The 70,333-nt window shown below is 52.2% G+C and overlaps 2 protein-coding genes across 5 annotated transcripts; one reads left to right on the top strand and one right to left on the bottom strand.

Moving 5' to 3' along the window:
• Positions 1-16,626: 16,626 nt before the first annotated feature.
• SH3YL1 (SH3 and SYLF domain containing 1) lies at positions 16,627-53,570 on the bottom strand. Of its 2 annotated transcripts, XM_041757588.1 has the most exons (11): positions 53,472-53,570; positions 52,636-52,798; positions 39,467-39,577; positions 35,953-36,066; positions 32,454-32,518; positions 29,065-29,177; positions 28,296-28,424; positions 26,410-26,578; positions 25,834-25,912; positions 22,932-22,988; positions 16,627-17,459 (listed from the first exon to the last, which is right to left on the bottom strand). In XM_041757588.1, coding segments are annotated over exons 2-11 (1,029 nt in total). In that variant the 5' UTR covers positions 52,637-52,798; positions 53,472-53,570; the 3' UTR covers positions 16,627-17,268. The 2 variants fall into 2 exon arrangements, with proteins under 2 accessions (XP_041613522.1, XP_041613521.1); XM_041757587.1 differs by lacking the exon at positions 52,636-52,798 and having other exon boundaries at positions 53,472-53,540.
• A 513-nt stretch (positions 53,571-54,083) lies between these two features.
• ACP1 (acid phosphatase 1) lies at positions 54,084-67,820 on the top strand. 3 transcript variants are annotated; one of them, XM_041756096.1, is made up of 6 exons: positions 54,084-54,222; positions 58,994-59,067; positions 59,316-59,429; positions 65,900-65,961; positions 67,509-67,614; positions 67,689-67,820. In XM_041756096.1, the coding sequence occupies exons 1-6, from the start codon at positions 54,120-54,122 to the stop codon at positions 67,764-67,766; spliced, it is 537 nt and encodes a 178-aa protein (XP_041612030.1). In that variant the 5' UTR covers positions 54,084-54,119; the 3' UTR covers positions 67,767-67,820. The 3 variants fall into 3 exon arrangements, with proteins under 3 accessions (XP_041612030.1, XP_041612029.1, XP_041612028.1); XM_041756095.1 differs by lacking the exon at positions 59,316-59,429 and adding an exon at positions 59,155-59,268 and having other exon boundaries at positions 54,085-54,222; XM_041756094.1 differs by lacking the exons at positions 65,900-65,961; positions 67,509-67,614; positions 67,689-67,820 and adding an exon at positions 59,540-65,893 and having other exon boundaries at positions 54,155-54,222.
• Positions 67,821-70,333: the final 2,513 nt, after the last annotated feature.

Raw genomic sequence — 70,333 nt, 5'->3', positions numbered from 1 at the left:
TGGCAGCCTCTGTCTCCGTGACGCTTGCTGTAAGGCTCACCTGAATCACGGGCATTTGCCGTTTTTCCCTAAAGGTGGGTGTTGACGTGGCCTGTGTATTATTTCCCAAACATCGATCATTTTAGAAGAGAATTCTACTTTTTGGATGTTAAGCCATTCTCCAAATTCAACTCACATGACTGAAACATCACAATTATTTTGCCTCTTCCCATTATTAAAGTCTCATTAGTTTTTTTTGTTTTTTTTTTTAAAGTCTCATTAGTTTATAATCAAAATCAAGAACACGTTTTAAAAAATCCTTCTGTTTCCAAAAGCCTCCCAAAAGCTCTGTTTCCAAGAACAATGGAGCGTTCCTTTGCTGAACCAAGTTATTTCATAATGTCTAGAAACAGAGCAGAGAAGGACTATTCACTCACTACTGCCACCTGGATTGAGAAAATATTTATCACATATTGAAAATACGTCAATTTGAAATATTTTATGTGATTTCCTACGTAATTGAGAATTCCCTTTCACTATTATCTATATTCCCCAAATGAATGAGAACATATAATCTTTGTCCTTCTCCGACTGACTTACTTCACTCAGCATCATACCCTCCAGGTCCATCCACGCCGAAGCACATGGTGGGTACCCATCCTTTCTGATGGCTGAGGAATATTCCATTGTATACATAGACCACAGCTTCTCTATCCATCGTCTGTCGATGGACACCGAGGCTCCTTCCACAGTCTGGCTGCTGTGGACATTGCTGCTGTAAACATCGGGGTGCAGGTGTCTCGGTTAGAAAAGCAAACTCTTAAGGAAGAGATGCTGCGATAGCAAAGAAGGTGAAGCACGAGTGCACAGAAATCAGAAAAATAGCTTCCCCTCCAACAGGGCAGCAAACGCAGAAGCAGCATCAGTGTGACGACGCCTCAGTAGAAAGAAGAAAATCTAAAGACAGTGAGTCAGGCTTCAAACGCTTCGTGATCATGTAGATCAGAAATGGAGACCCAGGAGGGCTTCAGAAGCAACGTTGACCTGGCCCAGAGAAGGGGCCCAAGGGGCCAACAGGGCCGGGGTCCTGCTGAGTGGGCCTTGCCCGAGCGCCCGACCCGCACTGGGCTCCAGGGGAAGCCGTGAGCCGCATACTAACAGAGGACAGACAGCTGGCCGTGGCGCCCAGACTGGCGGGAGACCCCCAGTCACTTGAACCTGCAAATGGTTACACGTTGCCTCAAGAATAAGTGAGAAGAGCTCTGTGCTCAGAAGGAAACAGAGGGGCCTCGCTCATGTGGACGGGCTTGGGGTCCAGGCTCACACCACCCACATGCGCCATGAGGCCTTCAGGTGGAAAGGACTTCTGGACTCAGAGCCCCCAGCCTGTCCGCGGGAACAGATACTCCCTGGGGCTCTGTGACCTGAAGTCAAGGCACAAAAAATTGATCTGTCTGCTATCAAACACCCCAAAACCAGCACAGGAACAAGGCATTGATTTTAAGAAACAGCAAAGAACTGAACAAAGCGAGGGACTCACAAAGGACCTCAGTACTGGAGTTGTCAGACAGGAGGCGTGAAATCACATGGTCACACGCATGCAGCAGAGCTGGAACATCCAAGCTAGGACAACAGACGATAAAGAAGGGAGGCCCGTTTGAAAATTCAGCTAGTAAGACATCAATAAATAAAAGTGTTAAGAATTGAAATTTGGGGGGATCCCTGGGTGGCTCAGCAGTTGAGCGTCTGCCTTCAGCCTAGGGTGTGATCCTGGAGACCTGGGATCGAGTCCTGCGTCAGGCTCCCTGCGTGGAGCCTGCTTCTCCCTCTGCCTGTGTCTCTGCCTCTCTCTCTCTCTGTGTCTCTCATGAATAAATAAATAAAATCTTTAAAAAAAAAGAAAAAGAAATAGAACTGAAATTTAAAACTTGATAGTGCCTTAAGCTGCAGAGTGGCCACAATTGAAGATGAATAGGAAATGAAGGATATGTCTGAATACGTTACCCAAACTACAGTCTGATGAGCCCAAGAGATGGAAAGACGCAGGAGTCTGCCAAGCGTGGCCACAGGGAGGAGGCTGGTGCTCCCTGGGAGCTCAAGGGGAAGGGACGGAAGGGAGACCACGGCAAAACTTTAAGGAGGTTTGTTCAGGGTTTTTCAGAATTGCTGAAAGGGCCGTCCTTGGGTCCGGGGAGCCCAGTGTGTTCCTATTATCATAGAAGGAAAGAATCAACACTGAAAATAAACAAACAAACCACAAGAATTTCGCTCCATCCATTCTCACCATATATAAAAAATCCTTGCAAATGGATCACAGACCTAACTGTAAAACCGCAACCTGTAGCGCTTCAGGAAAACGCTGGAGAAACTCTCCGAGGCTGAGGGTTTGGCAAAGGCCTCTCAGATTCGCCAAAGAAAACTTGATGACGTGGACTTCATAAAATCAAGAGAGCTGCCTGCCCTCTGAAACACACGGTGAAGAGAAAGAAAACACAAGCCACAGACGAAGAGAAAGTACCTGTAAATCGTAGATCTGACTGTATCCAAAACACATAAAGAAATCGCAGAGCTCAATAACGAGAAGCAAACCAGAAGTGGGGAAAACACGGACCTGGAGAACTTACGGAGGAAGCCGCATGAAGGGCCGAGGAGCACGTGCGAGACGCGCGAGCGGGCGTGGAAGCAAGGGCCCGGAGCTGCACACCCCTCAGAGTGGCCGCCGCCCCGCAGGCCTGCCTCGTGGGAGCGGAACCCCGAGCGTCCCATGCGGAGCCACGTGCGGAGAGGAGGTAGCACCCTCGGTCTTGTCCCGTCACAGCCAATAGGCAGAGAGGGTGCCTGTGGCCCGGGGTGGAACGCGCGGCCCGGGGCAGGACCTGCGGGGGGACAAACCTGGAGTCACGCTGACCCGGGATAGTCAGGCCCCAGAGTGCTCGTCACGGAGCGTAGCTGGGCAGTTGCCTGGGGAGGAGGGGTCAGAGAGGGCAGCAGGAGGGGTGCTGGAAGCTTGGGGACCCCCCCAGGCCCCGGCCTCGCCTCTGCTGCACCCCCGCCCCGGCTGCACCTGCCCAGGAGCTCTCTGCACACCCCTTCCTCCCCTGGCACGGTCCTCCACAGCCCCCACCCGAGGTCCACTTGCTCCTATTCCTTAATCGTGTCGATGCTGCATACTTATTCCAGATATATTTTTATTTTTATTATTTATGTTTAAATTTTTTTTAAGATTTTATTTATTTACTCATGAGAGAGGCAGAGACCCAGGCAGAAGGAGAAGCAGCCTCCCTGCAGGGAGCCCAACGCGGGACTCGATCCCAGGACCCCGGGGTCACGCCCTGAGCCGAAGGCAGCCGCTCAACCCCTGAACCACCCGGGCACCCCTAGATATATTTTTATTTATTTATATTATAAACATTTTAAACATCTTTTAAAAATATCTCTGTTTATTTTATCTACTGTGCGCCTTTCCCGAGAGGAACGAAGCTTCGCGAAGACATTTCTTGGCGCACTGTCCCCAGGGCCCCCAACAGGGCTGGACACACGGTCGGCACAACTGGATGTGCACCGAGAGATGGAAAACTGCATTAGCGCAGGGGCCGCACCCGGTCTGTCCGGAAGGCCCCAGCCGGGGCGAGGGAGGGCTCTGGGGGTGCCTGAGCCCCTTGGAGCCCTGCCTGCCCACGCCTCCTGCCAACCAACGAGGAGAAGCTCCGATGCATTTAATCCCGCATTTCCGTGTCTTTTATTCTCTGCTGCTACCTGCAGTGGCCAAATTATTCAAGCACAATTTTTCACCATTTCCGACGGTGTAGCTCTGCGAGAGCGCGCAGGGCGCTGTGCAATGACACGGGTGCCACAGGGCGTGCTGAGCTTGGTCAGAAACCACACAGGGGCAGAGAAAACCTGCCCAAGACGGGCTGAGGCAGGAGAAGATGCCAGAAGGGCAGCAGGAGCTGGGTCCTGAGACACAGAGCGCCTCTCCCCAGATCCCTGGTGTGGGAGGCGGCCTCTGCCACGGGACCCCGTGAGTGTCCGGGCGCTGGGTGCCCCAATCCGGCCTCGGAGGGCGGGATGCAAACTCGGAGCAGTGTCCCAGGCATGGGGCCTTGGGCCTGAGGCCCTGGGCTGTTTCCCTCGAACCCCGGGGGCCCCCCACCCGTACCCACCACCGCAGACCTGCCCCGCAGTGCTCCCTGGCCTGCGGTCCGCTGCGTGGACAGGTGGACAGGTTCCCGCGGGGGCGGGAGGGCCGGGCCGGAGGGACGTGTGACCCCCGTGCGCCCTCGAGGAGACAGTCCGGGACCCTGAGCCACCCTCGTCCCCGCGGGGCTGGTCGCGATGGGGATGGGCCTAGGGCTCTGCTCTGTGGCCCTCGACCGAGGCCTGCGGGTTTTCTGGGGGAGCCCACCTGGGCTGTGGGTACGCAGGGGCCTCGGCCTCCCTGGCTCAGGGATTCGAGCCCACAGCGCCTTCTGCTCAGAGACCCTCCTGCACACCTGCGGGCGCCGCCCTCCCGTCCTTCTCCGTTTGTCCCCGCAGTGTCCTCGCCCTGGGAGGGCACAGTGTCCTGCCCACCCCCCCTGATGCAGTGTTATTTTGTTTATCTAACGTCATTGTAGCCGTTGCTGTTTTAGCTCTTGTAATTGCGCCTCCTCACTGGGGCAGCCCCGGTCACTGCAGCATCCCCAGGACGCAGGGTGCCCAGCAAGTGAGGTGCCCAGAAAAGTTTCCCCGCTAACACAGTGAGTCCTCCTTGGAATCTGTTTCTGTTTGACTTGTTGATGAGGAAAAACTGCCAAAGAGCAAAGAAAAAGCACCCAGGCCCTTACCCCACGAGTCCTAGGCCCCCGGCAGCTGCAATCAGCCGAGGGTTCTGGCGGGGCTGCCCAGACCAGGTGGGCAGAGGAGCTCCCTCCAGGAGCCATGGGCCCGGCCAGGGGCCGTTTGGGCTGAGGCCTCAGTCCTCCTCTGGCGGCACCATCAGGTAGAGGAAGGAACCCACAGGAAAGAACCCCGGGAAGGCCTGGGGCTCGCAGACGCGGATGCAAGGAGGTTGTGGGGCCGGATGGAGAGGAAGCAGCCCGTGGGCATCTGCACGCGCTGGGCCACCTGCTACGGCCACACACTTAGGAGTAGAACCCAACTGCTCCTTCCTTTACAATACATCTCGTCCAAATCTCCGTGTAAGCGAACAGGTGGAGACGCTGGTGAAGCCAGTGCATCGGGATCTTCGGTGGCAAAGAGACTGGTAGCTGCTCACAGTTGAGCTCCCGCTCGAGAGCTCTCCCTTACCGAAGCCACATGAAGGACAGACACGTGGCCTCTGCTCACGCACTCCTCCTCACAGTCCTGCAAAGCAGGTATTTTGGGGGGCAGAGTGGATTTCTAAGCCATTGTAGCGAGTACTTTGCGAAGCACGGGGTGCGGTGGGCTAACCCCCCAGAGCCCACCGTCTGCCCACAGAACCATGTCGAAGGAAGTGAGGCACCTGGCCTCCGGCCCGTTCTCCCATTTCAAGGTTCTGGAAAAGGACAGTCACATGGGAAGTTTCACGAGAGCCAGATTTTAGGTTGGCCTCGGTTTCAGGGTGAGTGATCTGACTTCGGGGGGAAGACAGCGCCGTCCCACGCCCTCGGCTCGGCCGTTCTCACCTCTGGGAGCAGAAGGGGGCTCCGCTGGCTGCTCGTTTGAACCTGCCTGTTGTCTCCCTCACCTGACTTGCTGGAGTTAGTTTGTTGGAGATGTTTTCAGGAAGTTCTGTGGCCTCATTTTAACTTTCCTGGAAGCAGTCAAGGTAAAACCATATTTAAATAAAATTAAGATGGTTCTGCAAAAAGGAAGGAGCCTGGTGATATTGGAAACATTTAGGAGCATGTATTACACTCTTTGTGGGCGTCTGCAGCTCTGACAGCGTGCGATGCTGCGAGGAAGCCTCCCACCCGAGTGGGAACTTGGGCAATCTTGGTCAGCAAATAAGTAGGAAATTGAGGACGCTGAAACTTAGGAGAGCAACAGGAAATGCATGCTTTATACCACAGATGGCAAAGGAAAATTCACAGTGTTTAGTGCCTCCAGGTTGTTGTGGGTTTTTTTTTTTATGAGTATGTTTAATTCTAATTGAAACCTTGGATAAAGTTTCCAAATTGTAGGTAATATCGAAGAAATGCTCGTGAGGATGTTGGATGAGAAAAATGTGAATCTTTTAACAAAAGTTGACCTTTACTGAAGTCTAAAATGAAAACACCAGGGGCACCTGGGTGGCTTAGTTGGTGAAGCATCTGCCTCAGGTTTTTGGCTCAGGTCGTGATCTCAGGATCCTGGGATCGAGTCCCATGTCAGGTTCCCTGCTCAGCGGGGCGTCTGCTTGTCCCTCTGCCCCTCCCCCTGCTCATGCTCTCTCTCTCTCTCTCTCTCAAATATATAAAATCTTTTTAAAAAGAAGAAGAATCAAGAATGGCTCCTAGGGAACTCTGTGGCCTTGGGAAATGGATGAATGGAATCTCCATTGACTAAGCAGGAATGTTGAGGGAGGTCAGGCCTAGTAAAGGGGAAGCAAGAATCCAGTTTTGGACAAATGAGGTTGGAGATACTATTACCTGCCCAAACAGAGCTGTCGAGTGTATGGTTGGAGGTGAATCTGGAGTTTAAGGAAGAAGTTAGAGGGACCAGGATGGTAACACAGGTGCCCGGAGCATATAACTACTCTAGAGGAGTCTCTCTGAGAGAAATCCAGAAACGAGCCCGGTGGTCTTCCATTTTGGGTAACTAGGAAACACCCACATTGAAACAGGAAGGAAAGGCAGAGACACATTCTGACCACAAACCCTGCCCCCTGCCCAGCACCACGCAATCAAGGGGCAACGCCCACCTCCCGGCTTCTCCCTGAAGAGCGGAGGTTTCGGACGGAACACCGAGTGCCCCAACTTTAAGGCTGCCATCCAAGGGATGAGCTCCCAAGTCACTGCGCTCTGAACGCCAATGCGGCTTACGTTCACAAGTCCCAGGGGACTGTCGCAACCCAAGAAGCAGTTCTTAATGGGGGCACAAACACTCAGGGCATCTATGCCCCCAGGGCCCGGCCGCCAAACACCATGCCCCACAGTCCCCCGTCCTGGAAGGGGCTGGACTGCACACTCTACAGGCTGCTCCCCAAGGGTCCAGCCTCTAATCAGCAGGCCCCGAGGTGCTGCCTGTGATCCCCCTGAGCCCTGAGAAGCCGGTGCACACTTATCCTGCTTTCTTCCTCTGGCTTGTTACAATAATGAAACCAGGCATCTCCCTGGAAGACTGTTCACGCATCAGCCACCCCAGTTCTAAAGCTGCCATTCACGGGACGGACCCCCAGAGCACCTACCTCTGAGAGCCAGCAGGGCTGGCATCCACGAGTCCCACAGGACTGTAACGAACAAAGGAGTAGTTTTTAAATGGGCACAGGAGCCCCACCCACCCCACAGGAAGCCTCCAGGCCCAGTGCAAAGGCGGCAGGTAGAAAGGCTTATCGCCCAGTTTCTCCACAGAAAGAGATTAACTACACGCTTTTTCAGTGCTGCTGAGGGTCTAGCTGGCAACCAGCCTGTGTCTAGGTGCTGACCGGAGGGTCTAGGGATCCTCCCCTTTGGAACACCCTGGTTGCGGCACGTCTTCAACTACCGGCAGCCACGAAGGGCAAAGTAGGTAGTTTGGACAACCACAAAGTTTTGAGGGCCCACCTGTAGCTCAGGTCACAAGGTTCAACTCCTACCAAGAGCATCAAGACTGGCAGAGGGACTGTATTATCTGATGTCCAGAAAGCAACACAGAGACCGGGAAAATGAAGGGTCAGGGGAATAAATCACAAAGAAAAGAACAAGATGGGGACGACTGGGTGGCTCAGCAGTAGAGCCTCTGCCCTGGGCTCTGGGGTCACGCCCTGAGCCGAACGCTCAACCGCTGAGCCCCCCGGGGCCCCTGATTACACACTTTTAAGTTGGTGGCTAGAGACAAAGAAAGTTTCTAAAGGATTTTCATATGTTGAAGAGGACTCGGAGGTGCTGGAGTTGGGGCTCCTGTCAAGGTTAGGGTGCTTTCTGCCTCCAGCGAAGCATTAGCAGGAAGGCCCTTGGGGGTTCTTGGAGGACCATCACCCTCTGCACGTCAATGGGCTGCAAGCTGTAAGGAAATTTAATTTTATCCACGTCTCTTTTGCCTTTGTTTTTCTTGTCATTCCTCCCTGAACAATTTTGACCCTTCAATCTTTAAGGTCACTGAGGGTGGCAGGTGTCTTGTGTAACTTCTTCCTGCTGAAAAGAGGCATAGAAACGTCCTCACCTGTGGGTCAGCATCGGTCTGGCTGGGGAGCTTCTATGTAGGATTGACCAATGGCCGAGGCAGCCAACTCCAGGTAGACAACATAGACGAGCCTCCCTGAGTAGAAAGGCTTGGAGCCATAGCAGCGAAGGAGACTTGGCACCAGGTCGGGAGCCGCCAGAAAAGACAACAAAATAAGCTTAATATTATTATAATAAAGAGAAGCTCAGTTTAAAAAGGCCTTTTTGTTTGTTTGTTTTGTTCTACAATTCATTTACTGAACTGGGACTAAAAAAGGCCTTTGACAGTTGACCCAAATTTCCCTTCAGTCCAGGAGTTTAACCAATGAACAGAGGAAAGAGAGAGGTCATTTAAAACCGATTTAGGTGTCCACGTCTTAGTAACCCTGTCACATTTTGTGGTGATCTGGAGTCTATACACAATGATCTGTTTTATTAAAAATAAAACCGTGAGCTGCAGTCAGGATCTCCAGAGCCCTCCGGCTTCAGAGGGTCACCTTTTGAATTTCTGGGTGACTGCATGTCCTTTTTAGTTAAAGGGGCTGTTTTACGCTTGGCTAAAGCCTCTATTTGCAGTTTCACATCAATAAAGGTGGCTCCTCCACAACACGGCTAAGGGAGAAAATCATCCACAAGCCCTGCTTATTCGATGCCTCGCCTTACCAGTATCCTAATTACGAGGAATCAGGCAAATGGGATAAGATTTGTGTGGAAACGTAGGCATCCCCAGGTGGAACATGCGGTCCGATCATAAGGAAAGTGGGGTGGGGCCACCCGTGGTCTCCACAAAGCCAGTCGACTCCACGGAGTGGGCTATGCTCTGGGTTCTAAGGAGTAATTTTTTTCCTCTAAGCCACACAGAATTGGTCAAGCTGAGAGCTGAGCTATACAATTATTGGGGAGTCCTATTTCCCAGCTGTTGAAATGATCATATGCCCATGGTTGCTAATACGGCAATTTCTCTGAAGTTTACCTCTAGTTGTCTAACTTAGGTAAACAGTATTCATGCAAAGACAATCAAAACCAGGATTTAACATCCACAACAATGTGCTATTGAAGTATAATTTTTCTCTCTAAAATCACCTTTATTTCCAGAGATAGCCAAATCAAATCTAATTTGTTTGAAAAACAAGTCCAGTTTTAACAAATGCGGCCTAATTATTTACGTGTGCCCAGAGAGAATAGTGATTGATCGTACAGATCCTTTAAAATCTGCTTTGCTAGAACTTTTTCTAAGGAATCTGGATTGAACTTTTTATCAGCCTCTCTGGGTCCGAAGCCAAACCAAATATTTGTCGCCAGACTTGCCTGCACTACCTGTCGATTTGTGTGAATTCCTGTTCTCAAGTCCCCAAAATACCCCGAGGTTCCTGCACCTGCCAGGACGTGACATTCTTTACTCACCTGGGGAGGCCGCTGCGAACCGTAGCCAGGTATCGGCCAACATCTCCAAGGGCTCCGGCTCCATGGCTCCAGGCTTCATCGAGTCCACCTCAGTTCCTCCAAGCTGCCTGGTCATGGCCAAGCCTAGGAATGTCTCTCAAATAGGACGTCGCTATCAAGGCCTTGGCAAAATCACCAGTGTTCCCAAAGGTGTCCTGTTAGGAGGAGAACAGGTTGGTGCTGAGCTTATGCAAATGACTGTAATTGCCCTGAAAGAAAGAATCCTCACTGAGACATTTTGAATTTCAGGGGGTTCAGGCAGAGGGAAAAGTTAAACACTTTTACTCACAAAGGGATGTTTCTTCGTGGTTCTGTATATCATGGATGGTTGAAGAGGAAGTTTCCTTAATCTGGACAAGCAAACATTAGAGAACCAGCTGTGTTCCAAACAAGAGCCACAAAAACGACAATCATCTTCCTCAGTTCGTTTAGTTCCGTGTGACTAATTCTTACTCAGTGTGAATACAGCTTTTTTTAGCTGGTTGTGGAAATTCTTACTCAGTTCAGTCATTTATGATCTTGAAGCCATCAAAAACCTGTATTTGTCAAAAGCCCTTTTTATGAATCTCCTTGAAGATGATTCACATTTTGTAAGAGGATAAGAACAATAATTCTAAATGATGACTCAAAAGTGGACCTGGTTCAAGATCTGCTATGAAGACTTCATTAAATGCAGTCGACAAGGAAATTCCGTTATTTCTGTGCCACATAATGATCAGAATATCGAGCGATGGCCTTATACCAAAAGCTACGAGAACTTTAGGAATTGCATGTCATCTCTGGACCAGTTATAGCATTTACCCAAACAACAGAGCCGAAGGTCTAGTGTTATTTTTATTTTTTATTTTTTTATTTTTATATTTTTGTTAATAATAAATTTTTTATTGGTGTTCAATTTGCCAACATACAGAATAACACCCAGTGCTCATCTATCATTTAACGGTAGTAACTTTAACATGCCAAACAAAAGGCCTAATTAGTCAAAAAAGATTTCATTTATATATCAATTCCCAGAGAAGTTTGTTAAAAAACCTCAGATATTTATAAAATACAAGCCTAAATAGGATTACAGATCATTATAAAACTTAAAACTTGATTATTTAATGAAAGTGGCAATAAGAGATTCCAATAAGGCAAATACATAAGGTTATAGAGTACCTAGCCCTACGACCCAGCAGTTGCACTGCTGGGGATTTGCCCCAAAGATTCAGATGCAATGAAACGCTGGGACACCTGCACCCCGAGGTTTCTAGCAGCAATGTCCACAATAGCCAAACTATGGAAGGAGCCTCGGTGTCCATCGACAGATGATGGATAGAGAAGCTGTGGTCTATGTGTACATGGAATATTCCTCAGCCATTAGAAACGACAAATACCCACCATTTGCTTCGACGTGGATGGAACTGGAGGGTATTATGCTGAGTGAAGTGAGTCAGTCGGAGAAGGACAAACATCATATGGTCTCATTCATGCGGGGAATATAAATGATAGTGAAAGGGAATAGAGGGGAAGGGAGAGGAAATGGGTGGGAAATATCATAAAGGGAGACAGAACATAAAGACTCCTAACTCTGGGAAATGAATTGGGGTGGTGGAAGGGGAGGAGGGCAGGGGGTGGGGGTGAATGGGTGACAGGCACTGAGGGGGGCACTTGACGGGCTGAGCACTTGGTGTTATTCTGTATGTTGGCAAATTGAACACCAATAAGAAATAAATTTATTATTTAAAAAAATGATAAATAAAAAAACCCCTAGCTTCCTTAATATTGAGAAGTTTTGTTTTTGTTTTGCTTTGTTTAATATTGGGAAGTTTTAACTTTAAGTCATCAAAGGCCTGATAAAGACAAAACTAAGTTTTGGTTTTCTGGACAGACAAAAGGAAAAAAAAAAAAAAAACCACCTTTGCTTACATTTTCTTATCAAGAGCAGGCCACCCATCTGAGAAAACTTTGTTTTAACGGAGAGAAAAGCAGAATTTTAATCTTATACCAGTGAACCTGTAAAATCCACTCATTCCAACCTTACTTCTGACCACATAGGAAATCCCTCCCCAGAGATCCTGCTTCGTAAACTTACAACATTTTCATTCGGGTTTTGATGTCAGCTCTTGCTCTCCAGAGGCCCAGTCTCATCTGAGGACAAACTCACTTTCCTTTACCCCCACACCACGTACCCCCGTTGCTTAGATCCTCCTCACGCACCTTCCGCTCCCTTCCATCAGCCTTTAAACGTCTCAAGTCCTTGTTGGGAGGCTGTGCAGTGCTACGGAAGATCAGTCCTCTCTGACTGGGTTTCTTTTTTTTTTCTTTTTTTTAAAAATTTTTTTTAAAATTTTTATTTATTTATGATAGTCACAGAGAGAGAGAGAGAGAGAGAGAGAGAGAGAGAGAGAGGCAGAGACACAGGCAACGGGAGAAGCAGGCTCCATACACCGGGAGCCCGATGTTGGATTTGATTCCGCGTCTCCAGGATCGCGCCCTGGGCCAAAGGCAAGCGCCAAACCACTGTGCCACCCAGGGATCCCCTCTGACTGGGTTTCTGCATTTAGCAGAATTTTAACTCTTAGGAATCACAGTGTCCAGTGAGCACTAGAGAGTAACCAATTGTGAACTGTCCGTTACACCAACATTCTTAGTAAATTTATGAATATATTTCATAATTTTTAGGAACATGCGTTTTCCATAGTACGACTTTTCAGTAAGTCATAAAGCTTGTTTTCCAAGACTCGAATATCCTCAGCTTCTCTGCAGTAAGAAGTCAAAAGTACAAACCTGTGTGTAGTGATTATGGCTTTAGTGTTTTTATCTCGTTCGGAAAAGACTTAGGTGGCCAATGAGACCCAACGTAACATGCAAGCAGGACTTTAAAGTTCCAGGCTACTAAAGACTTTGACAGCTTTCTTACAAGTTACCCGTGAAAACCTTGAGGCGGACAAAATTAACCATCATTTCAAGTCGTCGTTTCGCTGACAACAGAGCCCAGGGACCTATTCAACCTTTAGGAATCTTGGTAGAATAAAAGTCTTGTATTTAATGCTGAGAACGGACGCGTCCGTCTTAATTAACCCAACAAATTCACCCATTAGGTTCAATACCAGGTATGTGCCACCTGGGTCCCCTTAAAGGTCAATTTGTTCCCCTTTGTCAATTTTTACCTGGGGCACCAGTGGGAAAATCTCTAGTGGATGGTGTAAGTCCCAGGGGTGCTCCTCACTCCTCGGAGGAGCAGGAGGCCTGGGGCCACAGGCGGAGGCTCCTATGGGGTCCAGTCATGCAGGCCGCGCCCACAGTGCGAGGACAGGAGGAGGGGACGGCAAGGAGGGAGGCGCTGCCAGCGAGGCAGGAGGTGGGGAAAAGCCCGAAGGGCCGAGAAGGGGGCTCCGGGTTCCACAGCTCATCAGCTCAGATGAGCAGACACATGGCTTTTACACCGACGGGTGCATATAGGGTGTCCACGTCAGGCCCGGGGAGACGGGGAACTTCCCCTAAACTCCTTCAGTTTTGTGGGAATACTCCTCGGGGTCCCGTCCCCAGGTACGCTCACCCGAGAGTGGGCTCCAGCTGGCATGCCGTTAGCCCAAGAAACGAGTGAGGGAGAAGCCCCCACGAGCAACGAGAGTTCCCTGGGCCTGGGGTCTGTCACAGGGAGGAGCAGAGGCAGTCAGCATCCCCTTTATAGGGACGACCGTGTTTCCTCCACCCCCCTGGGTTTATTAGGAGGACGAGGCCTGTTTAGACAATCAACCACTCCATCCGGAGGGGTTTAGTAGCTGCTTAGCAGCCAGACACATTCTGCGAGGGGCCCTCCGGTTGGGGTCCTGATTTAGGGCCTGATTTAGGGCCTGATTTAGGGCCGTGAGTGCCTGCACACAGCACATCCCAGTCCGTTTGCCCGGTTTCCTGTCAAATACATCTGATAGATTGGATTGAAATTTAATGTCTCATTAATGGGCCATTTTCCCTCGTTTCCTAAGGGGTGCCAGCCGTGCAGTGTTACAGAAGGGCAGGCGCCCCTTAAACCTTGCCTTCTGAGTTGCTCCCAGTGGGTTAAATCTCATCCCAGGGAGAGTCCTAGGGAACCGGAGAGGAAACCCAGAAGGTCCAAGCCCGGGCACATCCACGCCACCGGCCCCAGGCCCGGATTCCCAGGTGGTGACCCCCCGGGGTATGTCAAGGGGTCCTGGTGTCCCAGCAGCTGGAGGCATTCGGTGGGGGGGAGGTGTGTGGCTGTGATCCCCGCCCTCCCCGGCCCCACAGGATGTGATGTGGGGCAGCCCCCCCCCCCCCCCCCCGCTTCCCTTCTCACCCCAGGCTACAAACGGTACCAGGAGGGGATCAAAATACCGTGCCGGGAAGAACTTGCCATTTTTAACCCATGGAAAACCCTAGAAAAGTGTTACAGAGGGAAATCGCCCAATTTTGTGACTTAATTAGCAGAGGACATTGACGGAAAACAGTGCAGATAGAAACCCGTCACGGGCTCAGCGACTTCCATCGCAGGTGGTCCCGCGGCCCACCCCCCTCCCTGGGACGTCCCGTTGGGCACCGGTGTCAGCGGCTCCGGGTGGGTCTGTGGCCAGAGCGGCTACACCAGGGACAGGGAGGGGCCGTCGGACCCAGGAGGGAACCTCCCGCCGAGTCTTCGATTGGCAGCCGATTGGCAGCCGGCCTGCTCGGGGTTGCCTCAGGCCCACCACAGACAACTTTGTGTAAGAAAAGGAGTAGAGGGGGGCATCAGGTTTCTGGGGTTTAATAATAACTAGGTGCCAGCCCAGGGCAGGCTTCTGCTCCTCCTGCAGGGGGGCCACCGGACTGCAGCCTGAGCCACCGGCAGGAAAGCGTCCCCAGAAGGCCGCACTCCCCAAGGGCCCCCGAAATGAAAACAGAGGAAGAGAGGTTTGCACCGAGGCCTGGGGGCTGGAAGAGAGGACTCAGGCTCCGTGTTGAGGCCCCAAGATGATGCAACGTGGGGCCCAGGACTGAAGGGTCAACAAAGCATCCTTGAGACATTTTCAGGGCAGAGAGGTGTTTTTAGTATCACACGGGGACAGGACCCATCACTGGGATTGTGAGGGGCAACTGGTTACACATTTTTTTTAAAAGATTTTATTTATTTATTCATGAGAGACACAGAGAGAGAGAGAGGCAGAGACACAGGCAGAGGGAGAAGCAGGCTCCCTGTGGAGAGCCCGATGTGGGACTCGATCTGGGGACCCCGGGGTCACACCCTGGGCAGAAAGCAAATGCTCAACCGCTGAGCCCCCGGGGCCCCTGATTACACATTTTTAAGTTGGTGGCTAGAGACAAAGAAAGTTTCTAAAAGGATTTTCATATGTTGAAGAGGACTCGGAGGTGCTGGAGTTGGGGCTCCTGTCAAGGTTAGGGTGCTTTCTGCCTCCAGCGAAGCATTAGCAGGAAGGCCCTTGGGGGTTCTTGGAGGACCATCACCCTCTGCACGTCAATGGGCTGCAAGCTGTAAGGAAATTTAATTTTATCCACGTCTCTTTTGCCTTTGCTCTCCTCATCCAAGAATGTGCTCGTGGAACTGAGGAGCTCCGTGACCGGTTCAGTCCAGAGCACAGACGTGGGAGGAAGAGTCAGCACGTCGGGGGCGGGGGGCAGTGGGGTCCCTCCCAGCCCAGGAGGAGACAGGTGGGGAGTGACGGGCCCCACCCAGGGGGCAGTGGATGGATCCCAGGAGAGAGAGGGAAGTGCGGGATGCAAATGCCCCTCTCCCGGGGACACAGACGTGCAGATGGGTGAGGGACGGGCGGGGCTGGGTAAGGAGAGAAGATGGGGGGCCGCGTGGGGCCACGTGGTCGGGCTTCCAAACATCCCGAAGATGCCCGGTGTAAGTAAACCAGAGCTGGGGGAGCAAACCGGACCACCCTGCCCTGGCTGTGGGTGCGGGCGGGGAGGTGTCCTTTCGTGACAAAGGATAACCAGACCCCAGAAAGAAGGAAGCCACTCAAGACGCTGTCACCAGTCCTCACTCACTCAAACCGAGACAGCGCCAGAATCTCAAGGCCGCAAGTTTCCCAGTCGGTGCTCGACGGAAGCCCCCGAAAGGCCGTGAGGGGCAGCCAGCGGGACCCAGTGACTCCTGAGGGCTGTGGGTACCCCGCTGGCCGTCGGGTGTCCGCGGGAGTCACGCTGACATCTCAGCGTTGGGGGATTCATGGCCCCGACCTACCTCGCCTACCAGCCCCCGCCTGTCCCTCCTCAAGACTTTAGGATCAAATTGCCAGGAGTGAAAGACAAGGACAGAACCTTAAAACTAGCAGGAGAAAAGCAACTTGTCATGTGGAAGGGAAACCCTGCGGGACGATCAGCGACGTCCGAGCAGACGGGCGGGCGTTGTCGGCGCTCTGGCCGGGGCGCCCACGGGGAAGCGAAACACAGCCCGAGGCCAGAAGGCACCTGCTGAGACGAGGACGTCGGGGAGTGCGAAGTCGCGGATCTGGAGGGCACGATCCGAGTGACATATGTCAGTAAAACACAAATACTGTTGGCTCTCACGTCCGTGGGGATGCGAACGAGCCAGACTCCACCAGACTAGCGTGGTTACCAGGGCGCGGAGTCGGGGTCAAAGGCCGCAGCCCGCCAGGCGTGCGAGGCACAAGGTGCAGGGATCCCGGGCGTGGCACGGGGACGGCCCCAACTGGTGCACCGTGTGCCTGAGATCCACTGAGTGCTCTGTGTCCTCAGGACGCGTGACCCAAGCACGTGGATATTAAACCATCACGTCGTGGCCCAAAGATCCTAGTTGCATCTGTCAAGTGTACACGGCCACAGCCACAAAGAAACCAAGTTAGACAGCTAGTCGCAGCGGAGGTCTTAGCTTCAGGCCGACCACGGGGCCTCCGGACGCTAGAACCTCGGGGGAAAATCAAGACAGTGGCTCACCATTTAAAAAGCATTTATTTAGGGACAGGAGGCCAGGCCGCCGTAAGCGGACTCTCCTACTAGAAACGAGCGCACAACCTCACGCAGAAGAAAAGTTCGCGTTGTCTCGTTTAACGCCGAGGGGCCGAGTTCCTCACCGAGTCTCTGCTATCGCTCTACGTGCACGTGACGTTTGCAGAAATAAAGATCATTTTTAAGGATCCCTGTTCCGGTTTACCTACAACTAGAGGGATTACTTAATACCTTCATTAAGCTGATTGCTCCTCCTACTAAGAGATGCCGGAATCCACGTACCCACGCCCCCGCCCTCAGGCTCTCAAAGTAAAACACGCGGTCACCGCATCCACAGCCAGTCATGCGTTTAGCGATGCCCGAAAATGAGCTGAAAGGACTGTGACCATAGGAATTGGAGAATGTTGACTATTACATGGCACATGTGATAAAATTAGTACAGAGCATTTAAAGACGTGTAAGTTAACCATCCACAGGGAGGAAAAAAATCTTTTACAGGTTGGATAAAAGTTTATAGGGCAAAGAGCAGCATTTTAAAACCTATTAAACATTGCTTAACTGGATAGTAAACCCCGTCAGTGGTGAAATTAGTGTTTTATGATTCTCAAAGAAGAAAATAATAGGAACTTTAATCCATGGTAACGTAGTTGGCTGGAAAAATGCCAGTTTGACCTCGCAGCTTCCCTTCCCACCAATCAAAGTGTGAATCCGTTTTTGATAGGACTGTGATTCTGTCTCCAGCTTGAAACTTCAAATCCCCCGGCTGTTGTCCTTCAAAAGAGTATAGTGCCGTCACTTCTATGGGCTGACTCAAATTGCCTAAAAAAAAAAAAAAAAAAAAAAAAGTATTTAAATTATTTGCATTTTTAATGGGAAAACCTGGGAAAGGTGTGTAGGTAAGAAAGAAATGGAAAAATGGAATAACCCAGAAGATAACACTACAAGTAAACCCTTGACAACACAAGTGTGAGGTGCACTTATATATGGATTTTTTTTATGAACTGTAAATGTATCTTCTCTTTATTTTCTTAATAACCCTTGCTTTTATCTGGCATAGTGTATTGTAAGAATACAGCATATAGTACATGTAACATAAAATAGGTGTTAATTTACTGTTTATGGTTTTGCTAAGGCTTCTGGTCTATGGCAGGCCATCGGCACTTAAGTTTTGGGGGAGTCAAAAGTCATATGTGGACTTTCAGCTGCATGGGGTTTGGTGGCCCTACGCCCCCCGCCCCACGCCATTTGGAGGTCAGCCGTATTCACATCTTCCCCCATTTAATAGAAGGGTCATTATGGCTCCACGAACAGTAGCTGTTAGAGAAAAACGCATTTATATTCATGATTATATCATAAAAGACTTAATTGAAAAACCACGCTCCAGGATAGGGCTAGAGACTGCCGTGCTTGGTAAAATCAGTCGGTCAGAGGAAAACAAATACCGTATGATCTCACTCATATGTGGAATTTAAGAAACAAAACGAATGTCCAAAGGAAGAAAAAAAAGAGAGAGAGAGAGGAAGAGAGGGAGAGAGACAAACCAAGAAACAGACTGAGACTCCGAACTCCAGAGAGCCCACCGACGGTCACCGGGGGGCGGGCGGCGGGACGGGAATTAGTGCACCTGTCACGATGGAAAATAAAATGACGTAAAATGCAAAAAAAAAAACAAAAAAAAAAAAAACAAAACCCACACACACACAAAAAAAACCCAGAAGCCATGCTCTGTAGCTTTGAGGGTCCAGCTCAGATGCACTTTGCTGGCTCATCAGCAGACAGGTTTCCCACGGGCGTCGTGGCTGTTTTCATTTCTGCGCTTGCTTTAGATTTTCTTTCAAAATAGAGATCAAACTCAAGTCAGCACAAGCACCACGTCTGCGTCTGCGTAACAAGCGCTTCAACACGATGTGTAGAATGTTCTGTATTGTACTGGGAAAAAAAATCTCTTGAGAATTAAGGAGTTACTATGAGTAAAGCACAGTTTGATAACTGTGTAATATAAGAAATATAAGGACACGCACTCCCGTGTTCTCAGCCACGTGGAGTTCTGTGTTTCTGTTCCACATATTTTGTGCACGTATCAGGCAGCGAGATGCTTTTTAAGCGCATCTTACTGCGGATACACTGAAAATATAAATAACCTGATTCTAAAAAAAAAAAAAAAAAGTTACTTATCTGAAACCTGGCCTGTCAGTAAGACATAAAAAGTCAGGACTCTACACGCGGGACCACGATGCTGACCGCAGCTCACACAAGATGCTGCCGTGGCGCTTCAGGTGCCGTGTGGCTTTTTTTTTTTTTTTTTGGCTCTTTGAATCTACAGCAACAGCCCCCAAAACAGCTGACGCAACTGCGCCACAGGTATTACCGGCACAACTATCTTTTTCTATCATGCAGACGTGTTCTGCATATTTTTATATATTTTATGCTCTATTTACTTTCAGTCTATCGATTGTAAGGAAGAAGGTTAAACGTATATCACAGAAGAGCATGGTTGGGTATCGAGTGGAGGAGCCCCTCGAGCCAGGGGGCGACCGCCGACACACACGAGCGCTCGGGCGGTCGTCCTCAGGGCTCCGTGTCGTCAGCTCAGAGGAACGTACGTGATGTCACAGAAGAAGTCATCCTGAACATCATTTTCTCATCAATAATTGCATTGATCACCTCCACTCACGAAGCTCCACCTCCATGAACCAGACTTAATTCACGAGAGCCCTTGAGTGGCTGCTCCTCTCACCTGGGCCCTGGACGCACCGGAAAATAAGAAGCAAGCAAAGAAGGTGAACACGGGGACGGCCTGGAGTCACGGCCATCTCCGCGCGGCACCAGTGTGCCTTGGCTGCACAGAGGATGGTGACAGTGGTGACAGGCGGCGGCGCTCAGCACAGTGACATGGGGTCAGGCACGCACTCGCCTGTCCTCCCGTGGTTGGGGCGTGCGTGGGGAGCGGAGGTCTGAACGGCGGAGGCCTGCCCGACCCGGGCCCACAGCCTGCAGCGAACACACGAGCCCCACATTGCTGTCACCGGCTGCACAGGAGGCCTGGGCGCTTTGCGTGTCAGGCAGCGTCTCAGGAGAAGCAGCTGTGTCCCTGCGTCACCGGGGTCCCCAGACTCCGCAGACGGCAAGAGCAGGGGGCCTGGGCCATCACCACCGGCAGAGCCGGTTCTTGCCGTCGGGGATACAGTCGGCGATGAACAGCTGGAGGCAGGATACCACGCACTGAGTGAGAGACGGAGGGGCTCCCAGGCAGGCCCAGTGCTCCCCGCTGGGGGCTGCCCGGAGCCCGGGAGTCACAGTTCCAGACACCAGGGGTGCGGAGCAGCGGGGCCATCGAGGTGCTGCCGGGGAGGAGGCTGGCATTCGGCGTCTCAGCCGAGCAGAGGCGGGGCGGGGGTCCTTGCAGGAGGGGAGACGGTGGGGAGAGGGCCACGCGGGTGCCGGGTAGGGAGAACAAGAGGCCGGGGCCAGCAGGTGCTCGGGCACAGCCGCTCCACGCCGCGCCTACGGTCAGTGTTTGCCTCCATCAAGCAGGCCTGAGGTTCTTCTTCACTAGGGTTAGGGATGTTTCCCGTAGGGAAAAGATTAACGCCCACAAAATAGCTTATTAGGAAAGACAAGGTGAGCCCTTTTTCTCCCCGGGAAGGCCGTCCGTCCTTCCAGAAAGGGGGCACCCCGGGGCGCAGAGAGAGCTGCCGGGACTCCAATGCCTGCCATCAAGACGCCTCCTTCCTCAGCCGGGTATGCCCGCGAGTTCTTGGGTTTAAACCCACGAGGCTCTTTGTAGCCATTAGCCGTCCTCCTCGTCACGGTCCCGGAATTCAAACGCATGTGCTCGGTCTCCACCAGATCAGGACCCCGATGAGAAGGAGCCGCAGCGACTGGCGGCCGCCCAGGGGCTCCTTGTCGGCGAGGTGGGGTCCCCAGGATGTCACCGTGGCGCGCCCCGGGCGGCAGACGCGGTCCAGGGAAGGGTCTCCGCCTTCGCCAGGTCGGGTTCAAGGCAAGCGGAAGCACGAGACCACGCCTTCGGTTTCCTTACACGTTTAATGCAGGCGTGAGCTGCACGGCTGACTTAACTCTGACCCCCGCCCCCCGGGCCAGGGTGGCCTGTCACCACCAGGGGCCCTGCAGGAGGGTGGGGGCCGCTGGTGAGGGAGGCACACGAGGCCGCTAGGTGAGGCCAGCAGACAAGCGGCCCTGAGAGGTGATGTCTGGCAGCTGGGGCGGGTGCCCCTGACACTGGGGCATGGAGTCCGAGCGTCCACGCAGCACAGGCTGGCTCCTGCAGTGGACGTGCCCAGGCTGCCGCCGAGAACTACGGGGTGGATAAGAGGCGGTGGTGGGGACGGACATAGGAGGGCACAGGCTGTTACAGAAACGTCCAGTTAACCAGGCTGTGCACTTGCAAGGCTGTCTTGCTAAGGGGCCCAAGTTCCACGGAGCTGGAGCTTCCAAAGGCGGCCGAACCAAAGCACACACAGTCTGGGGAATCGCTGCTTTGCCACCAGCCCATGCAGAAGCGCAGCCAGTCACGGGTGTGACAAGCCGAGAGCTAGCCCACGGGGCCCGGCCGTCCCCGCGAGGTGCGTGTGAGCTGGGGCTCAGGCCTGTCGCAGCCGGGGCGACAGAGAGGCCCTGGGGAGACCTCACCCCGTTTCACAGCTGCTTTTTAAAAGTCTGATAGCTCAAAGTCAGTTTTATTTTAAAAATAGGCTTCAAATTTTCCTTTTCAGTTTTTTCTTCCGAATGCCTTATATTTGGAGAAAGGACTAAAATAAATAAGTATTGTAGTACCCACACTTTGTGCTACTTAGCTCATCCTACCCTCAAACGTTAAAACAAAACTGACGGGCCGGCCGGCCGCGGGTTGCAGGCTGGTGGCCGCAGTCCTGAGTGCAGGTCCCAGCCCGTTCCCGAGCCCACCCGGGGGTGGCTTCCCGTGGCTTTGCACTGTCCCCGCACCTCTCGGGGGTGTCATCACGCTCACGGGGCTGCAGGCCACGGGCGCGCTGCAGAGGGCCCGAGGGACACGGTCACAGTCCCTGCGGTCGCCTCACCACAGCCCCAGCGTCCCGGCCCCCAGGCTCCCCCAAGCGACTCTCCTCCGTTCCCCTGAAATTTAAGGTCCCGTTAACGGCAGGCTGCCGGAGCTGTCGCCTCATTCCAGCCGAGTCCTTAGAAGCCCCCCGCGTGACATCGCGGGCTGCACACACGCCTTCACCGGCCCTGCCTCTGCGGGACGCGCATCCAAGGGTCAAATTTTGACAGTGTCCGAATCTGGCTGTAAATCACGTCTACAGGGGCAGGTTTGTCCCCAGACACCCGAGTCTTCTCACTGCCCCGGGGGCCACAGGGCCCCCCACCCCGCAGGCCGCACCCGGGCGGGCATAGGCCCTGTGCACCTGCCGGGGAGCATGGCCAGGAGAGGGGCCCAACAGGGAAGCCCGGCTGCGAGCGGAGGAAGCCAGCGCCCTGGGCCACCAGGAAACGTTGACTTCTGCTTAAGGACCTCGGCTTGAGAGACATTTTTGAAGCACTTTATAAGTTTTAAGAAGAAGCAGATACTTTGTTAAACCTTGACATTGTGTTTCCATGAAACGGGTAATTCTGCTGCAGGTTCTGTGACCCCGGTGACAAAAGACGATGGGAAAACATAAATGGGCTATTTACAGCGGGTTAACCTTCGCCCTCATTTTGTGTCCTGTTTACATTTCTAAATAATTGCTTAATTCTTCCAAGGAACATTTTCTGAGGAATATTGAATTAAGATAGGTCGGGGGACTATTTTCATCACAACAAACCCTAATACGTTTTATGAAGCAGTTCCCAATTAATGGAAAAATATCTGAACATGAAAAATAAAAAATTCCTTAAAAAAATATTCATGGGACTAAAAGCCAGAAAAAATATGATGATGATGACGTTGTAATCCACAACGAGCAGAACAAGTCATTCTATCGTGACAAGATCTTAAAAGATCGCGCGGTTGGGTCCTCAGACGAGGCCCCGGGGGTCAGTGGCGCCCGTCCCAGGCTGGGGGCTCCTCAGCAGGAGCTGTGCCTCTTGAGCTCCCCATCGCTCTCCTTATCTCAGATTAAAAGCAAGTAAGGGAGCAAAGCATAGCATTTTTTTAAATGAAGCTACTTCTCAAAACAACGTGCATCTCCTACAAATCAGAGCGGGTCTGGACACCTTCCCAGAGGGTTTGACAACCTGCCATCCTAATCAGAAAGTTCGTGACTGTGAGATGGATGTGAATCATTTTTAACATATAGATGTTTTACCTACCGACTCTCTCCTGATAGCTGGAAAGTTCAGGGTAGAGCTTGTATTTGTTTCTGTCACCTGCAAAATAGAAAAAAAAAAAGAAGGGGGGCATTTAGAAGACTTATTAGCGTATATAGTATATAAAATAGCCAAGAATGCCGAATCTTGCCCTTGTGAAGATTTTTTGAATCACTAAGATTGACAGAAATATCAGTATTTTATCACACTTCAAATCAAGAGGAATGCCTGAATAAACCCAGAGAGAACACCGAGCACAAAGCAGCGGGCAAATATCTGATATTGGTGGATCAGAAACCACAAGTCGCAGCCTTGGAATTATACGTTCTCGGATAACACACATACATCTTTTTCTGGAAGTGATCATAAAATGCCTGAATTTTTATAAAATTTGTAGCCCCCAAGACAGTGATTTTCAAACATCTTTGCTTAACCCCTAAAATAATTTTTAAACAGCATGTATTCACTTGTATATTTTCGATTTAACACCTAAAATTGTTCAATATAGTGCTAAAAGTTGTAAAGGGCCTACTTTGCAGCATATTTCAATTTCAATTATTTAAATAATTATCTCTCTCTTTGAGGTAACGGAATCTAAATGTCATAGTATAAAATTGAATCATTATTTTTTTAGGAGATTTTATTTATCTATTCATGAGAGACACACAGAGAGAGGCAGAGACACAGGAGGAGGGAGAAGCAGGCTCCATGCAGGGAGCCCGATGTGGGACTCGATCCCGGGTCTCCAGGATCACTACCTGAGCTAAAGGCAGGCACCAAACAGCTGAGCCCCCCAGGGATCCCCTAGCTGCGTGATTTTTAAAGTAAGTCATATACTATGACAATATTAACGACGACTGTTAGGACATGACAGTTCCGTTGTTCCCCTTCAGTTCTGTTGGGCAAAGAAACCGAAATCCGGGACCTCTGAAGCCGGAGGCCTCCACTTGGGGGGTCGGGGGGCTCACTAGCAGCCGCCGTCTGGATCAGGCTGGGCCTGTTCTCGCGTTCACGGCCGGACTCGGGACCACCGGGGTCTCCTGCCCAGACGTGAGAGAAGGCGGGGGGGCCGGGGGCCCGCAGGGCGGCGGAGCAGGAGCTCGGCAGGGCCCCGGGACAGAGGCCCACCCACCAGACGGCTGCTGCCAGAAGCTGAGGGCGCGGGGACGGAGAGAGCAACGTGGCAGGATGGGGAGGACGGTATCACTATGCCGAAAGAATGCTTTAAAAAAAAAAAACTGACTAGAAATAAGAGATTTGGGGTCGTGGTCAGATCTAGGACAAAAGACATGCTGAGCAGGACTTTCGCAATGTAAAGGTAAGCAGTCTGCAATGGAGATGGGAGGAACCTCCCGTTCACCTGTGCAAACCGAAATTATAAGGTACGTGGGAATACACGCAACAAAAAAGGCGCAGACACTCTGAACCCCCGCAAGTGGAAAGCATAAAATGGACAGATCACCACAGAAATGCTGAATTAGCGGATGTATGCGTGCAACGTTGTTGTAAGAAATATCCCAAATCAGAGGCAGGTAAGCGCATGATGGCAGGTGGCGGGTGACAACAGGTGGCGGGTGGCAGCAGGTGGCAGCAGGTGGCGGGTGGCAGCAGGTGGCAGCAGGTGGCGGGTGGCAGCAGGTGGCAGGTGGCAGCAGGTGGCGGGTAAGAGCAGGTTGCGGGTGACAACAGGTGGCGGGTGAGAGCAGGTGGCGGGTGACAACAGGTGGCGGGTGAGAGCAGGTAGCGGGTGACAGCAGGTGGCAGCAGACAGCAGGTGGCGGGTGGCAGCAGGTGGCGGGTGGCAGCAGGTGGCGGGTGACAGCAGGAGGAAGGTGACAGCAGGTGGCAGCAGATGGCAGGTGGCGAGTAAGAGCAGGTTGTGGTTGACAACAGGTGGCGGGTGGCAGCAGGTGGCGGGGTGCAGGCCGCAGCTGCTCCCCGCAGCTCGCTCTCGGCCCGTTCCTGTGGCTGCCGTGGCCCAAGCTGCCGGTCCTGTCACCCCTGTCAGCCTGACGCCCCGCGCCCGCTACGGCCCTCGCCTCCCTCCGGCTCCCCACGCAGGCGTCTCCTGTCACATCATGACAAGAAGGTGAGGAAGCACAGGAAGAGATCTCAGGAGACAGAGTGACCAGGTTCACGCTGCGCGTGCTGCGGGGCCGTCGGGGCTGTTCACTCTATGACGCGCTGTCGTCCGTGTGTGTGAGCCCCGCTTGTAGGTGAGACCTTATCACAGGTGAGTGGGTGTCCAGGAGCACGAGTAACGCGGCTCAGTCCACCCAGTGGGACGAGGGAGGACCCATGCGTGGCAGCCACGGCCCACGGGCACGTGACACGTGCAGGGCAGAGGTCAGTCCCTCCCCACCTGCTCGTGCTCTCTCTCCCTCCCTGCGTTTGGCGTGACCCCAGGGTCTCAGGATCGAGTCCCCCAGGGAGCCCGCGTCTCCCTCAGCCTGTGTCTCTGCGTCTCTCTGTCTCTCGTGAATAAATACAATCCTTTTAAAAAATAAATAAAACCACCTTATGAAATCCTGAGCGCCCAAGAATACGTAGTAAATAGTAACATCCAGAATATAAGTCTGTGGGTACACAAGAGAGAGGCTTGTCTTGTTCCCCGTTTCAAATCCGCAGGATAACAGCCTTTGGGAGAAACGACAAATAGAAGAAACCAAAAGACTTTAAAGATAAAATCTCTCTAATTGGAGAAAGCGTCTCCTGAATGAGACAGAAGCTTTTCCAAACCACAGCAGTGAGGATTTGGAAGGGGCTGAGCGCTTATTTGTCTCTCCCACACCCGTCAGTGCTTCTATTTGACACTAAAGCTTAACAACGTAGCTTGATTTCTCAATAGCAATATTTAATAATTGCTTCATCATAATTGTATTTGAATTGCAACGAAAGCATTTACCTTGGGAGTCAGAGTTCGGCGGGACTTGCGCAGGTGACGGCTGTGGTCTCGACAGTGGTTTCGGGGGTAACTCTTTAGCCTGAGAGGGACACAAAAATGCACATAATTTTAACATACTTCTTTGCCGCGGAGCACATAAGGCTTTGTTCTTCCGACGGGCGTACCTGGCACATTTGGTCCTATGCACCTGCTAACAAAACACCCCAACGAGCACTTGCCCTGCGCGCGCCGCACTGGGTGCGAACCGAGGCACCTGCAGGGGCGGCCACCGCCCAGCTCGGCGTGCGGGGTTCCGTGTTGTACCGGGGGTCCCCCGACTCCGAAGGGGGTCACGGGCCCGGCGCACGGTGCCCGGTGCTCCCAGGCCCCGTAGGGACCTGAGCCGTGGGCAACAGGCCGTGTTCCTCCCTGAGGTCGGTACACATGACGCGTCCCGGTTACAGGACGCGTTCACAAGACCTGCAGGTAAACGGAACCGTGAGGGGCCCTGGCCGGTTGTCAGGAGCCCGACTCCGAGGCAGGATATGGCACAGAGCAGCGCCCGTGCCCCGAGGGAACGTGGAGAGCCGTGCGTACAGCCGCCTTCCTCTGCTCCCTGGCCGCTCTCCTTGCGTTGATTCGTTGTCCCTCGTTTTCATACTTCTCGGTAAAGGAATCGAGAATTTCATAAAGATCTTCGGCTTGCGCGGGCCGCGGTACTTCTCCGAATAAAATGTCGTAAGCCCGGATATCTTGACAATAAAATCTAGTAAGAAATATCAGATTAGGAGCATTCATAGACGCGAATCTTTTCTAGAGTTAAAAGTAGGACTCACACCTGTACGTAGGCATTTACGCGCATCTGGTACCTCATATTTACTATTTTTTCAAACATTAATTACAAGCCCTAACCTGAGTTAAACCCTAAATTCACTCCCGAGCTCATCTCTAGAGTCAATCACCAAAAAATAGTTTGATATGCAGATCCTTCCTCCGATAATATAAAAAGCAAACGCACACACACACATACAAGCACATAATGCGAATATACCGAGAAGTGCATATATTTGTACAGGTTTTTATTTTTTAAAAATGGTGCTTTGTAATATCTAATAACAAATATGGCTTTGTAGTTTTTTTGAAATGTTTGTTTTACAAATACATATAATTACATGTTATATGTATTACTGAGTTACCGTAATACCGAATTACATACAAAGATTGGCCTTACATACCTCCAAGCCCTGCAGCGCGTTAGGAAGTATATTTGTTTCAGTTTATCCAGGATTCAGGGGAACGGCCGTGAGAAAGTCTCCCAAAGGCCCAGAATCAGAAGTTTTTAAAAGAATTCTTCATTTAAGTTTCTCATACTAATAAAAGCAGAAGTAAAAGCCTCTCTCCTGGCTTTAGGAGCCCAGAGCCACAAACCTGCTCGCACCCGCCCGGGCCTCCCGCGCTCTCCTTCTGCACCGACCTAGAAGTTCCCCTTCCCTCCTTCCCAGTCACAGCCCCTGAGTCCCCTGGGGAGAATCGAGATCTGCCTCCGTTTTAGGGAGGAAAGACAAAGGCCGAGTGCAGTGACAGGCCCCTCTCACAATAGGAACAGTCTGACCTGCAAGGGTTTTACAGATGTTTGAAAAATACACTTCACATGACACGGCCAACTAATGGAATATTATAGCCATTAACTTACACTGAAGATTCTTTTTATTTTTATTTTTTTACTATTTTTTTCTAAATATTTTATTGATTCATGAGAGACACACAGAGAGAGGCAGAGACACAGGCCGAGGGAGAAGCAGGCTCCATGCAGGGAGCCTGATGCAGGACTCGATCCCAGGACCCCGGGGTCACACCCTGAGCCGGAGGCAGACGCTCAACCCCTGAGCCCCCCAGAGGCCCCTACACTGAAGATTCCTATAATGCCAAGTGGAAAAAAAGGGTTTACAATGGGATCCAGTACAGTTACAATCACACGTGGCAAAACAAGGGGAATTACGTTTAGGAAAACACCGTAAGGCAATAAAGCAAAACGTGAATCGTGTTCATCTTAAAGGGGTAGAATGTTTTTTTTTCTTGTAATTTTTTGTGTTTTCCGGATTTTCTCTAAGTACATATTACTTTATATTGAATCTTTAAGAAATATATGGTTAGAGTCAAATGCTGTGTTTAAAAAGAATATAGGGGCAGCCCGGATGGCTCAGCGGTTTAGCGCCGCCTTCAGCCCAGGGCGTGACCCTGCGGTCTCGGGATCGAGTCCTGCGTCGCGCTCCCCGCAGGGAGCCTGCTTCTCCCTCTGCCTGTGTCTCTCTCTCTCTCTCTCTCTCTCTATGAATAAATGAATAAAATCTTCCAAAAAAAATAAATAAAAAGAATATATAAGTCTACTCTGCAAACTGTGAACAACTATATGGGTCTATGAAGTATTATTTTCCTCGTCACACGTTCCTGAAATCAATTAAAACTATTTGGCTCGCACTTACTTTCGATTAGTTTCTTTCCTCTCAATCAAGCAGCTGCCTTCTAAAGATATGCCAGCAAACAGTCCTCTGGACTTGCAGTATGTGAAGACGGCAGCAGGGCTCCTTAGGGCCACGTTTCCTTCTAAATTCCTGCAAAACACACGGTCTTGCATCACAGGACCACCAGGGGATGGACGCCAAAGGCGGTATCTGCGCGGCCCCGCGCTTCTCACTCGAAGAGGGGCTTGCTCTGTACTTCCACACTGAGTATTGTCATGGAATTTAGAAACCTTTTTAGATGACTATGCTCTGGGTTTTCCGCACGTCTACGTGGCTCAAACGACCCGAAAATAGTCGTTCCTTAACAGAGAGCTAAAAGGCACGCTACGTACGGCAACCATCGCTCCAGTGATCCCTTCTACTTCGGGTTTTCACAATTTAGTTTGAAGAAGATCTTTTTCCTTTCTCAGTCAATGCTGCCCTTTCTTTATCAGTTAATTAAATTTGACTTGACTCCTTCAGAGCGTAAAGGTCAATTTTATGTTCGATTCCAGTAGATACGATGACCTGCATTTCTGAAATGTTTAGTTTCTTTTCGCGTGTTCTAGTTTCAGATTTTCTCACTTTATCACACCGGCTTTCTGATTTCTAAACAACCTCAGGCCCTCAGCTTATATAAATCCTTAATCGGTTTCATTGCAACTCAAGCTTCCTCCCCATGCAAAGCTGTGTACACTTTTTAAACCATCACTATCCAACAGCTGTTCGGAAAGTACCGCACGGTGCTCACCTTCCCAGGGGCCCAACTGCCACAGTAAAGTTCCCTCCAAGCGTCAGGTTACCGCCTTTTGCGAAAGCTTCAACTGCTCTGTCGTAATTCAGAATTATTACCAAATCTGATACCTGAAAATGAAGAGAACCATTTATTTACAATTAATTACGTGTAAATATCCTTTAAAGTACATGCTGATTAAAACTCAAATATATACCATACGACATAGCAAGAGTTTCAGTGTAGACAGTGAGAGAAGATGAAGGAAGAATCATTTGTATTTTGAGCTGAGGATGCAAGTAATGGCGATTTCCACAGGGCAGCACAGCAGACCCGGCCAAGCACTCACCAAGGACCACGCATACCCCGTGGGACTCTGTGTAAACCCTGTGGGGCTCCGTGCATACCCTGTGGGGCTCCATGCATACCCCAAACCCTGTGGGGCCCCGTGCAAACCCCGTGGGACTCTGTGCAAACCCTGTGGGACTCTGTGCAAACCCCATAGGGCCCTGTGCATACCCCGTGGGGCTCCCTGCATACCCTGTGGGGCCCCGTGAATACCCTGTGAGGCCCCCTGCATACCCTGTGGGGCTCTGTGCATAACCCACACCCAATGGGGCCCCGTGCAAACCCTGTGGGGCTCCATGCATACCCTGTGGAGCTCCGTGCATATCCTAAACCCCATGGGGCTCCGTGCATACCCCGTGGGGCTCTGTGTAAACCCCGTGGGGCTCCGTGCATACCCTGTGGGGCTCCATGCATACCCCAAACCCCGTGGGGCCCCGTGCAAACCCTGTGGGGCTCCGTGCAAACCCCCAGTCTTCTCGACATGGTAGTGATGGGGGCCTGGCGAGCTTTGGGGGACTGTCCCGGGGACAGCTAGAGCAGGTCCAGTGTACGTAGGTCAGAAAGAGTAAAAGTACTCCCTTCAACCACACTTGGCGAGAGAGAGAGCCCAGCCTGAGACCTCCCCGCCGCGAGCCAGGGCGCAGGACCCGGGGTCTTCAGTGGCATCTCCACAGTGATCCCCGGCAGGGCCGAGCTCCTACCATGACTAAAGTGCATGCTGTCCTTTTTCTTTCGGGCTAAAGTGCAAAATATTGGAAGGAAGCTAGCTGACCATCAGTTAATGCCTTCTACTGAGTTAATTATCTATGTGAAAGCAAAGTGGGGACGTGGTGACGATGCTCAAGACGCACCCGCACGGACAGGTGTGCTCGAGAGCCCAGAAGCACAGACGGCCCTCGGGGATGGAGGGACGGGCCCGAGCTTCGGGGCAGCTGCGCCTGAGAGCTGGTGACCCGGGCTCCTCTGCCGGCTTCCCCACCTGCCGCCCTTCCCCACACGACAGCTGCAGGCCCGGCCCCTCTCGGCCCTGTTGAGGATGGAGACCGCAGACCCAGAAAAGGAAAGGTGTGCGGATCGATGCTAAGAATCTGGGCTAAAAATCGAACTCTCTGGGTGTGAATCCCACTTCTGCCTCCTGCAGGTTGTGTGAGCTCGGACACACGGCCTCGTGGGGGGCGGGAGGGGACCCCGCTCGCAAGTCCCGTACTCTGCATGCATGTGGACACGGGCACAGACCTTCACGTAAGCTGGTTTAAGACATCAATTGAAATCATTCGTAATTGATTTTATTTTGGCATTTTTTTAAAGATTTTATTTATTTATTCATGAGAGATGCAGAGAGAGAGGCAGAGACACAGGCAGAGGGAGAAGCAGGCTCCCTGCAGGGAGCCCGACGCGGGACTCGATCCCGGGACCCCGGGGTCATGGCCTGGGCCAAAGGCAGACGCTCCACTGCGGAGCCCCCAGGGGGTCCCTCCATTTTATATACGGACAATTTCTGAGGATTGTGGTGTCAAATGATACAGAATTACTTAGCATGTTATGACAAGTAATTTTGCCAATGATTGTGTGAGCTGGCTTTATATACAGTTTTAGGTAATGTGTGTAAGATCGCTCTGCGTAATGCTTGGTAGAGACACAGGCGGAAAGTGCAGATCTCCAGCCATGACCATGGGGAGGCCTCGCCGAGTGTCCCCTTCTCCTTGGACATCTTAGGACAGTTAAGGAAGACAAAATGTTAAGTAAGAGTCAGTTAAAGAAAAAAGTAATGCTTTAATTTTCTGTCTCCTCTCAATTCAATTCTCTCTGAAATAAGAGTAAGATAATCCTGTTCTTTGGTGATATCACTACAGAGAACCAGGTCAAAGCCCACAGAGAATCTGAGGAGCAGGACGGGCCAGCGGCTCTACATTTGCTCCCACAGCTTAGGGGAAAAGCAAAACAGATTCTCTGAAAGAAAACTGGAGCAATAGAGTAAATAAACGGTAGAAGACATCTCAAAATTCGATGCGGCTTCTTTAGACGTTTGCAGTAAGGGGCGCCTGGGCGGCTCTGTCGCTGGAGCGCCTGCCTTTGGCTCGGGCCCTGACCCCGGGGTCCTGGGGTGGACCCCCCCCGTCCCGTCCTCATGTCGGGCTCCCCGCTTCTCCCTGCCCCTGCCTGCTGCTCCGCCTGCCTCTTCCCTCTGGGTCTCTCTATCTCTGTGTCAAATAAATAAATCTTAAAAAAAAAAAGTTTGCAATAAGATGTAACTACAAATAAGATGCCGGTTGTGCATTTAAACTTCATTGTTACACGAAGGAATGAGGGAAACCCAACTAGCCTGTGGGAAAAGCTGGGGGAGTAACGTTGACCCCGGAGCAGAGGGGCCAAGGTCATTAGGAGCAAAGTTACAAAACCAAACAATGCAAAGTCAGTCTTTGCTTAAAGAATTTGAATTATTTGAAGATAAGAGCTCAAAGATAACGAATTCAATAATTCTCTGGGCAGTAACACGACTGGGTGTTTCCACCCGAGGACACGCTGGGCTAGTCAGGTGGGCCCGGCTCTGAGCTCCAGCTGGGGAGCGGTTGGCAACCCGGAGCCGCGGGGCCGCAGGGTCCATCCGTTGAGACGCCTGCTCCTCAGACGTGCTAGAGGCGGAGACGGAGCAAAGGGGGACGAGCAACGTCCACCGTCAAGGAGAGGACGCTGGCAAACCTAGACAGTTGTAGGCGGAGGGCCGCCTGGGGGGCTCAGAGGTTGAGCGTCTGCCTTTGGCTCAGATTGTGACCCCAGGGTCCTGGGATCGAGTCCTGATTCGGGGTCCCCGCAGGGAGCCTGCTTCTCCCTCTGCCTGTGTCTCTGCCTCTCTCTGTGGGTCTCTCATGAATAAATAAGTAAAATCTTAAAAAAAAAAAAAGAAAATTGTAGGTGGGGATCCATGTCGAAAATGAAATACATGCAATAACGCGTATTTTGTTGGTGGCAAAATAAGAACAGCAAGTAGTCTCTCAGGTTCTCTGCAGTAAGTTTCAGCTTCTTTTGGAGAAAATGGCAATTGTGGTTTACACACTTACCTCGATTCCTATCTCAAATCCTCCACCAAGCCCAGCTATCCCAATGGCGGAGGGCGCAGACCATTCTAATAAAACAAAGAAACAAGCGTCACTCTAATATTAAAACCCCTTAAATACACACCAGAACCACCATGAGATCCCACCTCACCCCAGTGAGAATGGGGACAATTAAGGCAGGATACCACAAATGTTGGAGAGGATGCGGAGAAAGGGGGACCCTCCTGCACTGTTGGTGGGAATGTGAACTGGTGCAGCCACTCTGGAAAACTGTGTGGAGGTTCCTCAAAGAGTTAAAAATAGACCTGCCCTACGACCCAGCAGCTGCACTGCTGGGTGTTTACCCCAAAGATACAGATGCAGTGAAACGCCGGGACACCTGCACCCCGATGTTTCTAGCACCAATGTCCACAATAGCCAAACTGTGGAAGGAGCCTCGGTGTCCATCGACAGACGATGGATAGAGAAGCTGTGGTCTATGGACACGGTGGGATATTCCTCAGCCACTAGAAACGACAAATACCCACCATGTGCTTCGACGTGGAGGGACCTGGAGGGGATGATGCTGAGGGAAGTCAGTCGGAGAAGGACAATCATATGGTTTCACTCATACGCGGAATATAAGACATGGCCAAAGGGATTATAAGGGGAAGGGAGGGAAAACTGAATGGAAGTCATCAGAGGGGAAGGCGAACCCAAGAGACTCTTAGCTCTGGGAAACACCCTGGGGGCGCCGGGGGTGGGCGGGACTGGGGGCGCTGGGTGATGGGCGCGTGGTGGGTGAGCACTGGGTGTGATACACAACTGATGGCTTATTGAACCCTACATCTGAAACTAAGGATGTACTATATGTAGGCTCATTGAATTTAAATGAAAAAAAAAAAAAAGCATTACAACCCCTTAGGTACCCAAATATGGGAAGGAAAAATGCTACGATGTGAAAGAATAGCGTTCTTTTAGAAATACTAAGACTTTTATTTCCCCCTCTGTTTTTTTTTTAATTTTTATTTATTTATGATAGTCACACACACAGAGAGAGAGAGAGAGAGAGAGAGAGAGAGAGAGAGAGGGAGGCAGAGACATAGGCAGAGGGAGAAGCAGGCTCCATGCACCAGGAGCCTGATGTGGGATTCGATCCCGGGTCTCCAGGATCGCGCCCTGGGCCAAAGGCAAGCGCCGAACCACTGTGCCACCCAGGGATCCCCTCCCCCTCTGTTTTTAAATATTCTTTAATGAGCATATATAATGTTTAAGTTAAAAATATTTGGAAGGGGGCAGCCCCGGTGGCTCAGTGGTTTAGCGCCGCCTTCAGCCCAGGGCGTGATCCTGGAGACCTGGGATCGAGTCCCAGGTCGGGCTCCCTGCATGGAGCTTGTGTCTCCCTCTGCCTGGGTCTCTGCCTCTCTGTGTGTGTGTGTGTCTCTCGTGAATAAATAAATTTAAAAAAAAATCTAAAATAAAAATATTTGAAAGGTATTAGATATTGAGTCTCATGGACTCACAAATCCATGCCCCCTCATCTTTCTCTATAAACGTGCACACGACCAAACTAGCCAGCCTGTACCTGCTAACACACGTGGCACTTGATAATCACAACTATCGATGCTTGGATGTTTCACAAAATAATTGAGCTGCAATTCTAGTTTTTGGTTCGAATTTTTTAGGAGATATAAGAGAGCAAATGACTTTAAAAATTTTTAATACTATCACTTCTAAGGGCAACACAATAATAAACTGTTTCTATTGTAAAACTCTGGGGGCAAAAACTGGCCTTTTTGTGCCTTGTAGAAGCACAAGAACTAGGTTATAAATTCAAGATTATTAAGATTTTAAGATGATAAATTTCCTTACATTTGAAAACTAAGTACAATAATTCCATTTGAATTAGGAAATAAATTAATTTGATGGGTGGAGGGTGGGACAGTATAAATAAAGTACTTTTCTGAAAATGCTTATTACCTTCCTAAACCTAATTTTGTGTTCTAGGTAACAGGATATGGCTTGAATATATTCAGAACTAATCTAGCCTGGCTTAGTGGGGTTTCGATTACAGAAATGAGTGTTATATAATCCCAAAGTTCTTCTCATTTCCTATGTTAGGAACCGACCTGTCTGAGGACAGCCCATCTGGCCGGGATCTGGGGAATTTGCTGCTTCCTTTGGGCGGCTTTTATCTTATCCTGTGCAGACGGAGCAGCTGGCGCTCGGGAGGGGGAGAGAAACGAGGCTACTGGGCCCTGGAGCAGGTCCACCGAGGCTCTGAGACCCAGGGCAGTTGGGCCCCACCTGGGCAGAGAGCCGCCTGGTCAACCCGCACGGCGACCTTCTCATGGCCCTGAACCCATGGGCAGTGCAGCGGCTCTGCAGAGGCCTAGGTCTGTGGGGTCACATCAGGGGACACAGGGAGCCTGACCCCGGGGACCAGGGCCCACGCTCCACAGACATCCAGGGTATCTACTGTACTTTAGGGTCACATCAGGGGACAGAGCCTGACCTCAGGGACCAGGGCCCATGCCCCACCGACACTCAGGGGATCTACTGCACTGTGGGGTCACATCAGGGGCCACAGCCTGACCCCGGAGACCAGGGTCCACACCCTGCAGACCCCCAGGGGATCTACTGTACTGTGGGGTCACATCAGGTGACAAAGGGAGCCTAACCTCGGGGACCAGGGCCCATGCCCACCGACCCCCAGGGGTATCTACTGCATGTGGGGTCACATCAGGGGACACAGCCTGACCTTGAGGACCAGGGCCCATGCCCCATAGATCCCCAGGGGATCTACTGCACGGTGGGGTCATATCAGGGGACACAGCCTGACCTTGGGGACCAGGGTCCTCGCCCACTGACCCCCAGAGGATCTACTGTACGTTAGGGTCACATCAGGGGCCAAACCTGATCCGGGGACCAGGGTCCACGTCCACCGACCCCCAGGGGATCTACTGTCATTGTCTCGTGCTCTCTTCCAGAGCAACATGAAATGATCTACACTAAAAAACATGTATTAAGAGAGAAATACGTTCAATTATGTGAGCGTACGGAGAATGTTGAATCGGCATAAACAGCTCTTTAGTTGGCTTTGACACACCTGCATGGTTTTAAATTATTACGCTAAATGTCGGCTAAACCTGGAATCGGGGGAAGTACACTTTGATTTCATCTCTGAAAATCAAGGATTAGACTTCACCCCAGAAAGTAACACCAACGTGTCCGATCCCGATGGGCTCCCACCCTCACCCTGGGTACAGGCTTTAAAGAAAATTCCGGTTTTTGTGGTTTCCCACGGGAACAGTAGAGCGATCAGAGATGGCCGAGATGGCCGGATCACCTTCCACAGGGCAAGCTACCCCTCGGGGTTGAGGGGATTCCTTCCCGCCCCGAGTCGCTCGCCGGCCCGCTGGGTGTCTGCGCAGAGGGTGGCCCAGGGCAGCCCGGCGGGTGGAGGCCGGGTCGGGGGTTCAGGGGCGCGGGTGCCCACGCCGGGGCCGGACCGGGGACTCACCTCCGTGGGGCCTGCGCGCCAGCACCACGCCGCTGCCCCCTCTGGCCGTCACGAGGAAGCCGGCCCGGACCACGGACAGAAGCGCAAGGCCTTTGGCTCTAGCGATCACGTGGGCTGCAAGGTAGGAAGCGGCAGGTGAGCAGGTGGGACGGAGGGCGGCGTGGAGGACTCAGGACACAGCGCTGTGCGGCCAGGCCCACGGGGGGGGGCACCCATGGCAGGGGGTGGGTGCAGCTCAGGGCACCCAGGCCTTGGCCGCCACCTCCGGTCGGGGTGCTGCCTCCACCGGGGCACCCAGCGCAGTGCTGCTCCCGGGTCCTGCACCTGCTGTCTGAAGGAGGCATGAGGGTGACCTTTCCTTACGGGCATCTGCCTGCAGGACAAGTAATTTGGAAACTTCAAATAATTGAGAATACAACTCATGAAAAAACAAGCTACTTGATTACAAGGAACACACAGGGCGGCTGGAGGAGGTGGGGTGGGGGACGGGGTCCCTGGGGGACGGGCACCAAGGAAGGCACGTGATGTGATGAGCACTGGGTGTCATAAGAGGATGAATCACCGACTCTACCCCTGAAACCAATAATACATTATATGTCAATTATTTGAAATTAAATAAAATCTTAACAAATACAAAAAAAAAAAAAACCCAAGTTACTGTTTTCAAAGGAATTAAGATCCACATGGAACTGAGTACTAAGGAGAAACCTCACAAGCTGGGTGTGCCGCCAGCAGCAGAACTTGGATCTTAAAGCCATATACTTAGTTCACGTTTCATGAATATGAAAATTAGACGTAAACACAGAAAACCCAAGAGATTTTGCCACTTTAAAAGACATTTAACTTTATAAAATGATCCGATCAAGTATTCAAGTGACATAACTACTAGCGGACTAAGAATACCATTTAATTTATACCATATTCACATTTCAGGGAAGTCCATTACATAAGATGGATTAATATACGTGCCCCTCAAACAGGGCACCTCCCTTTTCTGTGGATTTATTCACACAACAGGACATCTTCAAGCAACAAGGGAAGGGGCGCCTGGGTGGCCCAGAGGCAGAGCGTCTGCCTTCGGCCCAGGTGGTGACCCCGGGTGTCGGGATCAAGTCCCGCGTCAGACTCCCTGCACGGAGCCTGCTTCCCCCTCTGCCTGGGTCTCTGCCTCTCTCTCTCCTTGTCTCTCATGAGTAAATAAATAAAGTCTTTTTTTTTTTTTTTTTAAATAACACAGGAAGCCTAAGCATCAGAAGTTACTCTTGCCTCTGACATCACTTTCCAGGTGTTTTGATTTCTCATCTTTAGTCAAATATTCCATCAAGAAAGTCAAACCAGACCCTCTACTCAAATACACAGAAATGGTTTTGTACGAGTCCCTAGAAAAACACTAAATTTCTAACATAATTATGCAAACCGTTTCAAAACTTTAGCAGGAGACTCTGAGAGAGAACACATCAAGGGCGCAAAGGTGCGAAGGCACGTGGTGAGGACAGGGCTGGGCTCCGACTGCAGCCTGCTGAGCGGGCCTTTGCTCTGCGTGGAAGGTCCTATGAATGTTGTGATGAGTTCGAAGCTGTGCTGTGTATCACATGGGTGTGTTTTTACAACCGCATTTTGGCAGAGCATCTTCTCCGCTCTCAGTGCATGTACGGTCAGGACTGCCTCCGTTTACGAGGAACAAAAGCAGAGGAACGTATTTTATTGATTGATTGATTGATTGATTGATTGATTTTGTTTGTTTATTTATTTTGTTTTATTTATTTATTTTATTATTTTATTTTATTATTTTATTTTATTTATGTTATTTATTTTATTTTATTTTTTATTTATTTTATTGTATTGTATTTATTTTATTGTATTTATTTTATTATTTTATTTTATTATTTTATTTTATTTATGTTATTTATTTTATTTTTTATTTATTTTATTTTTTATTTATTTTATTTTATTGTATTTATTTTATTTATTTTATTTTATATTTTATTTTTTATTTTATTTTTTTGATGAACATATTTTAAATGCCATGTTTGTATTTATGGATTTTCCATCCAGATTTGGAAGACACTAAAATACCACTAATGCCTGAATAATTTGCCAATTGGCTTTTTATTTACAGTATTGATGCGCTGGTTACAGATCACTGATGGAATTCCACCGCACAGAATCCAGGAGGGATAATCCAAACCCAGATGTTTCTGTGTCAGGAAATACAATTTATTCATGAATTGGGCTAGGAGGCTGCGTATGCAGATGCTCACATATATCAAGACATGTCTTCTATCTCCTGCTTCAGAATACTGTTACTGAAAATTCGTTTTTTTCTGGCTGAATTTTCTTCAAGTCCTAAAGCAGCATTTATCGAACTGGTATGTGCATACAGATCACTGAGATCTTGTGAAAAATGCAGATTCTGACTCCTTAGGCTTCAGAAGAGGCTTGAGATCCTGCATTTCTAACAAGCCCCCAGTTGGTCGAGTCCACACCTTGAGGAGCGACGCTCCAGGAAGCACTGTGTCCTCCATGGGAGCAGTGACTGCACCAAAATAACAATCATTAATATTGTTATTATTATTATAACAACAATAAATTAATCTTTTTTTTTTTTAAGATTTTATGTATTCATGAGAGACACAGAGAAAGATGCAGAGACACGGGCAGAGGGAGAAGCAGGCTCCCTGCGGGGAGCCCGACACGGGACTCCATCCCAGGACCCCGGGGTCACGCCCTGGGCGGAAGGCAGATGCCCAACCACTGAGCCACCGAGGCGTCCCTACATTAATCTTTTTAAACATTTAACGTTCTGCTAAATAACTTAAAAATCTGGCTTAAGAAATTAATCTAGTATTTTTTTTTTTTTTTTTAAGTTAAATTAGTTTTCGTTCCTGCAGGATCGGCGTCCTGCGTGGCGACTGGTCAAAAGGGAAGGCAGAGGCAGTCTGCGCAGTGCCCAAGCCGGTTCACACACGAGTCTTCTTGGCTTCTTGGAGTTCACCTTAACCACCCAGTAGGAGCCACTGGTCGTGGCCATGGACAGACAGTGGTCCCCAAAACCACCCCCGGCCTAGGTCTTCTGTGCTCCGCCTCCATTAGATCAACGACAGTGGTTGGGGCGGCCCTGGCGGGAGGTCAGGCTCTGCATTCCCAAGGCCCAAGGAATTACTGAGCCACGTCTTCTTCAAGCAGGATAAAAGGCAAATATCTCATCTCAAGAGAGAAACCCCCAAATCAAAATGTATGTACGAGATTAGCCAGTGATTCTGCAAGATAAGGTTGTGAAGGCCTGAGAAACTGAGGGCGAGGACAGGTGAATTTAGGGAGAGCCCAGGTGCGCCAGGAAGAGGAGGCAGGGAAGGGCGAGGGGGCGGGGGTGTGGGGGCCCTGGGAGACCCGCTGGCAGACCAGCCAGGAGGATAAGGTGCTCTTAGGGGTCCCCGGCCTGAGGCCAAAGACCACACCAAGCAGCTCAGGCAACAAAACAAATTGAGAAATGAGAGGTACATGGTTTACTTACCAGGAATGATCTTATCAGGTCCATTTCTGGAAGTTATTTCCGTGAATTCTCTTAGGATTTTAGCAGCCTTTTTTGCTTCTGATTTCAAATTGGAAGGTATAGGATTGTTCACTGAAAAATTAAAAAAAAAGAGAGATTTTAATGAAAAAATCCAGTAAGTAGGAGTTAGGAATCTATTATAATTTCATTTCTACTCATGCACAATTGAGCATTAACAAATAGCATCCTTCTAGCAAAAGAAATGAACTGGAAATGCTCAAATTATTGTCTCATCTCTATTCTCCTGATGAATTCAGTCTGAGGTTGGGAAACCCTAAACCCTCAAAATCCCAGAAATTATAAAATCCTGGGATAAAATCCACGTCAAAATGTGGAGCTATCCTATGGATTATCCTCATCAGTGACGGTGGGAGGGACTCCGGAGCCGCCGATGAGCCCCCCCTGCACGTCCTGGGGGAGTCGGGCCACCACCGGGCGCAGCCCCCTCGGGCCCTGAAGCCCCGGAAGGACCGGCCCTTTGTCACAGGAGGAGGAAGCGCAAGGGCCACAGAGCAGGAGGCTTCAGGGCCAGGGGAGCCGTTCAGGCCATCGAATGCATTTTTCACTTCCACCTGACACTTTCAGCTCTGAAAGTTCCATTTGTTCTGGTTTTCCCATTTCTGTCCTCAGTATGTTGTTCTTTCAATACTTGGGCACATTTTAAAAGATGCTTCTTTGTCCTCGTCGGACAGTGGCATCCTCTTTGGCCTTTTGGGATGTGGGCCACCCGTTTCTGAGGTTGAGGGGTGGCTGGCAGGTGCGCCTCCCACCCCGGGTGGTCCCCGATGCCTGCAGCAGCCTGGGCAGGGCGCCTCATGGGGTCCTGACCTGCCCGAGCAGGGGGGCCGCTCAGGCTCCGCTCCGGCACCCCATCCAGGGGCTCCCCACGGGCCTCTCCAGTGGAAGCCGGCGCCTGGCAGGGTGGGCTGGTCCCCGGGGCCTCGCCGCCCCCTGCAGAGCCTGCCTCGCAGATCCAGGGTCCTGGGCTCCCCAGGCCCGGGGTGTCTCTCCTGCAGCCGGAGACAGGCACAGGTGACCCCCCCCCACCGGAGCTCGCAGGTGCCTCCAGGTTGGAGCCCGGGCAGTCCCGGGGGTCGCCGCCCACCCCCCTGCCCTGGATCTCCCCTCTGCAGGAGCACATCTCAGAGCCCAGGCCTTCCCGGGGGTCGCCCCCCCCTTCTCCCCTCTGCAGGAGCACATCCCTGGCACATCTGCCGGTTTCTGGGGGTCACAGTAAGTGGCGGGAGCTTTCAGTGTCTGAACCTCTCCCTGGGCTTTCACTTGTTGAGTGACGTCAAGTAACTTTCCATCCCCTCCAATCCCTCGTGCTGTCCCACCAGGGCAGTATTTCTTATTTCTTACTCATTTATAAAGTAAGGGAATTAAGGTTTTTCTAGAACATGAGTTACAAATTTTGATTCGCGGCTTGTCATTTGTCTTTTCAATGTTCCTATGATGGTTTTTCGACTTTTTGTCTTAACGATGTCAAGTTCATCTCTTGTAAATTTTACAGGTATCCTGACCAAACAAAATGAATCACAAGTTCATATGGAAAAATAAACAAGCGAGAAAATATGGGGGAAAAGTATATAACAGAAGAATAACAGAGAGGTGAATCTCTGCCAGAAGCTGCAACGTATGATAAAGTGTCCATAATTTGTAGTAGATGCAAGTATAGGTAGAAGAGTCAATTTTACGAAGTAGAAAATTCAGAAATTGGCCCAAATATATAAAGATAATTTAATATATAATAAAAAAGCACCTTAAGTCAATGTAGAAAAGCTATGTTACACAATAAATAGTGATCCTTTTGGGGAAAAAAATCATCCACAGCTTCATGTTACTTATGGACAAACTCCAAATTCATCAATGATTTGAAATGCCAAAAATCAAACCATAAAAGAACCAGAAATTAAGTGAGAATTAGTTTTCAAATTCATAGTGCAAAAGGCCCAAGTATGACAAAAAAATTCTGTATTTTTAAATGATCGGAAAATATGGCAGAAGCATATTGTAAAGGAAAAAGAAAACATACACGTACGCAAATATCGAGGAAAAAGCCACCCCCACTATCAGTATCCACCGACACTACTGTCTGCATTTTCGTGTATTTGCCTCAATTGACTCCTATTGCCAAATATGTAGATTATTTCCATTTTCTGCTTTTACAGATACCGCTGTTGGCTGACGATCATCTTAGGATAGAGTCTCAAGGGTTGGCATCGATGAATCAAAAAAAAAAAGAAGTTTGTTAGCTTTTCATTACATTATCAAATTGCCTCCTACAGGGCAGCCTGGGTGGCTCGGTGGTTTAGCGCCGCCTTGGGCCCAGGGCGTGACCCCAGGGTCCTGGAATCGAGTCCCGCGTCAGGCTCCCTGCGTGGAGCCTGCTTCTCCCTCTGCCTGTGTCTCTGCCTCCTTCTCTCTCTCTCTCTCTCTCTCTCTCTCTCTCTGTGTCTCTCACTAATAAATAAATAATAAATCTTAAAAAAAAAAAAAAAACAAATTTGCCTCCTACAGATACTACCCAGGTTTCACTGACGGAGCCACCCAGGCGCCCAAAACAGTCCCCAAGTTTAGAACCAATTACCATAAAAATTCCCACGGTTACAGGCGATACTGGTAACGGCGAAGTCCGTACATCAGAGAACAGCATAACAAATTTTATTTGGATTTATCTGAATACTAGTGAATTTTTCTTTTGTTTGTTTACTTTTCCTGTTTTGCTTATTTTCTGTTCACATTCTTTGACTGTTTTTCTGGTGCCATACTCCTTTTGTCTATAATTTTAATCAGGTTGTAAATCTATGTCTCTGCAGCTTTTCTAAAAAAAAATTATTTATAGTTTTTCAGCATATGTTTTTACTTACATGGCAACATTTCTCTAGCCTTTCTACTGTTTTCATCTTTCTAATACTGTGACTAAAGGCCTTAATTAAAACAAAACAAAACTATATGGTCATTATGCTATAGCCTCTTCCAGAGCTTATATTTTACATTAACTATTTGGCGCATCTCAAACTTACATTGGTGTAGGATATGAAGTAGGAACCTAATATTTTTTACAGATACAGCACAACTTACTGAATAATCTATAGCACTTAAGGTGGAAGGGGAAGAGGGCGGGGGGTGGGGGTGACTGGGTGACAGGCACTGAGGGGGGCACTTGACGGGATGAGCACTGGGTGTTATTCTATATGTTGGCAAATTGAACACCAATAAAAAATAAATTTATAAAAAAAGTCACCTTTCTAACAAAAGAAAAAATATTCATATATGTATTCACATATTTAAAACTATATGACAGAGATGACGTGGTACTTGAATACATTATTCTGGGACAGATGGTCGTTCAAATAAAAACAAAATTAGAATATAATATCACATCATACACAATTTCAATAATTGATCGCCTTAATACTGAATGCAAAATTTAGTACTTTTAGAATGAAAGTAATCGGGACGACTGGATGGCTCAGTGGTTAGGCATCTGCCTTCAGCCCAGGGCGTGCTCCTGGAGTCCCGGGATTGAGTCCCACGTCGGGCTCCCTGCGTGGAGCCTGCTTCTCCCTCTGCCTGTGTCTCTGCCTCTCTCTCCATGTCTCTCATGAATGAATGAATGAATGAATGAATGAATGAATGAATAAATAAATAAAATCTTAAAAAAAAAAGAACAAAAGTAATAGAAAATATCTAGACTATTTGGGCAATGGAGGAATGCCCTAAATAATCCACAATAAGAAGGGGAAACTACAGATACATTCAGTTACATTAAAGTTAAGAAAAAGTTGTATCAACATATATCTGAAAAATAAAAATTCAACTGAAATCCTGGATGGTATCTGTCATACGTATAAATGTCAGAGATCTGGGGTCCAGAATACACAGAGACCTTGAAAAAAATCAATAAAAATACAAGGAGTACAACAGAAAACCAGGCAAAGTGTCCGGTTAGTTGATTTACAGAAGAGGAAAACTCTGTGGCTGGTGCGGACGTGACACGTGGGGCGTGTGGGTCGGGACAGAAGGGCAGTGTCGTGTCCTGTCGGGGTAGAAGTCGGTGCCAGCACCGTGGGGGCCGCGGTCAGGACACGCGCCTCTTGCGGGAGCGGGCGAAGGCCGCGGGTGTGCGGGGGCCTCAGGGCTGAGTGGGGGACACAGGGCCTCGGCAGGTGTGGGGAGGGGGCACGGGGTGAGAGCACCGCAGCCACCTCCCACGATGGGTAAGAGTCACAAGGAGCTCGGAGAGATGCCAGGGAGCGGCCCAGAGCCTCGGCGCGAGCGTGGCCCTGCCCCACATCGGCAGATCTCCGTGGAGGGCCTGGGGCACGGCCGCAGGGTTCCTGACAGCAAACTGACAACGACACAGAAACGCATCCAAAGAAGGAAACAAATTTTCCCCAAGAAGAGGATGGATGACTTTGGTCTGGTGTAGCCTGAAAGCCGCGTTCAACCAGACACACGCGTGTCTCCGTGGGAAAGTAGGGATAGCAGAGGAAGAACAAGCTGCATGGAGACACGTGGGGGACTACACATGGACACAGACAAGAGCAAGCACATATATTTATTTTTTTATATATATATTTTTAATTTCATTTATTTATTCATAAGAGACACACAGAGAGAGAGAGAGAGAGGCAGAGACACAGGAGAGGGAGAAGCAGGCTCCATCCCGGGAGCCCGACGTGGGACTCGATCCCAGGATCACGACCCACGCTGAAGTCGGCGCTAAACCGCTGAGCTCCCCGGGGCTGCCCAAGCATCTACATTTATACAGCACGTATGCATAAATGATAAAATCTACCTGTAACAAAATACATACAATATTTATGTGTAAAATTCATCTAGAAGATACAAATATACATAACAGAAGCCACATGGTATTTGGCTGGGGGCTGGGGTTGTCCTGGGGAAGGCCTCCCAGGCACTGCCTGCAGGTTAGTGCTCCCTTCGGCTCTAGAGGAGGCCGCGGGTGCGAATCGCGTCCCCTCGCTAGTCCCTCGTGTGTCCGAGACATTCCATAGCAGAGTGTTCAGCATACGCCGAATATTACGTAATTAGATATTTCTCACGTTGGGGCACCTTGTGAGCCCCGCCGCGAGAGCTCTGTCATGGATCGGTGCCCTGCATGTTGTCTGTCCCCTTGCACCTGCTGCGCAGGGCGGTCACCGCCCGGTCCTGGATTTTTAGGACCTGAAGTTACTCCTCATTGTGCAGCCATTTGCTTGCTTAGGGTGAAGCTGTCCCGCCCGATGGAAGCCTCATGCTCTTGGGGCTCCATTGCTTTTGGTGGCAGTTGTTAGTTTTTGTTTTTTTTTTAATAGTTTTTTTAAAGATTTTATTTATTCACGAGAGATACAGAGAGAGGCAGAGACACAGGCAGAGGGAAAAGCAGGCTCCATGCCGGGAGCCCGCCGCGGGACTCAATCCCGGGACTCCAGGATCACACCCTGGGCCAAAGGCAGGTGCTCAACTGCTGAGCCCCCCGGGCTGCCCAGTCGTTAGTTTTAAGCACAGAGATGACCACAGAAAGATTTTTGGAAGCACGTAAAATGTTTATAGGAAGGAATCTCGAGAAAGCCATTGAAAATTATGTCCATTTACTAGCGACCTTCAGTCTGCCCTTTACTACTGCTTTGATTACCCCGTTTGCATTTAGAGGGTCTTAGAAAAAATACACACTAGAGCAACTCCAATTCCCATAAATGTACTTGGGCCCCTAGCGTCTCCCCTGGAGGCGGCTCCCCAAGGACGTGCGCTCTGTCCTGGGTGCCCAGTGCCAGGGGTGGGACGCACACGGTGAGGGGCGTTTGCAGGACACGGTGGCACAAAGCCGCAAGCGGTGAGCACGTCCCGAGGAAGGGGTGGCGTCCCCCGTCCGGCTGCTACGGGACAGGATCTGGGGCAGCACACCGGGCACAGGGACGGCTGCCTCGTTAGGCACACGCACCATCACCAGGTGAGCTACCCGGTTCCTAGTTCCCGCTGGGGCCTGACGGAACGCGGTGACCGCACCTGTCCCAGCACCCATGAACCGTGCGGAGGCTCCGCTCCGTGCTGGGGCCGGGACAGCCAGCTGCCACCCCGTGTGCACTTCCGTGTTACGGTGGCCGCAGTCCCCAGGGTGAGGGCGACGTGTCACCTCCGTGCCAGGACGCCTGAGAAGTACGGGCCTCTCCAGCCTCCTTCCTGTCGCTGTCATAGCCGCTCGGGGGGTGGACATGAGACCCCTGATGGCCTCAGGGGAGAGCCGCCCGCGGCTGGGTTACTACCCCGGGGAGGCGTGACCCTTAATGTGGTGAGTGCCTGACGGTGGACACTTTTTATTGCGGCTGATATTACCCTAATTACTACATTTTAAAAATTATTTCTCATCTTTGAAGAAGGAAGACGGCGGAGGAGTCTTTGCAATTTTCATTTTCCGACGTAAGAGCAGATTTGGCTTGTTTTCCATCTAATCAATCAGTTTGGAGAGGCGGACACAGGGACAGAGATGCCGCGTGCGATCAGGCTACACGGTCCCGTTCGTATCTCCCGGATTACGTGGTGCTCGGAACTCACCATCTCAAGTCCTTCTGCAAACGCAAAGCACTGGCTTTGCCTTTCTATGAGGTGCTGAAGGGTTTACAGGGACGTCCCTTGTCCCCAGTAGGACGACACCTTAGAAGGCACTGGAGTCCTGTCTTGTGCTCCTCCCGGTGCCCACGGCCCATCTAGGGGCTCCGGCCCAGGGCGGGGAGCTGCAGAGGCTGCGAGGGAGGCCCACGGCAGGTGTTTGTCCCGGATGCACCTGGGCCGAGAGCCCCGGCAAGGGCGAGTCGGGGAGGGCCGGGCTCCCACAGGCCGACCGCGCAGGGCTGCCAGGCCTCCCGGGCTGCGGCTGGAGCTGCGAGCTCAGGCTCCCTGTCTCGGGCCTGCGGCCAGCGTCCCCGCCACGGGCTGACCCCGCCTGTCCCTCCTGCAGCCTTCCTCCCATCCCGCCCCGAGGAAGCTCTTCATCGCGCTCCCGGAAAGGAGCAACACCTTAAGGAGCCCTGCTGCTGGTCCCAGAGCCCATGCTGGGAGGTTGGGGGCGGCGAATTGACGGGGGACCCTGCTCACCTAGCGCCTGGGACGTAAGAACAGTTTTTACTTTTTTAATGGTTGAACATATTAAATTGAACAAATAATAATATTTTGTGTAAAAAATGCATTTTCAGAGGTATCATCAGTAAAAACCACACCACAGACTGGAATTAACAGCTGAACACGTGGGACTTATTTTGAGGCTAAGGAACAGTAACTTTGAGAACCTCAAGTAGCAAAATGTGTTCTCGTCTAGGACTCACACGGCCTCATCCCGAGACGAGCATCACCAGAACACGGGCCGGTCAGCACACCTCAGTTCTCAGCAACCGAGAAAATTGTGGCTGGTTGTTCGGTCTTGCTGGGTAAGGGCCTACGTATATCCTCAAGTTTCTTTCCCTGGCCCTTTAAGGAAACCGCTGCCAGCCTCCGACCTCTTGAAATACAACTCATTTTTCAAGGCCAATTGTACATGCTGCTTCAGAGTGGCCCTTGGGGTCACGGAGCCAGGGTGGACCTCCTGGCGGTGGGCTCTGGGCCCGCAGCGGGGCCTCCCTGCCCCGCGCCTCAGACTGTCCCTCCCTCCGCCGCGGCTCGCACCAGCCAGTCCGTGACCCAGGAGCTCAGGAGCAAACCTGCCCCAGGTGTGGCTTCAGGGCGGCCACCAAGGCTGCAGGAAAGGAGGAGAGGCCAGCCTGCCTCCCGGCCTCCTGCCAGGGTCCTCCCGTCCCCCGGGCCCTGCTCTTTCCCATTACACGCAACTCTCAGGCCCGCAACTGTAAGCACAACTCAGCTCTGACAATTCTCCCAGTTTTATCTAGTCTTGAACCTTCCCCTAAATTGCAGGCTCTCAGTCTCAGTGACTTTCTCAATCAAGTCAGCATCTCAAATTATACCAGCCCGCTCGTGAGCCCGCCAGGGCCCCACCTGCGCCCCAGCTTCCTCTCTCTCCAGGTGGCCTTTCTCCACCTGGGAGCTCACGCCCAGAACCTGGGCCAACTGCAGCTTCTCTATCGTTGCTCTCGCGGCCACAGCCGTCCATCGGCACGCCACGCCAGGACAGAAGCCTTCAACAGTCACTCAAGATCTGATCACACCTCACCTCCTTCCCGCCACCAGCCTGGCCCAAGACGACGAGCTCTTGTGGTGTCTGTTCAAAGCCTCCTGACTGGTTTCTCTGTTCCTAGTCTTGAACCCCTATGGTCATTTCTCCAAAGAGATGTTCCATTTACGTAATAGCTAAGGTCACAGTACCCAATGCTTACATCCCTCAAAGGTTTCCCATACTTAGTCTGCACCACAGCTTATATCCTTACTCTGTCAACCATACATATACATGTCTGCATCTCTGACATATCTGTCAATTATATCTGTCTGTATCTGCCTTATCTATCCATCTGTCATATCATATCTATCCATCCACCATGTCTCTCCATCCATCTCTCCATCCATCTCTCCATCTGTCTTGTCTCTCCATCTGTCATATCTCTTCATCCATCGTGCCTATCCATCCATCATGTCTATCCATTCATCATCTCTCCATCTGTCATGTCTCTCCATCCATATCTCTCCATCTGTCTTGTATCTCCATCTGTCATGTCTTCATCCATCATGCCTATCCATCCATCATGTCTATCCATCATGTCTATTCATCCATCCATATCTATTTATCCATCCATCATATCTCTCCATCTGTCATGTCTCTCCAACTATCATCTCTCCATCTGTCCTGTCTATCCATCATGTCTCTCCATCCATCATATCTCTCCATCTATCATCTCTCCATCTGTCCTATTTGTCATGTCTCTCCATCGTATCTCTTCATCTGTCATGTCTTTCCATCTGTCATATCTCTACATCATATCTCTCCATCTGTCCTGTCATGTCTCTCCATCCATATCTCTCCATATGTCATGTCTCTCCATCTGTCATGTCTCTCCATCCATATCTCTCCATCATATCTCTCCATCTGTCCTATCTGTCATGTCTCTCCATCCGTCATGTCTCTCCATCCATATCTCTCCATCTGTCTTGTCTCTCCATCTGTCATGTCTTCATCCATCATGCCTATCCATCCATCATGTCTATCCATCATGTCTATTCATCCATCCATATCTATTTATCCATCCATCATCTCTCTCCATCTGTCATCTCTCCATCTGTCCTGTCTATCCATCATGTCTCTCCATCCATCATATCTCTCCATCTATCATCTCTCCATCTGTCCTGTCTATTCGTCATGTCTCTCCATCATATCTCTTCATCTGTCATGTCTCTCCATCCATCATGTCTCTCCATCCATATCTCTCCATCTGTCTTGTCTCTCCATCTGTCATGTCTTCATCCATCATGCCTATCCATCCATCATGTCTATCCATCATGTCTATTCATCCATCCATATCTATTTATCCATCCATATCTCTCCATCTGTCCTGTTATCCATCATGTCTCTCCATCCATCATATCTCTTCATCCGTCATGTCTCTCCATCCGTCATGTCTGTTCATCTGCCATATCTATTTATCCATCCATCATATCTCTCCATCTGTCAGATCTCTCCATCTGCCACATCTATCTATCATGGTCCTTCGTGCACATCTCCTTCACAGCAATATAAGCTCCATGGGGGTAAGCACATGGACTATTTTGTTTTCTTCACTGTAATATCTCCAGCACATGCCATAATGACACAGAGTTAGGTGCCCAGCACACGTGTTAGATGAAAAAGCTATTTGTGTGCCTTTGGGGAATTAAAGATCAAAACCCTGTGAGGACTAGCAGAGTCCATTTACATATGGAAATCCAATGGGTTTAGGAGGAAATGTGCTGAGTAATAGCAAAATTTCTCTGGCTCTTGGACTCTGTAATATTTCCCAGGCCTTACGAGAGAGGAGGGCCAGAGGGAAGCCAGGGACAAGCTGACAAGTAGCGCCCAGTGGAGTCCTTTCCAGGTCCTCTAAAGAAAGAGAGGTTGAAAAAGAGAAGGAAACCCAAGGAGGTCTGGTTGCCAGGAGCCCAGTGCTCCAGCCTCATGCAAGCCCAGTGCCAATGAGGCTCACCCCACAAGGCTCCTGTCAGCCCAGGGGCGCAGCAGGCCCAGCAGCTCTGCTTGCAGGCGGGACGTGCTGCTGCACTATGGGGTGGACTGCCAGGGCCTTGTGAGTACAGCAAGGGGCAGCAGGGCAGCAGCGACAGGACTAATAGTAACGGAGACCAAAGCAAGTCCGAGCGGGCGGTGCTAACCCAGACCTGGCGTCAGCCTGAGACATGACGGCCTCCGGGGAGGACGAAGAGAGCCCAACTTGGTAGAAAATGAGCGCTTGTGATACATCTTCATATCTTCAGCACTTGAGTTTGTGATTTGAGGCTCCCCCCCACCCAACTGTCTTTTCTTCCGACTTCCTTTGTGTTCCCGATGCTGTTTGTCCACCAGTGAACTACAACCCTTAAGGCCAGAAGCAGCACCTCTCACCCATCTCTGCAGTGCCCTTTCGTGCGTGTGGATGCTCAGAACAACGTACTGAATTGGATTAGAAAACTGTGGCAGCAATGTGCTCCTTCTGCTGCTGCATATCTGTGGCTTATTTCAGAACCAGCACAGTCTGCCTGTTTCAGTGATGCCGCCTCTGCAAGGGAGCGGGCGACCCAAGTGGGCAAGTCAGGGCAGATCTTGGGCCACAGCAGAACTCCAGCCAAAGCCGACCTACCAGCACCTCATCAACGCTTGTGCGATGCTGCCAGAAGTCCTCCTCCCCAGGCGCTTCCGTTTGGACTTGCTACGGGACTTTGTCACCGCAGGAGGAGAGCCTGAGAGCAAAGCCACGCAGAAGGGCATTTGACAAGACTTGCGGAGACAATGTGGGCTCTGCAGGCCCTGCTGGAGCGCAGGACGTGGCAACAGCTGAAGCCCCAGCAGCTCCGGGACTGTTCACACTTGGACCAGCATGTTTTCCTTTTCTGCTAAAGCCAATTTGGATCAGATTTTCTGACACATGCAACTAAAACTTAGTAAATAGTACATAAATCTTAGCCCCGAAGACTTTCTGCTGTGAACCCTATCAAGCAAGCAGAAGTGAACCAGTCAAATAAGCAAATTCCACAGTTGAGAGCTGCTATTGCAAACATCCTGCTGTGGGGAAAGGTCGCAGCCCTTTCTGTAAACACGGGAAGGGGGCTATTGGGCTTGGGAATTCAGATGCAGCCCACAGCGCCTGCACACCACAGGGCCGTGTCTAAACCCCGTCACTGCACCGGGGTTCACGAGCCTGGTCGCGGTCAGGATGCCGATGCCTCTGTGCTCGGCCGAACTGTACAAGACGCTAGATAATTTGTTTTAATACCACATATTTTTTAAAATTTCTGATAAAATCATATCGCCTGGTCATAGTTATATATGGTGAATTTCTCCGTCAGAGCCAATGAATAATAACAACAATTTAGATATTAGCCTCAGCTCCTGTCCTCAGCATCGAATCACAGCCCACGCGCTGTCCTCTGCTGTGCTGCAGGGGGTGCGGAGGGCACGGTCTGGCCAGAACGCTGGCATCGTCGTGTGACTGAAGCTGTGAAGATGCAGGTCATTACTAAAGAAGCCTTTCAACCTTAAGTCACGATCAGCATCGCAACATTCATAAAAGCCTTGAGACTCTTGAATCCCAAGGCAAAGCAAATTCTCTAAGAATATTTGAGTTTCTGCCTGAGAGTCCATGCCTGCCAAACCTCAAGCTAAGAAACTTAGCTTAAAATTTTCTTTAAAAAGTGATTAAAGGGGAAAGGAGAGAAAATGGGTGGGAAATATCAGAAAGGGAGACAGAACATAAAGACTCCTAACTCTGGGAAACGAACTAGGGGTGGTGGAAGGGGAGGTGGGCACCGAGGGGGGCGCTGGACGGGATGAGCACTGGGGGTTGTACTGTATGTTGGCAAACCGAACTCCAATAAAAAAATATACAAAAAAAAAATACAAAAAGAGTGATTAAAACATTTGAAAATGTCTATACTAAAACTTTTTTTTTTTAAATTAAGACTTTCTAAAATACAGGGAAGAAAATTTTTACTTTGGAAACCGCAAAAGCTTGAAAGGAGCTTAAGCTGTGGAAATAATTTACATACTGATCACGGGCAATAACCTAGGGCTTGGGAGAGAAACTGACCCCGTCAAGCCTCCCCCATCACTCAGCGCCGGGGCTTCCCAGACTTTCCCTCGTATCAACAAGCGTCCATTATACGCTTCCTCAGCAGATGCCTGACTACGAGAGAGGTACCTACAGGAAAAGCCTAGAAATTTAGAAATCGTTTTCTAAATGCACGTTAATTAGATATTAACCAAATTACTAAGCCTCATAACTTACATGAAATAAAAGTTAGTTCACTGAATTGATAAAACTCAAACCAAAATCAAAGGAACTAGACATTGCTAAGGAAATACATAGAATAAACAGATTAGATCTTAGTGAAGATAGAAGAAACTTTGGCCATCTATGTAATTTTTTAGATTTTGACATACTGCCCTTAGCTCAGAAGCTTTTTAGAACATTCCTGTCTTGAACACCACTGCCTGACAACTATGGACATTGTTTCTTTTTTTTTTTTTTTTAGATTTTATTTATTTATTCATGAGAGACACAGAGAGAGAGGCAGAGAGGCAGAGACCCAGGCAGAGGGAGAAGCAGGCTCCATGCAGGGAGCCCAATGTGGGACTTGATCCTGGGACCCCAGGATCAGGCCCTGGACTGAAGGTGACGCCAAACCGTGGAGCCACCCGGGCTGCCCCCGACATTGTTTGTTAAGTGGATTCTTATCTTTCTGTGGCCATGGTGTAACCAATTCCTTTGACTCAAGGGGACCAAGCTTGTCAGTTCCAGAAATCAAAACCGGTCTCTCTGGTCATATTAGCAGCCTTCAGAGTCCAAACCTGAAACCAGACTGGCCATTGGAGCCCCAAATTAGCGTGTCCTGTGCGACTCGTCTCCTCCCCCTGACCCAGGGCTGCAGATGTGGGACAGGGAGGAGGGAGTGGTGAGCACTTAAGTGTCAGCATAAGAAGAGCCTTGATTTACACTCACTTTGTTTTCCCAAACTAGAGAGTGACCCTGGCTCGGTTCGGGGCTACACCTGCCCCTCCAGCCTGATCATCTGCTGTGGAGCATGGACTCTTCCCAGAGAAAACAGAAAGGTCACTGTGCTTAGGGTTTCAATTGCGTCGGGTCACGTGTCACCATGACACACCTGCAAACAAGGAGACAGGTAGAAGGACTTCTGGGAGGGCGGCCGCCCGCTCCCTTCCCTCCGGCCGCACCAGCCTTGCCTGTGAAGCACCACATCCTACTCCCCAATGGTGAGAGCTCTCCTGAGAGTCGGCACTAAGGGGAATAAAGGCTTCCCATCACGGGACCGGCAGAGATGTCTGCTTTCAATCTGACAGGCGATGAGTTCCTATTTTCTCGTTTTATGGAAACTTTAGTAGGGCGTTCGCAAAACCAACAGCCAGTCCTCCTGACTTTAAACAGGGTGAGCAGGATGGAGATCGGAGCTTATTTGGGTCGTTCTACCCTCCAACATGGTAGTTTGCCAACGGCTGGGCTGCGGGTCCCACTAGGGCACTCCCGAGAGCAGGAATCGGGCCTGCACGCTCCCAGGCGGGGACCCTCCTCCTAGAACTTTCTGGGTCCCACGGACTCCGACTCCGGGGCAGGGGCAGGGGCAGGGGCCCGGGCGGGGCCTTCGCCGAGCCGAGGAGGACACTGCAGCCCGGGCCCAGCCGCCCCCGCCCCCGCCCCCGCCCGCCCCGTCCGCGCCCAGGCCGCCCCGCCCAGGGGGCTCCCCGGCCCGGCCCTGGCGACCTCGGGGGCACCCGCCCCCGCCCCCGCCCTGCGGCTCGGCCGCCCGCACCCCTACTCACTCGCGCCCCCGCCGCCGCCGACACCTGCCCGGGAACAGGAAGGGCGCTCCCGCGGCCCCGCCTCCCCGGGCAGGCGCACACCTGCGGCAGGTGAGGGGCAGGTGAGGGGCAGGTGAGGGCAGGTGCCGCCCGCCCCCGCGTCCTCGGGACCCAGCCGGCCCCGGCGACCCCGAAGGCCCCCCCCGCCCCGCGCTGCCCCGGGGCCTCCAAGGCTCCCCGACCTCGGGACCCGCGCAGGCCCGGACGGGCGGGGGGCGGGGGCTCGGGTCCCCAGGGGTGCCGCCCCCCGTGGGGCTCCGCTCACCCCCGAACCCCCGGGCCCAGCGCCCCGACCCCGGGCTCCCGTTCACCACCCCTGGCCCCCGCGCCCCGCCCAGGGAGCCCCCGCCCGCCTGCAGACTCCTCGCCCCGCCCCCGGCTCCTCGCCCCGCCCCCGGGCTCCTCGCCCCGCCCCCGGCTCCTCGCCCCGCCCCCGGGCTCCTCGCCCCGCCCCCGGCTCCTCGCCCCGCCCCCGCGGCGCCCCTTCCGTCCTCCGGAAGACTGCGGCCCCCGGCTCAGTCCTGCGCAGGCGCAAGGCCGAAGCGCTCGCCCCGGGGGCGACTGAGGGCGTCCTGCGCAGGCGCACGGGGCGGGGCGCTCGAGGTGCGCATGCGTCGCGCAGGAAACGTCCGACGCGCTCCGTGGGCGCCCGGCTGTGCGCGCGGGAAGATGGCTGAGCAGGTGCCCAAGTCCGTGCTGTTCGTGTGTCTCGGTGAGGCGGCGCGCCCCGGCCCCGGGCGGGCTCTGGGGGGGGGGTCCGGGCTGTGCTGCTGCGCCCGACCGGGGACGGCGGGGGGGGCGGACGGTGCGACGGACCCCGCAGGCTCCCCTCCGCGCGGCGCACCTGCTGCCCGCTCCGCGTCCCGCTCACCTCCCCTCCCCAGGCCGCGTCCCGCTCACCTCCCCTCCCCAGGCCGCGTCCCGCTCACCTGCCCCCTCCCCAGGCCGCGTCCCGCTCACCTCCCCCCTCCCCAGGCCGCGTCCCGCTCACCTGCCCCCTCCCCAGGCCGCGTCCCGCTCACCTCCCCCCTCCCCAGGCCGCGTCCCGCTCACCTGCCCCCTCCCCAGGCCGCGTCCCGCTCACCTGCCCGCGCCCCGGGCTACTTCCCGCTCACCTGCCCGCTGTCCAGTCGGGGTCCCCTCTCACCTGCTGGCCCTCCCTGTGCCCCGGCTCCCCCTTACCCGCTGGACTACCTCTCACCTGCTCAGTCTGCTGATGAGGGGAAAGCAGAGGGCCGCCTCGTCTCACCTTGGTGGCGGCCATCATCTGGTCCTTAAGCTCTCCGTCGAAGGCTGCCGTCCGGAACCCACGGCGATTAGAGGGCAGCCGGTTCCTGTTGGGTCTGGCAGGCCCTGGCGTCGCCGGTCATGCGGACGTTACCACCGCGGGGCTCGTTCTCGGGGGACGCGTGGCTGAGTCGATCTTCGGCGCAGTGTTGTGTGTCCGCAGAGCTGTAGTACCAGGCCGTCTTCTCAGTGCCAGGGAGACGGAGCCACGCAAAGTGGCTGCCTCCACAGAGCTCGGGTTCACACCCGAGCACTTGGTTATCTAATAAGTTGATGTTGTATCAAGGACTGCAGGGCAGGGAAGGGGGTGGGCGTGGAGTGCACTCTTAAGTAGAATGGTCGGGGTGGCCTTACCTGCAGGGTGACGCTTGGGCAAAGACTTGAGGCAGAGAAAGCAAGCCCTGGGTCTTCGGAGAAGCATCCCGGGCCCAGAAGAAAGTGGGCGACCAGCCTTGAAACAGGAGTGCTGGTCCTGTTCATGCTGGAGGGAAACCGCCGGCCTGGCCCAGAGACCCAGTAGCCGTTTCCAGCCACACCTTCCTCTGTACCTGGAGACTCCAGGGTAGTTGCAGTGCCTGTTTTCTCAGTGCCGCCGCAGATGCATAACAAACTATTCCGGATGCACGGGGAAGCTATTCCTTACAAGAAATGAGTGCTCCGGGGCAGGACGCTGAACTCCTTATGTAAAGAACCAGAGAGTAAATATTTGGTGCTTTGCAAAAGTGGACCTAGACAATACATAAACAGTAATGCTTGGCCGTGTCCCAGTATAACTTTATTTATGGACGCTGCAATTTGAATTCCATGTGGGTTTCTCATGCTGCAAGATCTTATTCTACTTCTGAGTTTTTCCAGTTATTCAAAAGGTAAAAATTATTCCTGGTTCTCTGGACTGTACACGGAGGGAGCTACGGGTCATAGTTTTCAGATGCTGTTTTAGGGTCTACAGAGACCTGTCTGGTGAGGCCACATGAGGGCTCGGGCTCACCCTGGAGGAGATAATCGGCTGGAGGATGAAGCCATTGAGCGGAGCTGGGACGTTTAGAGAGAAGTGCTCAAGTGCTGTTTTGAGATTAGACTGGGCGGGGGTGAGGCCAGGGGTGCAGAGGAGCGTGTGCTGGATCCAAGAGCATCGCGGGTGGGGGGCTGAGGGGTCAGATTCTGGGCAGGTTCCAGGAGTCGACGAATGCCTTTTTGCACGATCGCCCGACACAGAGCACTAAGAATGGTGTATCTTTGAAATGTAAAAACTACATTCCTTCACAGCATTTATTTGGGCCCTTTTCAGACCGGAGTGTCAGATGTTTTCTGTTGGTAAGGCTGATGGCGGGAAAGAACCGCGCTCCTTATTTTGGCAGGATTATTGAGGGTTTCGTGTTTTTGTGCCCAAGAGATATGCTCAGCTGTTGAAGGCCCCGGTGCTTCCAGCGTGGTTGGAAGTGATAATGGATTAGTGAGGTCAGATGACCTCTTTCCTACAACTGATTGATACTTATTGATACTTCCTCTGTGCTGCCCATTGTGAGGGGTGCTGCCCAAAGTGGGAGACACCGTCCCTACCCTTGGAGAATGTCATTTTTTCCTTTTGTGTGTCTCAGCCCTTGGAGTACAGGTGTTGGGTAAGGATGTAATATGCTGCCTAATTTGGAAAAAAGCAAGCAGGAGACTTCACAGATTGAGCTTTTTTCTAAAGAAGTCTGCAGATGACAGTTTAAGTTCTTAGAATTTTCCACAGGTGAACCTGTAGCACCGTGGTTTACTTTTTTTTTTTAAGATTTTATTTATTTATTTATGAGAGAGAGACAGAGAGAGGCAGAGACATAGGCAGAGGGAGGCGCAGGCTCCATGCAGGGAGCCCGATGTGGGACTCAATCCTGGGTCTCCAGGGTCAGGCCCTGGGCTGGAGGTGGCACTAAACCACTGAGCCACCCGGGCTGCCCTGTGTTTTACTTATGAGCTCCATTTTTAATAATGCCTTAATTTAGTGATAGCAACTTTTGAAATCCAGAGAACAAGTTATGGGGAAGCAGGATTCCACTAATTTTGTTAAGTAGTATGACTTGACTTCTAATTTTTGCAGTAGTAATTTTTTCCCATCTATATTTACACATACATCTTGCGGTAAATACAACTATCTGGGAAAAAAGTCAGTGTGGATGAATATGGCTTGACTTTAAGGCAGTAAATAATCCTAGTTTTTGTCTTGTGGGGAATCTGAGCTGTTATTTTGTAGTTAATTATTTGTAAAGAGATGAGACTAGTCTTTTTATTATGTCTTTTTTTTTTTTTAAAGATTTTATTTATTCATGAGAGACACACACACACACAGAGAGAGAGAGAGAGAGAGAGAGAGAGAGGGGCAGAGACACAGGCAGAGGGAGAAGCAGGCTCCATGCAGGGAGCCCAATGTGGGACTCGACCCTGGGACCCCAGGATCATGGCCTGGGCTGAAGGCAGACGCTAAACCGCTGAGCCACCTGGGCTGCCCTTATTATTATGTCTTTAGATGTGAGATTGTAAGCATCTATTCTGAAGTTTCAAAATAATAACAGTGGTCTTAAAGTGAATAGAGTGGTGGCAGATAAAGTATTCCCAGGGTGTACGGGGACAGATAAAGCAATTATACGTCGTCAGGACCTTTTCAGTGATTAACATAGTAGGGATGATAATACTTATTTTAAAAACAAAACAAGAATCCAGAATGTCTTAAGGAGAAACGTTACAACACAAACTAGCTCATAGAGGACATCGAGGACTCATTCCCGTGTTCCCTGTCGCGGTTGAGTGGTTGATAAGCTTCACTGCTGTGGAAACCGCAATCTCTGTGGTTTATAAATATATTATAAGGCCTAAGACTAAAGTGCGAACTGAAGAATACTGTGGTAAAGTCGGTGTTGGGCTCACCTACCAGGGCATCAGTTGTGTTTCGCACTTCAGAAGATCCAGTGCTCCGTGCCTATCACAAACCCGAAGATTCCAGATGAGTGGAGGTGACCGTGTCTGCCTAACGCAGCTCCCTCGATGCCCAGCGTGCTCTGGTTGCCCCCGTAGTGAGTCTCCCCTTTCGTTCCAGGCTCTCTAGGCCTGCAGCCATTTGTGGGAAGTTTCCTGGCTCCTGTGTCTTAGAACATCCCCTTACCCTTAAGTGGGAAGTTAGGGCTGCGCCCACCAGACCCACTAGCACACGTTGTTGATTGTTCTCTTAGTGATACAGCCGCCCAGTAAGTCCTCTTCCTAAGAGGTCAACTCCTCTTCCTTTTTTTCTGGTGAGGAGTTTTCTCATTATCTTGTTCATGCTTTTAGCCTAGTCCTTAGGATGACAGTGTTTTGTTGTTCCAAGGGGTCCTCATGTAGTCCATGCCTGGAGGGTGAGCCACACATTGGGGCCAGGGCAGCTGCAGTCAGTTCGGCATAATCCCATATCCACGCCTGCGTGTTGGAACTCCCCTGGCTCCGGAGCCCCGGGGAGCATCCTGGGTTGGCAGTTCCCTGAGTATTTTGTCCCACGTGGATGACGAGAGGGTCACACGTGTCATAGGACCAGAAAGCTTCAGGTTGGAGACTTCCAGAATCTCGCCGTGCTTTCTAACTTTGGCTGATTCTGCTTTGAATCTTTTTGGTTATGATAAAACTATAATCCCGAGCCTTGCATTTTCTTCATTTTTTCTCTTCTAGAGAGTTGTTGAACCTCTAGCAGAGAGGGTGGTCCTGGGGAGTCCCGGAACTCGCAGCCATTTGGGAAGCTCTGGGTGACCTGCAGGGCAGCACCCTAATTCAGCAGGCGGACTCCAGCAGATTATTGCACCCTGAAAGTCTGTGTTGAGCTACTGTTGGGATGCGTTCGTGTACTTTATGAAACAGTGTTCATCCTTACGTGCAATATACTTAAAAATACGTATTTTTAACCCTGTTTTACTTCGTTTTAAAATAGACGTGTTGCAGCCCGCTTTGTTGATTACATGAGTTACCTCGGGACACCAATAGCAACCCTGAAAAACAATGATTTGGATTGTTTTGTTTTTCTTATGTCTTAGTTACTTGTTGTTGTAGTCCTTGGGCAGCTGGTGTCAGGTCATGGAGCACGGGTTGGGCCAGCATCCCCAGGTGTGCATGCTGACCTCACTTTGCTGACACCGGTGAAGCGGCCGCGGAGCATTAAACCTGACACCCCCTCTCTGCTTTCCCCTTTTTTTAAGGTAACATCTGTCGGTCACCCATTGCAGAAGCCGTTTTCAGAAAACTCGTCACTGATCAAAAGCTTTCAGATAACGTAAGTACGGTTCTGTATGTTGAAGAGGCCAGCCTGGCTGCCTCGGGGCAGGAAATGGCGAAAAAAAATTCTTTTTTTCTCCTACAGTGGAGGATAGACAGTGCAGCGACATCCACGTATGAAATAGGAAACCCTCCTGATTATCGAGGGCAGAGTTGCATGAAGAAGCATGGTATCCCCATGAATCACATTGCCCGGCAGGTACTGTACTGGAACTTGAAAGTGCACACGTGTGTTCTCTGTTGCAGTGGGTCATTGACAGTGGCGCTGTTTCTGACTGGAACGTGGGCCGGTCACCAGATCCGAGAGCTCTGTCCTGCCTCAGAAATCATGGCATTAACACAGCCCATAAAGCACGACAGGTAGAAGAGATCTCATTTAATTTCTAATACTGGAGCCCCTAACTTGAGAAGCGGTGAGCTCAGCCACACTGACGTGCTCATGCGTGCCTGTCCCGGGTCTGTTTTCATAGCCACCAGCTGCCCGTTCTGTTTCACTGCTGGTTCCACAGTTGAGAAGACAAGCACCACCTTGGAATTTGCTGATTAGAATGTTATAATCACATACGGGTACTGGTGAGAGCCCAGCCTACGAGCTGGAGACCTGGGTTATAATCTCCTTTTTCATTTGTCCCTGCGTGATTGAAACGTGTGAGCCCTGGGGGCGAGTCTGCTCACGTTACAAGTCTGTTGGTAGAATGAAGTTCTGTAACATGTTCAAAACTGTATTTTCACTTGTGAAGGGTCTTAGAGGGTCGTGCTGATACTCTGGGTGCACAGCCTGCTCCCAGCAAGTGGACCTGGGGTCTGGATTCTGGAGTGCTGCACGGGACATTCTGGGGTAGGAAGGTGCGCTGCGTCCGCTCTGTTCCGTGGGAAGCCAGTGGGCCGTTGGACGTTTGAAATACGGCAGAGGAGCCCAGGTTTACGTTTTAACTTACGTACGAGGCCGCCTGGAACTGGTAAGCATGTTGGTGCCCGCGCAGCTCTGAGATCCTGCAGAAGCACCGAGAGCGGTGGTGGCGCCTCCCGTAGCCCCGGGCTGCCCCTAAGCCTGCGTCATTTCTCCCCGGGGCTGCCCCTAAAGCTGCATCATTTCTCGGGCAGAATGCTTCAGATACTGTTCTGCGAGGGGAGTTCCTTCATCAGTATCCTTATTTTATGGAACTCTGTTGGATGGTTTTAAAAATCTGGCTGGGGCTGCGGGTGGCTCCCTTGGTTCAGCATCTGAGTCTTGATTTTGGTTCCGGTCATGGTGCTCACGATCTCAGGGTCCTGGGAGTGAGCCCTGCGTCGGGCACCCTGCTTGGCGGGAGTCTGCTGCTCACCCTCCCTCTCCCTCTGCCCCTTCTCTTGCTCACTTTCTAATATAAATAAGTCTTTAAAAAAAAATTAAAAAAGAAACCTGGCTAAATCTCGTAACTTCTTTTGTATCCAGCCTAACACGGCGTACAGGCTCTGTAGGCCTCACAGGGCTGTGGACTGGCCTCGGAAACCACAGGCCGTGCCCAGTGAGGAGCTTTTGGGGCCTTTGAAGTGAGAAGCTGCCGAGTGCTTTTAAGATCAGTTGTCAGGTGTATTACGTATTTACAAGCGCAGCTGGCCCCATGGGAACCGCGACTGAGTGTTAGAGGAGGCCTTTGCATCAGACTGGACGGAGACCGATCGCCGTTACCTTAAAGCAGCTCTTTGCTGAAGGTTTCCCAACTGCTTTGCCGCGCGGCCCTGTATTTTTAGTTTTGATCATATAACTTTTTGTCCTCTCCTTTACCTTGTTAGGGAAGGGGGGTAGTGGGTAAACGTGTTTTGATCGGGGAGAAACAGTTCTGGAGAGAAAATACACAGCCCATCACCGGTCACCCGGCCTCAAGGTGGGGGAACCGGGCTTTGACCACTGGCTTGTTTGTTGTGATAAAGGCACGTACGGGTGTGAGCCGGAATGTTCACGGAAGTGCCATAGAAACACTTCTGCTGCGCTAACGACGTCTCAGCAGCTACTAATACACACGTCATTTTGGCTTAGATAAATTTACTCTGGAACCTGTGAACTTCCCATTTCTGGCTGTCAGCTGACTGTCGGCTAACTACCCATGTAGGTGAACTCCCCGGAGGCCTGACTTTTCCTTATGTGAATTCTCATTGGGCGGAATAGGACACAGTCGAGATCACGGCCCCAGTCTCCAGGGTTTGCACACCTCGCCCAGTTCTACTTTCAGCGGTTTAGAGAACGTGGATTTATTCTGAGTAGTAGTTTGTGATTTCAAGCTGTCAGGCTTTCAGGTTTTCTATTTTTGAGATTGGATTATTTTTTCGTACACAGGCATATAATTTGAGTACAATTGAGTTATTTTAAATACACAGGTCTTAAAAAAAGTATAATTTCAGATCTTTGTTATGTTTTAGCATCTTTACAGGCTTTCTCCTTAGCGGTTGTCACAATGTGTATGAGAACTGTTCTGTTGTATTTCTTAAAATTTTGGTTTTCCTAATACTTTCAACCTGGGTTAACAAGTAAAATATCTTTAGGGTGCTTCGTTCTGGGTTTGGGTGTGTGACTGCACGTCAGTCAGGTCTGTGGAGATGTTTCCTTTGCTGATACGTTGGTTCTTCTGTGTGACGCCTGACGGGCGGTCAGCGGGTTCCTGGGCGAGTACCGCTGCCTCCACCCCGAGGTCACCACCCGGATTCTTTCTGCCTTTGTACCTTCGCGGAATCCTGTAGAGTGTGCCCTTTGGGTCAGCTCTCCCTTGGTGACACTCTCCACTGTGCCCATGACGGCTGCTTCCAGGACCTGCTTCCCGTCCCGCTAGCTGCTTCCTCCACCCTGGGCGTCAGAGGCCGCTGCCACTTCCTGCTGGGTGCGTGTGAACACCGTGCCGCGTGTGGGGAGCGCCTGCGGGCAGTCCTGTTGGGCTCACACCCAGGGCACACACCGGGGATGGACACACGTGTCGGGGGGATGCACACCCAGGGTAACACAGGTGTCGGGGATACACACTCGGGGTCACACACATGTCGGGGGGGGGGATACACGTGTTGGGGGGATACACACCCAGGGGCACACACATGTCGGGGATACACACCCAGGGTCACGCAGGTGTCAGGGATACACACCCAGGGTCACATAGATGTCGGGGGATTCACACACGTGTCAGGGGGATACACACCTGGGGTCACATGTGTCGAGGGGATACACACCGAGGGTCACACAGGTGTCAGGGGGGATACTCACCTGGGGTCACAAACATCAGGGGGATATGCACCCAGGGTCACACACCTGTCGGGGGGATACGCACCCAGGGTCACACACCTGTCGGGGGGATACGCACCCAGGGTCACACACGTGTCAGGGGGATACGCACCCAGGGTCACACACCTGTCAGGGGGATACGCACCTGGGGTCACACATCTGTTGGGGGGATACACACCCGGGGTCACACAGGTGTCAGGGGAGATACACACCCGGGGTCACACACCTGTCGGGGGGGATACATACCCAGGGTCACACAGATGTCAGGGGGATACGCACCCAGGGTCACACACGTGTTGGGGGGATACGCACCCAGGGTCACACATGTTGGGATACACACCCGGGGTCACACAGGTGTCAGGGGAGATACACACCCGGGGTCACACACCTGTCGGGGGATACGCACCTGGGGTCACACATCTGTCGGGGGGATACACACCCAGGGTCACACATCTGTCGGGGGGATACACACCCAGGGTCACACACGTGTCGGGGGGATACACACCCAGGGGCACACACGTGTCGGGGGGATACGCACCCAGGGTCACACACCTGTCGGGGGGATACGCACCTTGGGTCACACATCTGTTGGGGGGATACACACCCGGGGTCACACAGGTGTCAGGGGAGATACACACCCAGGGTCACACACCTGTCGGGGGGATACATACCCAGGGTCACACACCTGTCGGGGGGATACGCACCCAGGGTCACACACCTGTCGGGGGGATATGCACCCAGGGTCACACACGTGTCGGGGGGATACGCACCCAGGGTCACACACCTGTCAGGGGGATACGCACCTGGGGTCACACATCTGTTGGGGGGATACACACCCGGGGTCACACAGGTGTCAGGGGAGATACACACCCGGGGTCACACACCTGTCGGGGGAATACATACCCAGGGTCACACACATGTCAGGGGGATACGCACCCAGGGTCACACACATGTCGGGGGGATACGCACCCAGGGTCACACACCTGTCGGGGGATACGCACCTGGGGTCACACATCTGTTGGGGGGATACACACCCGGGGTCACACACCTGTCGGGGGGATACATACCCAGGGTCACACATGTTGGGATACACACCCGGGGCCACACACGCGAGGCATACACACTCGTCACGGTTCTGTGGCCTCATAAAACCAGTCAGGTAAAATTGTTAAGTTTGTTGATTATCGCTAGTGTTTCTGCTTTCAGGATTTGGCCGGATTCATCGATTCCGTTGTCTCCGTTCCTGAAATTGCTCTCGCTTTCTCTGCAGCCTTTAGGTTTCTCTTTTGGATTTTTTCCAGCAGTCCTGTATGGTAGGCCAAGCTGCTTCCTGAATATGCACCTTGACGGTTTCCATCAGTTCTGGAAAGTTCTCCGTTTTCCATCTCCCCTGCGGGCCGTGGCTCTGAGGCTTGGCCTGTCGGCCTGGGCTCCGTCCCAGCACAGCCTGCCCGGAGCCCCTCTGAGGGCCTGTGGTGTGGCCCGGCTGGCGTCCTCTTCAGCAGCTGCTCCCCACTGGGTGCCCTGAGCGGGTGAGGCAGGGGCAGATGCTTTGACAGGAGGCTGATGTGTGCCAGCCCCTGCTCCCTGGGTCCGCTGTACCAGCCCCGCGGCCGTTCCCTGCAGCCTGTGAGGTTGCGGATGGGCCTTTGGAGCTTCTCTGCTCCAGCAGCGGCGCCTTGCCCGGGCTTCTCTGCGTCCGAAGCACGGTCTCCGCCCGGGCGCTGCTGACCGTGCGTGGCGCGGCCCTGGGCACCATGGGGTCTGGCTGCGTCCCTGGTCTCTGCGCACGCCGGCGGGAGCGTCCCGCTCCTCTCCACCAGGACATTGTTGGTGGGCCCCCTCTTGGAGAGTTCCCGCCTAGGATCCCCCCCCCCCCCCCGCCCCGTGTCCGTGACGTCGTGAGGACGGGATCCGTTCGGTGTCAGGCGACCGGTGGACTTGGACAGAATAATTAAGGTTCGCTGTTGTCTTTCCTCTTCTGAGTTGCCAGGAACCTTCGATGTTAAGGTACATGCTGCCCGTGGGGGCTTCTGCTGGGGTTCTGGCCCCCCCAGGCCGTGCCCTCCTGGCGGCACACTCACGGCTTCACACACGCGCTCGGCTCCAAGGCAGCGAGCTCTCCTCTCCGGCGCGGAGCTGGCTTGCCCCAGCAAGTCGTGGCTTGTTCAGCGTGGGGCCTTCCCTCGGCCCTCTCGTAGGGCCTGGTCATAGCTGCTCTTACTGTGATCTGAACATCACATACGCTTCTCACGTGCTCTCAGGTCTAAGACCGTCTTACGATCCATAATTGTAGTAGTTCTAAAACCATAAAAACATTGTTAATAGTTACTCCTGGGATGTCTCTCATAAGCTGTTTTGGGGAAATAGCTCATGGCATGGCTCTAATAGATGTTGACTAAGCTAGCACCTCGGGAGTGCTAACAGGATACCGTCCTCGGCACCTGATGAGCTGCTGCGTTAAGAACTCACGCACGTACATTTGAAGAGCACAAGTTACATCTTTAACAGAATAATGAGCATATTTATCATTTGTTTGCTACACTGATTATTATAAAGACTGTTTTTGTATTTGAGAGAGAGAGTGAGCAAGAGCGGATGCACGAGCGGGGGGAGGGGTGGTGGGAGGAGCAGACTCCCCCCCACCCCAGCAGGGAGCCCAACACGCGGGACCCAGGCCCCGGGTCACGACCTGAGCCTGAGGCAGCCGCTCAACCGCTGAGCCCCCAGACGCCCCGACGCTGACGTCATGAACAGCGTCCTCACTCTGGTTAGCCAGGGTTTCCGCATCCTTCCTAGTTTCCTGGTGCTCTTATATTTTAAATGATTTCTTAGTGACGGAGGTTATTATTGAAAACTTACATTGTGCGAAATTATTTCCACCTTCGCTATGTGGCCTCTCCTTATTTATGATAGCCAGGGATCATAAAATAACGCTCCCCCTTACGTTTCAGTGGGCTTATGTTGCTAAGTTACGATGTCGGAGACCTGGTAAGTTCTCAGGTTAGAATCCGTAAAAATACCGAGTGGCCTCCTGCGTCGTGTTCACATGGCGTGTCCTCGGGGAGACAGCCTACGCGTCCAGGTCCTCGGCGGCCGTTCCGTGAGCACCTGCCTCCCTCCCCGGCTCCCCAGACGCCCCTGCACCTGGCTCGGCCTGGTGTCCACGGCCATGGGTGCAGGGCTGTCCTGCCCAGGAGGGAGCGGCGCGGGCAGCCGTCGTTCTTCACCGCCGTGTGTCACCAGGGACGACGGACGAGGAAGGCGGAGACGAAGGGGGTTAAGCATGACATTTGATACGTTCGGTGAATTATACTCGTTACTGAGAATTACGGGTGAAGTCAGACTTTGTGCTTACGTGTTAGGCTGTTGGGGTTATTCCAGGGAACTTGATAATAGAACATTTCTTTACAATATGATATTACAAAATAGGTTAACTCTATTTTAAGTTTAAAATACCCTAAATTATTTAACTTAAGTAAGAAATTCAAATATAGCAAATTTTCGTGCGTGTGCTGCTTTGGAGCCTCTAGGCCATTGTTACAAACATAAACACTGTTTTTGACTTCTTGTTTAATTTTAGGTTACCAAGGAAGACTTTGCCACATTTGATTATATACTGTGTATGGATGAAAGCAATCTGAGGTAATCCCATTTTCTAGAGGATATTTCTGTTCAGCTGTCAGTTCCGTAATAGGCCAGTTGTTTGTGGTCGAAAGTGATTTTTTTATTGTCTTAAAGTTCTAAAGGTAGTGATGGTCACAGTGTGTGGGACAGTCTGTCCTGAGTGGTTGTGAGCGGCGTCTCCCCGTGTGTGTACGGAGGGGCGCGGCCGCAGGCCATGGGGAGCTCCTGAGCGGGCATAGCCCGGAGCCTGGGCACGCGGGGCATGTGGCCCGGGAAGGGAAGGTGAGGACAGGGAGACTTACCGCCCTAGCGGACTTAGCCACAGAAGCAGGCAGACGGGCTGGGGTACGCCGTGGTGGCGTCTGCACCCCAAGCCCCGGACCCTTGCTCTGCATCTTACGGAGGAGGCGCAAGGGCTGCGGCACGTGCCCTGCTTCATGGGTGGAGCGGGTCGGTGTGCAGGCTGTGGCCGGGGCTTTGTGCAGCAGAGTGCCCGCCACTGCCCAGTGGCCTGTGTGGGGTCGGACCCCGGGGGACACGGTGTGGGCAGTTAGGAGCTTTGTGTGCAGGGAGAGGAGCCGCACAGACCTCCGGTGGCTGTGCCAGGATGTGAACATGACATGTCACACAGGTGTCACGGCCGCGGGGGGTCAGGTGACCCAAGAGACTGTACGAGGTCATTCCCTTGCTGAGATGAGGGCACTGTGCCCCTCAGTCACCACGACTGGGGTTTACCCGGCGTCCAGGAGCACCAGGAGCACCCAGCTCTGGCCAGGCCCTTAGCGGGACGTCTCACGTTGCACTCACTTCTCCGGGTGGTCGGCAGGCGGCCAGTGGGTGCTTCTCGGTCACGAGCAGGGTCCCTTCCCTCGGTGTTCAGTGCGGGTGTCTGGGAGCAGATGGAGCCCACGCGTGTGCCCAGGTTGCTGTGGGGACACGCCGTGTTGCTCAGAGGCCTGGCCCGCCGTGTCCCGGGGCACAGGGTGACATCCTCGGTGCTCGGTGGAGGTCGCTAACCACGTGGGGGAGGATGCAGATGCTGAGGAGCTGCCTCCGCACCGCACCACCGGTGCTGAGTGGGGGCAGGCGGGGGCGGTGGGACCGCTGTTCAGCTGGGGGGCAGTGGGGGTAGGCGCAGACGGGAGTGAGGGTGAGGGTGGGGGTGGGCGCAGATGGCGGGGGGCGTGAGAAGGCATGAGGGTGGGTGCAGAGGGGCTTCGGTGGGGTGGGGCCTGAGTGGGGGTGGTGGGGGTGTGCACAGATGGGGCAGGTCCGAGGTGGGGCGGGGGCAGGCCCCCTGGGACTGGGCTCCACGGCCTCCCCGCTGCGGCGGCGTCTGGGTCACCGCTTTCCCGTGTCGTCGTCCCCGCCGTGTGTCCCCGCAGGACGCGGTCACTGACTCCGGTTGCACAGGCTGCAGTGGCTCAGCCCTGCACTGGGGTCACGCCGCTCCACCCCCGCCTGGTTCCTCCTAAGCCGGGTGGCTCGCCGGTGTCGGGGCTAGTCCCTGAAGCTCCGCCTGACGCCGCGGATCAGGAAACTAAGTTCATGTTTCAATTTTACAGAGACTTGACTAGAAAAAGTAATCAGGTTAAAAACTGCAGAGCTAAAATCGAACTCCTTGGGAGCTACGACCCGCAGAACCAGCTCATCATCGAGGACCCGTACTACGTAAGTACACCTGCCGCTCCCCTGGCGCGCGCTGGCGACCGTGGGCCCGCGTGGTGACCCGCCTGTGCTTCCAGGGCAACGAGTCGGACTTCGAGGCCGTGTACCAGCAGTGCGCCAGGTGCTGCCGGGCCTTCCTGGAGAAGGTGCGCTGACGCCGCGGGCCTGCGCTTCCTGGGGCCCCACACGCAATAAAGGGGTTTCCTCCACGCGGTGTCTGCGGTGCCAAGTGTTGTTGTCGCGCCAGGCCGCCCTCCCGCCGCCCCCAGCCACAGGCCGCCGAGCACACGGCCCTGTTCCCACGGGGACGCCCGTCCCTTGGCACAGCCTCTCCTGCCAGGGCCCCACCCACACTCCTGCCCACCCTGGGTCACCCCCACCCAACCCTTGCCCACCCTGGGTCACCCGCCCACCCCGGGTCACCCCCACCCACACCCCTGCCCACCCCGGGTCACCCCCCCAATCTCCCCCACCGGCTGTGCAGGCTGCCCACATCCCTGCCCACCCCAGGTACCCCCACCCACCCCCGCTCTCCCCCACCCACTCCTGCTGTCCCCCACTGGCTGTGTAGGCCACCCACATCCCTGCCCACCCCAGCCAACCCCCACACCCCCGCCCGCACCTCCACCCACCCCAGCCCACCCCCCTGCATCTCTGCTCACCCCAGCTCACTCTCCCTCTCCCCTGCCCACCCCTACCCGCACCCTTGCTCACCCCTACACCCCCGCTCACCCCAGCCCACCCCCACTCACCCCTGCTCACGTTCACCTGCACCCCTGTTCACCCTTGCTTACTCCTGCCCACCCCACCCCTGCTCACTCCCACTCACCCCCACTCACACCTGCCTACCCGCACCCCTGCTCACACCTGCTCATGCCCACCCACCCCTGCCGGCACCCGTACTCATACCTACTCACCCCCACTCACCCCAACCCACCTCCTGCTCACTCCAGTTCACCCCTGTCTACCCCCTGCTCATCCCCCACTCACCCTAGCCCACCCCTCCCACCCCCCCCCACTCACCCCTGCTCACCGGGTACACTGCACCCTCAGAGGCTCTGACACCTGCTGCTGTATTTCATGAGGGAGTCAGCTTGGTTCCTTTCAAACCACTTCATGTCTGGAATTGTAATTACAGCCGGAAAGCAGGACGCGGTGCTGGCTCCTCTCACCGACCGCGTGAGGGATGCCTGTGGGACCCAGATGTCAAGTACAGGTTAGCTTAGGTGGGAAAAAGAGTTACAAATTTGCAGAAAGTTCTTTCATGTTGGAATACTTAAGTATTGATACATTAAGTATCCTTTGATGGGTGATTAATCTATAGACAAAACAGGTCATTTCTGTGTACTTTGTGATAACTAAATTCACACAGGGGGCCCCTGGGGGGCTCAGCGATCGAGCATCTCCCTTTGGCTCAGGGCATGACCCCGGGGTCCCTGGATCGAATCCCACATCGGGCTCCCCATAGGGAGCTTGCTCCCTTTGCCTGTGTCTCCGCCTCTCTCTGAGTCTCTCATGAATAAATAAAATCATTAAAAAGAAATTCATATGGGTATATGGCAGAAAAATTATTTTCAAAATTGGGGAAATTAATAATGCAACCAAGAAGTATGTGTCCACCTGCTTTTTTATTGATAAGTGAAGAGTCAGAAAATAACGCCTTCCACCCTCCTTAGTCGACCTGCGATGTTGTACGTGCACGTTAGGAAATAAAACGATAAAACCAGTACGTTGCTTCCGCTTCTTTGTGCAGGAAGTTTGGGCCCCGCAGCCTCACGTGTCCCGGCCGGCCCCCCGCCTGTGGCCCTGGCCGTGTCTCCGGGCGCGGCTCCAGGTCTCCACCCGGGGCACAGCTGGGCCTGGAACCCTGGAGAACCCCTGGCGCGGGTCCGTCTTCATCCAGAGCCCGCATGGACCCTTGCTCAGGGGTGGGGACGGGAGAGTAGAGGAGCAGCAACGGTGCCCCTGGTGTCTGGGTGGGCAGGGCGGGAGCCCAGGGGCAGGAGCAGGGTGGCCTTGCCCCCTCCCCGCTGGCCGTGTGTCCCCCGGCATTTCCCCACAAGTCTTCCTGGGGCAGCGTAGGGGCATTGCGGCTCCGCGGGCCAGGCCCCGGGGGTGGCTCCGAAGAGAACGGCGGTGGGAGAGACAGCCTTGGAAGTAGGACTGCGCGCACTTCAGGGTCACGCTCCCTCCTCCTCATGCGGCTGTTGCTTGCAGACCCCAGGGTGGCGTCACGCTGTCCTTCGGGTCCTGAGTCCGTCCCCGTCACCTGTGCCCTGCGGTCTGCACCCGGGGCTCAGGGATGGACCCAGGCTCCTCCTGGAGTCCCGTGCCCCCCCCCCCCCCCATCCTCGCGGCCGCATCCGGGCTACAGCTCCTGCAGGCAGAACTCCGGGCCACGTGCGGTCGGATGTTCCGGGCACACGGCCTCTGAGTGTCAGGGCTGCCCCGCAGTGCTACGTCCCGGCCTTCACGGGACCTCGGACTCGGGGAAACACGGACGCGGCCTCTTTTAAATATTTGCCACCGTTTCAGGCTCTGCCTTGGGACAGGCCACCGTTACAGCCTAGCGGCCCCTTTAATAAAAACCCATTTAATTGTCCTTTCCAAGAATTCATGGCCTTCCCCTTTTCCGTTTATGCCTCTCCATTCCGGGACGCTCTGGCAGCGTGAGGACGGACGTCCGCGTCGTTCACTGGTGAGCTCGTGGGAAGTAAAGAGT

Source organism: Vulpes lagopus, chromosome 5 (genome assembly GCF_018345385.1).
Source record: "Vulpes lagopus strain Blue_001 chromosome 5, ASM1834538v1, whole genome shotgun sequence".
NCBI lineage: Eukaryota > Metazoa > Chordata > Mammalia > Carnivora > Canidae > Vulpes > Vulpes lagopus.
The sequence above is the reverse complement of the archived record's forward strand: the minus strand, read 5'-3'. Positions and strand labels throughout refer to the sequence as shown.

Bases quoted from the DNA above. Each gene is read 5' to 3' on its own strand.
- SH3YL1 (XM_041757588.1), bottom strand. The intron at 32,519-35,952 runs GTGAGTCCCCGG...TTGTTTTATTAG, and splicing joins GGCGCGCAGGCCCCACGGAG to AATGGTCTGCGCCCTCCGCC. The intron at 26,579-28,295 runs GTAAGTGCGAGC...ATTTCTTACTAG, and splicing joins AGGAAAGAAACTAATCGAAA to ATTTTATTGTCAAGATATCC.
- ACP1 (XM_041756094.1), top strand. From the start codon at position 62,195: ATGTCGGGGGATTCACACACGTGTCAGGGGGATACACACCTGGGGTCA.